The 72,089-nt window shown below is 36.7% G+C and overlaps 1 protein-coding gene across 1 annotated transcript; it reads right to left on the bottom strand.

The window, feature by feature from the left end:
* Nucleotides 1-25,243: 25,243 nt before the first annotated feature.
* Nucleotides 25,244-40,016, bottom strand: LOC149774537 (uncharacterized). Its single transcript, XM_089945181.1, has 4 exons — nucleotides 39,976-40,016; nucleotides 37,728-37,776; nucleotides 27,271-27,310; nucleotides 25,244-25,704 (listed from the first exon to the last, which is right to left on the bottom strand). Exons 3-4 carry the CDS (start codon nucleotides 27,308-27,310, stop codon nucleotides 25,352-25,354), a joined length of 393 nt encoding a protein of 130 aa, XP_089801307.1. The 5' UTR covers nucleotides 37,728-37,776; nucleotides 39,976-40,016; the 3' UTR covers nucleotides 25,244-25,351.
* Nucleotides 40,017-72,089: the final 32,073 nt, after the last annotated feature.

Here is a 72,089-nt window from a genome sequence, read left to right as displayed (position 1 = left end):
TCAACGATTTAAATTCGACACTGAAGTGAAACCATGTTTGTGCAAAGAGTACATTTCTTGTGTCAGACCAAAGAGGATTTAGTATGACCTATTTATGGATACTTTGTTAGAGAACATTCGTGCTTTGCCTGTGGAGTTGAGAGAACGCATTTACCGAGAGCTGGTGAAAATACAAGTGAAACGTAAAGAACAACTGCATCCGTTACGTCACCAGATCTTTAACCACTGGTACCTGAATGGTATAAGAGAACTGATTCGTCAGAAATTGTTTCAGTGGTCAGACCTTGTTCAATACTTCCAGGCCCCCGATGATTCACGTGTTGATCATTTTGGTTACTTCGAGATTCACCTAGAGCAACCCATTGAGGAAGACAAGGTAAAGGATTACCAACATTTGTTACGTGGAATCTACTTAGCGGAAGAGGAAACACCTAAACGAACTCTGACGTTTCGGTTACAGTATGCAAGATTTACATTCCCAACTGGAAAACGAAGATCTCTGGCTAGAAAGTACGTGTATTCTTTTCGAAACAAAGAGACTATAAAAACAGGGTGTTATGCCACGACTTATGTCGTATGTAATCCAACAGATTCCGTGGAAGGAACTCAATGACCATATTCAAACCGTGGATCATTACCATCAATTATTACAAGAATTGTATCCATTCTATTTGGGACGACAAGTGGTGTGTGTCTTAGTGACTTGTTTTCTGGGATTTCGTTTACCAGCCGATTCTTTGTGGACTCTTTACGATCAGTACTTACCATCTCCATGGCCTTAAATGGTCACGAAAAACTCCTTTTGCTCAAAGATTTGCGTTTTCATCTGGATACTTCTCGACCTCAACAGGAAAAAAAGATTCGTCAACTTTTAGCGACCCAAGACGTGTATGACGATGTGTGTGTAGCTTGTGACTTACACCCCCATTGGACAGATGTTCGTGATTGGAAAAAGGGGGGTTTTGAGGCTTGGGCCCAAGAAGTGGCCCAGTATGCACGAGAGTTGTTCAAGGAAAAAAGTTACTTTTCAACCTGTGTTAGTGACGGTGCCAGAAGAACCCGTCACCGAGAACAACCACTCGCTTCAGGACAGGACTGTCATGGACAGGCCTGAAAGGTCATTCCGGGAGGACACTTGTGTGACAATACCTCATGTAGAGACTGTTAGAACATTACACACTGTCCCTAGGACATCTTCGTTACCCAAAACATGTTGTACAGACACTTGTTTATATTCCACTTTGATTGTTTTGATGTGTTTTTTATTCCTGTACATCACTATTTGGGTTGTATGTATTTTTGTCTTTCGTGTTCATATTTGAAACATTCAATAAACGTGTTCTGAAAAAAAGTATATAAACTCTTGTCTTGTTTGTTTTTCGTGTCACAAGTGACATTTCTCACACCATGGCTACCTCTGCTGTCTCTGCTCCCTCTTCCTCTACTGTCAAAGTCATCGACGAACACTTAGATCGTGCCAGTTGGGAGGCTTTGTATCTTCGCCATCCCTTTAACATGCTCATTGCTGGACCTAGCGGTTCAGGCAAAACCGAATTTGTCAAACGTTTGATCGAACATAAACATCATTTGATCGATCGACCCCCTCAACGGATCGTGTGGTGTTACAAAGAGTGGCAATCGGCGTACAGCCTCTTGCGAGAAAGTCAAGGCGATTCCATCGTGTTTGTGGAAGGCATTCCTAAAGAAGACGATGGCATCGTCTCTGACTCCCGTCTAACCCATTTGGTCATTTTCGACGACATGTTAGGAGAAGACGAAGAAGAAATTAAATTGTGGTTTACGCGCAAAGGGCATCACCGTAATGCCAGTGTCGTTTACATCACCCAAAATTTGTTTCAACAAAGTAAAGCCCATCGCACCATCAGTCTCAATGCGCATTACGTGGTCTTGTTTAAAAGCCCTCGAGATAAATCGCAAGTGCAAGTCTTAGCCAAACAGTTAGGAACGCCTTGGCTGACTCAGGCGTACGACGATGTCACTCAAACTCCACACGCCTATTTACTCGTCGATTTGAAACCTACGACCCCCGAGGATTTGCGATTTCGTACCCACTTGTTTCACCACTGGTGCCAAGACGGAGGGCCTGTCCTGTACACGTCTCCGTCCTCGACTTCATTTCACTCCCCATGAAAAAAATCTATAAAAACCTCAGACCCTTTTCGTCTGTCTCACACAACGTCAACATGACGTCCCTTCAGTCGCATCTTCCCGTCAAATTGATTCGTGCCTTGTATGGCATCAGTCGAGAAAAAGATCCACAAACACGAGCCCGTGTCTTAGAAGCTAGTCTCAAAGAAGTCTTACGATGGTTCACGGTGACGGCACGTCAATTACTCCAAGGAATCATTCAGATTCCTCATCAAACCCAACGCTTTTTCGGTCGAAACAAAGTCGCTTTGGTTCAACTGGCCGATCCCCGCATCGACACTCAAACCAAAAAACAAATCATTTTGAAACCTGGAGGGAGCGGTACTCTAGGAGGGGTCATCATTCGCTCACTCTTAAGATGGGATCCTAATGCCCCCAAAGTTATCCCCAAGACAAAAGTTCAACGAAGCCCCAAGAAGAAAAAGAAAAAGACCAAGTCCCCAAGAAGAATAACTTCTCCAGTGGCAGGACCCTCCTCTTACCAGACACCACCACCCCGGAAAAAGAAAAGAAGCCCCCAGAAAAAGAAACAGAGAAAAAGTCCTCAGAAAAAGAAAAGTCCACAGAAGAAAACTAGTCGCAAGAGAGGCACTTCGGCCAGGACGCAACCTTACACTCGCAAACCACGACCTGCCACGGCAGTGACTGCGTCTCCGGCATCCTCACGTTCATCCACTTCTCCGTTGATGACACACAGAACTGAAGAGTACTTGGAGACGTTGATCACACCAAGAACATCTCCGTTGATGACCCCCAAAAGAACTTCCCCAGTGGCAGGACCCTCCAATTTAGCGGCAGTGGCTGCTGCTCACAAAGTACCTTCTCCCAAAATCAAAGTACATGAAAGATCGGGCATGTTACAAAGTTTACTGGATTTGTCCAAGCAAGAACTGGCTCGATTTAGTCCGTTACGTACCCCTGCACGACGTGTCATGCCTGTCCTCAAACTGATAAAACGTAAAGACAATCTGTGGCGACGCGTTCCAGTATAAAAAAGGCCTGTGACCGAGTAGGGTATCAGTGTTTTTAGGTGCTCCTAAAGACTCAAAGATGTCACCCTCCAGAAAACCCCAAGGAAAGAAAAGGAAAGGACTACCACCACGTTTAGCCAAACATGGGGACCTGTTATCTGTCCTGTCCAAACCTTCTCCACACCTACGAAAAAAACTCATTCAAACGGCCTCCAAAGAGGTCATCGATACCGTGTGCGAATGTTGTTTGAACGTTTTGAAAGGCACGATCCCTTTGTCCAAACACCAGAAACAATGCTTAGGCAAACATCGTCACGTTCTTCGGAAAATGGTTCAAAATAAAATTCCCATTCGTCAAAAGAAGAAGATGTTGGTCCAACGTGGAGGCATTTTACCTCTCTTGTTAGGCCCCATATTGAAAGGAGTCTTGGGAACCATGTTGGGAGGACTGGTGGGAGCAAGATAAAAAGGCCTTCGGGAGTCCCAAGATCTCAGAATCGACCCCTGACAACCCCATGGAAGGACGAAAACTAGCTTTAGTGCCTTACAAACGATGGATGGAATACCATCGGTGGCAAGAACAACGCACCCCGCCTTTACCTCCCAATCCCAATTTGAGCGAGATGTCCCAGTTACAACACGAATTGCAGTCCTTGATGGATCGCCAAGATTTGTCCGAAACAGAAAAATCGCAAAAGTACGGTCAACTCTTGCAACGAATGCAACTCTTTCACCAGAAAGCTTTAGACGAAACAGCTCTACCCACTCTGAAAGATTTTAAGACCTTGATGAAAAGTCCAGCACCATCACCAGTACCAGTACCAGTACCAGTACCACCAGTACCCGTGACCAAGACAGAAAAAGGAAAAGAAGAAGAAGAAGAAGGGTTTCAAACTCCACCAGAAAAAGTACGCAAGTTAACAAAACCACCTACCTCCAGAATTGGATGGATTAAAAAGATGATGGCCACCCCTTCTTCCTCACAAGAGAAAAAGAAAGTGAAGACAGAAGTGAAGACAGAAGTGAAACAAGAACCGATATCCCCTGCTCAGACATCCTCCTCCTCTTCGACACCTATTGCTGGCCGCACACGCAAAGCATTACAATCCAAGAAAATACCCCAAGAGAAAAAGAGTAGCCTCTTCCAAGAGTGGGTGCCTTATTAAGACACCAATCAACACAAAAAATGGAAAAAGTCTTAGCCAGCATTTACTACGATCCCTCGCATCCTGCAGGTTACGCAGGAGTTCAAAAATTGTATCGTGCTGCCAAAACGCGACTGAAAAGTCTCCGTTTACCTCAAGTGCAACGATGGTTACAAGAACAAGCTACCTACACTTTACACAATCCCATTCGACGTAAGTTTGCCAGAAGTCGCACCCGAGTGGAAGGCATCGATCATCAATGGCAAGCCGATTTAGCCGATGTCTCTCATTTGGCCAGCTACAATCGTGGCTACAAATATTTGTTTTGTGTCATCGACGTCTTTTCCAAATTTCCCTGGGTCGTGCCCTTGACTTCCAAATCCAGCAGCGAGTTAGTGCGAGCCCTGCAACGGGTGTTAAAACAAAGCGGTCGTCACCCTCTTCGATGGCAAACGGACAAAGGCACCGAATTTCTGAACCAAGCTTTCCAAAAAGAATTAAAGAAACGTGACATTCATTTTTTTACCACCGAGAATCCCGAAACCAAAGCCAGCATCGTGGAACGTTTTCAACGCACTTTGAAAGAACGCATGTGGAAATATTTTAGGCATCACCACACTCTGAAGTACATCGACATCTTACCGCACCTGGTACAAGCGTACAACCAATCTTACCATCGAAGCATCGGACGTGCCCCGCAAGACGTGACTCCCGACAACGAAGTGCTGGTGTTTGAGCGCCTGTTCGGTACGTCCCCGACGAGGGCTGTCCCCAAGAAAAGTGGAGAGTTGGCCGTAGGAGATTGGGTGCGCATTGGCAAAACCAAACGCACTTTCGACAAAGGTTACTTACCTAACTGGACGACCGAACTGTTTCGCGTCACTGGACGAGTGCATGGCCGTCATCCTACCGTCTATAAATTGGAAGACATGAACGGAGAAGTACTCAAAGGAACGTTTTATTTGCCCGAGTTACAACGTGTCACCAAAAAAGAAGACGACGTGTACGACATCGAAAGCATTATCGAACGCAGAACCCGTAAAGTGGGCAAACGACGTGTCAAAGAAGTCAAAGTACGTTGGAAAGGATATCCACCCAGTTTCGATTCTTGGATCGACGCTTCGCAAGTCATCGACTATAAAAAGAAGAAGTGACCATCATGCCCTTTCACACATCAGACGCAGCTACGTCGACCACTCCTTCTTCCCCTAGTTCTTCTGTGCAAGATTTACAAAAACAACCCTTGTGGGTGTGGTGTGGAGAACGTGTGCCTAAAACGCAAATCGTCTTTTTCTGCCAAATCTTCGTGGTGTATTGTGTCATCGGGGCAGCCATTGCCAATTTGAGTTTGCAACAAGGAGACAAACAATTGTGGACCATTTTATTGAGCAGTTGCATCGGTTACCTGCTTCCCAATTCCTCCCTGAAATTCTCCTCGAACGGGAACCCCGGGAACCTTGTGTCCAGTGCCAGTGTCAGTCACCACTCCAACAACTACAACCAGAACCCCATTTTGGACGGAGACACGCCTCTGACGTCCACTAACCCCTCGGACAGCCACAGAACTCTAGAATTATGAGTCACCAAAACCAATTTTACTTAACCTTACCCAGTGACAGTTCCATGGAGGTGTTTCCCAACAACACGTTGTGCTGTTACACGGCCAAATTACCTCAGGCCATCCCCTTAGATCACGAAGCCCATTGGGAAGTGGCTTTAGTAGAAATGATTCACCCGACCCAAGTCCTCAATGTCCTTCCCAATCAAAATTTTTTTGATGTGGAAGTTCATGACGAGCAAATGCAACAGTAGATGGATAGCAATGTCAAATATGACAAGAAAACCCGTACACAAAAGTACACCACCTATCACTTGTTCATTCCCCCAGGCTATTATTTTAGTGGTCAACATTTGGTCAGCACCATAACCTCCAGGTTTAATGTCGTGTTTCTGAAAGCTTTGGAGCATGTCAACAAAAATGTCACCATGGAGTACCACAAAGCAGCTCGTCGCTTCTTGATGAAATTTGAACGAAGTAAAATCGTGTCCATTTTATTTTGTCTTGAATTGTTTGACATGTTGGGCGGAGACATGGACATGAGAAAGGCCATGCTCAAGAAAAACGAATTACCCATCGTTTACGACAACGAGTCTTTTAGCAAGTTATTTCGTGCCCCGGTAGAACTGAACCAAGGACTGAATTTGATCTTCGTGTATTCCGATGTGGTGGAGTACAACGTGGTGGGACACACCTCCGTACCGTTACTGCGTGTCATTCCTTTCAAAGTGGATTCTGCCACGAACGCTGACGAGGAAGGTGGAAACACTTACCACGTCCACCGCGAATTTGTCCATCCTCACTATTTGCCTGTCAGTAAGTCGTATTTGGACACGGTCAACATTGCTATAAAAGGAGATCTGGGACAAAATATTCCATTCACCAAAGGAAAAGTCACGGTGAAACTCCATTTTCGAAAACGGTTTTCTCACGACTCGTAAGTAAGTCATGTATCCAGTGTACCGAGGGGTTGCTCGACAGCGAGGACACGGTTTAGGAGACATGTTAAAATCGGCCTTTCGTTCGGTGGCCCCGGTGTTGAAACCGATGGTGACACGCGGATTGCACGCCTTGAAAGATGCGGCACTGACGCAAGGCAAAGAATTTCTCCAAAATGTCATCATCGACAAACAAAACCCTAAAGAAGCCTTCATGAGGGCAGGCAAAAATGTCTTGCTGCAAACGGGTAAAGACATTTTAGGTCGACGAGACACACCTATAAATGCCCTGCACGCTACCGAGTCAGGCATTCAGCAAGGACAAGGCAGAAAGAGACGACGAAGAAAACACCCTTTCACCAGACTTCAAGCGAGAAAGGCCAAGAAAAGAAGAACCGTTCGAGACTTAGACGTTTTCGATTATTGAGAAAGAACAGAACAAAAAAATGATGCACCGAGAGTCATGCGCTTGTTCCAAGACGGAACTGGATCTGTTTGCCATGCCCCCCACCATGATGACGATGCAAGAATCCCAGTGGGTGGAATTTCACCCCGTCTCCTCATTGACAGCCTCAGCTCCCATCGAGTTTGAAATCAAAGGACAGCCCGAAGATTACATCGATCTGAATAGCAGTTACTTGTACTTGAAAGTCAAAGTTGTCGATGAGGACAATTCGACCCTAGATGGCGATGAGGTAATAGCTCCCGTCAACAATTTCATGCATTCCTTGTTTAGCGGAGTGGACTTGTACTTGAACAACAAACTGATCAGCAGCAGCATGGATACTTACCCTTATCGAGCGTACCTGGAAAATCTCTTGACGTACGGAATAGATGCCAAGAACACTCATCTCAATGCCTGTGTGCTATGGGAAGCTGACGAAGCAGGCCAGTTTGAAAGATTCGAAACTGATGCAAGCAAAACACCAAACAATGACGGATTTGTAGAACGAAGAGACAAAATCAAAAACGGACAAAGTTTAGAACTGATGGATCGTTTACATCTGGACATGTGGTTGCAAGAGAAATATTTGCTAAACGGGGTGAATGTTCGCCTGAGACTGAATCGTAGCAGTGCCGCTTTCCATTTGATAGGTACTACTGTTTGCAAAACTGTCATCGAGGAAGCCAGGCTCTACGTACGCCGTGTGGAAGTGTTACCTAAAGTGGGAAACGACATCAGTCAGACGTTGAGCAGAACGACCGCCAAGTATCCCATACGACGCGTGGAAGTGAAAACGTTCATCATTCCCAAGGGACAGCGATCCATGATCGAAGATCATCTGTTCCAAGGACAGCTACCCAAACGTTTAATCGTTGGTATCGTCGAGAATACAGCCTTCAACGGAGCTGTCGAAAAAAATCCTTTCTACTTTCAACACTTTGGCGTGTCCAAGATCGAAGTCAGTCGCGATGGCAAGACCTTGTGTACCCGACCTTTCGAACCTGACTTTGAGAAGAAGAATTACTTGAGATCGTACTTGTCCCTGTACGAAGCCACCGGCCAGTTAGGAACCAACGCCAGTCACGGCATTACGTACGAGGATTACGCAGGAGGTTATGCTTTGTGGGCTTTCGATTTCACTCCAGACCAAGGCAGCGACGAGGGACATTTCCACCCTATAAAATCCGGCCAAATTCGTGTGGAAATTCAGTTTGCAAACCGAGACCCTGATGTAACGGTGAACGTCATCCTGTATGCCGAATTTGATAATACCATAGAAATCAATAGTTTGAGAGAAGTCATTCTAGATTACTAGAAGCCATGGAAGACTGTTATCCCTCTTTACCTAGTGGAGAAACTTTGGACATGGAATGTAAGGAGACCGTTGAAAAAGAAGAAGAAGTGATCATGATGAAGTCCCGATGGCCAGAACAAGAAGCGCATTTAGTCTCCTGTTTTGCCAAACACTTGGTCGATAAAATGACGGAATTGATCAAGAAAAATTGTTATGGATGTCAAAACGATCATCCCAGTCAAATTCAACACGATAAATGCCTAATGTTGAGTCAAGAAGAAAAATTGGACGAGTATCTGGACGAAGCTTGGAGTCTCATCTCGAACAAAGACGTGTTGCACCAGTGGTATAAAGACTTGCGTGAACATTCTTGTCCACCATTAACCACTCAAGAGATCCATCGTATCGAAGCTCTCCTGAATCAGAGTGAGGAAACAGAACGAATAACCGTTTATTCGTCAGACATTTTCAAGCAAAAAGTCAGGATCGAATTGACGACTTATTATTACCTGTGAAGAAGAAAACAACACAAATGGATACCTGGGAACTTTATTACCTTTTGAACCACAGTTCGTATACGGCTTCTTGGAATCCTGTCGTCTGTGCTAAAGATGAACTCCCTCATCGCAAACCTAAAGACCATCAAGCTTACGTGATCAACACGGACGACAGTCATCTCCCAGGAACCCACTGGGTAGCCGTCTACTTTCCTCAAGAAGGCTGTGTGGAATATTTCGATTCGTACGGATTGCCCCCTTTGGAAGACGATATCATCGACTTTATGAGAAGAAATGCTCAAACCACCCGATTCAATAATGTGAAATTACAAGGCACAGATTCCTTGGTGTGTGGACAGTACTGTGTGTATTTTCTGCATCATCGCAGCCTGGGCTATTCCTTAGAACATTTAGTGACTCATTTTGATCCTCGTTCTTCTGCTAGAAACGATGTGAAAGTAGATCGATGGTTTTGTGACCATTATGCTTATCTTTCGTCTCAAGCTAGGAAACGCAGTGTCCATCAATGGTCTAATGATTTCCAACAGTGGAAATCACAATTTCATTCACAACGTTGTCAGCCTTGTTCAAAGTAGATTGTATTTGAAGAAAAAATGTTTGTGATTTGAAAAAATTGTTTGATGTTATAGTGTTGGATTATTGTTAAAAATGTTGTTGTTTAGTGTTAAGTGATTTTTGAATAAAAAATGTTGTGTTTAGAAAAAAATGCCTTTGTCTTTTGTTTAGCTATAAGAATGTTGGATTGATGCTCTTTGATTTCTTACTATCCCTCTCATGACACTCACTAAACGTTGCGGCTCGAAAACCGTGTGGGGGGATGTTTTCCTTCACGTCCGCGCTTTGACTTTAAGAACCGGGGTTGTTTCCAGTCTAACCATCCATTGTCGACTCATCCTCCTACGAAGATGTGCTCCAAACTAGCTAAGCTCAACGAAGCCTACGTGAATTTGCATAGGGTCAGACACAGTCTGATACCGAAGCCAGAAGAAATAGAGAATGTGAGAATGTTAAAAATCACTGAAGACCTGATAGAAGAGCTCTTCAGAGAAGAAATGAACAGGGAAAAAGAAGAATGGACAGAGAAGTACAGACTTCAGAGACAGCAGCAACAGCAGCAACAACAGCAACAGCAGCAGCAACAACCTGAAGCTGACAGAGGCTTTGTCGATTGTCGTATCGACACCAAAGAGTTCTTCTTCTCTTTCCGAAGAAGCAGACCTATCGCCAGAAAGTCTATCCTCAGAGGACATCGCATTCTTAGAAACTAAAAAAGAATGCCATAGCAAAACAAAAAAAACAGCCCTTTTCAGGGCTAGCCAATACTCTAGAAAAGAAATATCGATCGATTTGCCAATGTGTGTAGGTAGAGTAGTGTGAAAATAAACACTAACTCTTTCTTAAAAAATGTGAGGGTATGTGTTTGTGTGATTGTGTTTGTAAGTGATAAAGTAGGTTGGTGTGGATAGTAGATTAAAATGATGTTTGTTTTTTTTTTGGGCTGTTTGAGGTGTGGATTTTGGGTTAGATTGGATTGCTTTGCGTATGTGGATAGTCTATTGAAGTGATGGGTAGCATAAAAAAGTGAGCGAGTGTTTCTTTTAGGTCCGCGCGTTGTTCTGGGTCATGATCTAGGTAAGATGAATTTTATGTTTTTAGGGGGATGTTTTCCTTCACGTCCGCGCTTTCAGTATAAATTGAAACTCGTTCGGCAGTCCAGCTACCCTTGTTGATTGATCAACACCAAAAAATGAACACGAGACTGGAGAAACTGTTGGAACTTCATGTGCATCTGGAATATGCCAGGCGCATATTAAATGAACTGGCCGCTGAAGCCATTGTCGAGGAGGGAAGGATAAGAGAGGAGGAAAGAAGAAAAAAAGAAGAGGAGGAGAGAAGATATAAAGAAGAGGAGGAGGAAAATGAGAGAAGAAAAAATTTCAGAATCCCAAAGAGTGAAAATTGGGATTCTGAAGCGACATATCCTGCCTCTGCTCTCTCCCCCCAAAAGGTAAAAAGTAACTGGGGGATAAGATGTGTATGTGGCGCCAGGCCTGGAAGGTCCCACCATTAACCAGGTGTCCATGAAGTTCCAAACAAAACAGCCCTTTTTAGGGCTACCCAATACTCTAGAAAAGAAATAACGATCCATTTGCCAATGTGTAGGTAGAGTAGTGTGAATATAAACACTAACTCTTTATTAATAGTGGAAGTGTATGTGATTGTGTGTTTGTGTTTGTGTTAGTAACTAATAAAGTAAGTTTGTGTGAATAGTAGATTATGGGTTTCTTTATTGTTTCTTAGCGTATGTGGAGAGTATAGTTTGGGTTATATTATACGAAATGAGAAAAGTGGGGATGTTTTCCTTCACGTCCGCGCGATGTTAGTCATGATCTAGGTAAGATCAAATTTATGTTATTAAGGGGATGTTTTCCTTCACGTACGCGCTTTCACTATAAGAACCCATAGTGTTCGTTGTTCAAACCATTCTGCAAAGAATAAAAAGAAGATGGCGTCAAACCAAATCGACAAAATACAAACCTTGCAAGACGTTTTAGACAACTTAGGAATAATGGAACAGATGCTATTAAGACTGGTTGAAGACCATTATTCCTATAGTCCCCATCGTGTGAAGATGGAAATTAATAACTTAAGGAAAGCAAAGGACAAGATTAGTGGTGTCATGAAAGAGATCAAGGAGGAGAAGGAGGATGAAGAGGAAAGAATAAGAATACGCAATTGGAACGAAAAAATTGAAAAAGAAGAAGACAATGAAAAGAAGAAGAAAGAAGATGAGGAAGAGAAGAAGAAAGAAGAGGAGGAGAAGAAAAAAAAGAAAGAGAAGAAGAGTGTAGGAGATAAAATAAGAACTTGGTGGAGGAAAAGAAGAAATTAGAAGAAATTAGAAGAAGAAGAAGAAAACCCAAAGGCCCTTTTCAGGGCCAGCCATATTTCTCGAAGAGAGATAGCCTTTCCATTGCCTACCCCTTTTTTAAAAATTTTTTTTTTTTAAATTTAAATTTTAAAAAAAAAAAATCCCATGTTAAATTCCCCTTGTACGTAGATTGTCCCACGATTTATTCCCATGTTAAATTCCCCTTGTACGTAGATTGTCCCACGATTTATTCCCATGTTAAATTCCCCTTGTACGTAGATTGACCCACGATTTTTCGCCATGTTAAATTTCCATTGTACGTAGATTGTCCCAAGGGGTTCTGTAATGCTAATTCCCATTGTACGTAGGGTGCCCCCATTCACTACTTCCTTTATTTCCTTTTTATATTTTTTCATTCCGTTTGTTTTAATCAGACTGCTTGTCTAATGAATTTCCTGTTTCGTTATGTTTGTCTGTTTCTATTTCCTTCTTCTTCTTCTTCTTTTATCATTACATAATGACCACAGTTGTGATGCCTATATGTATGTGTACATGTTTATGTACATGTATGTTCATGTACTGATCAACAGTTAAGTATTTTGTAAAACCTAGAAATTATTAAATCTATCCAGTTTTCAGACAACAAATTGACACAATAATGACGCAGGAAGTCTTGCTTAAACAGATATTTTATATCAAAGTCTTATTGATTTTACGCAGGAAGAACAAATTGGAACAGGACAGGATTATCAAGAACACCCCAAGCTATCGGGCGATAACTGATAATTCTTCGTCTTCAATCACACATTCCTGCTGAGGTGAATTAATAACACAGTCTCTCTGGAAGGTTATGAAAAGAAGTCTTTGCATATGTAAATTAATGTCAGTAGGTACAAATTTACACCATACAGAGTTACTGAGTATTATATGAGCATTACTTGCTGGGTCAGCATACAGGTCTCTGCCACGCACGAATGCTTATATGCCAGTAAATACGTTCGATCCTTTTGTGGGAACTTGTGGATGGTATAGAGATTGGTGCGTGCAGGCAAAGCTATTGTTACCGTAAACCGTAAACCTGAGTTCGGGACTCTTTACGGAATGAATTAAATTATTCTCTAACCCTTATTATAGTATCCTTTCTCAATATATAACAATTTCACTCTATATAAACACGTATCTTCATGCTAAACAATTGATATCCCTGTATATAAGGTAATGGCCGAGTAAATGGCAATGGACAGAGAATGGAAGGGCGCATTCTGAGAAAAAAAATATTGGGAACCTCATTCCTTGGGCAAAACAAAGGGTTGTGACCAGTTCCTATATTTTAGAATTATTTCAATGAGAGACATGTTATCATGTATGTGTGTCTCGGTTTTAACTATTAGCACCTGAAACAATTTTCTAATACAATAATCTGGCGTTGACGAAAATCAAATCTCCCCCAGCCACGGGTTAAATGGACGTCCTGGCACGAGTCTTGTAGATAGACACTAGTCTATCTAGTTCGTACTCATGTTGTCTTTGAGAAAGCCAATTGTATGATACTCAAGCATGAAACGAGTTATGGAGATTTTTAAACTGTTAACCTCATCTGACAATATTAATAGGAAAACCAGATATGAATGAATGAATGAATGAATGAATGAATGAATGAATGAATGGATGAATGAATGAATGATTTTGAATGAACCAATCAATTGATTCAACAAAAATTCACACAAATTTAATACATACATATCCATATACGACATTTATTAATTCCAAAATGAAGTAATGGCAGACACGTATTACCGAATATGTAATTCAAATTAATATTTTCAAATCACACATTTTTTGCTGAAAACTTTAACATTATCTTGAATCAATATTAATTACTAAAATAAACTATGATACATCATTTAGACGTTTTGATTACCTTCTCAGTCCGTAACAGAGATATTTCGATTCCACTGAACAACGAACGTTTCAAGGATTTAATGTTAAAATAAAAACAGTTTCTTTTTATCGACTCATGCGTTTTTAATCTACCATAAAGAAGGCAAGAATAAGTGATTAAAACATTTGACTGTAAAAATGGCAATTATTTAATGACGTTCACACTTTAAGAAAATTGAAACTATCAACGATTATAAGTTGAATAATTTTGGCCACGAAGCAGCACAAATAAATACAACACAGAGATACGTGCAAGAGCAGGAACATGAATGTTTTCTTATTATCTTGTTAGTCAGCATTTGAACGGATCTACAACGCTGATTTGGAAGAACTTCGTTTACAAAGTTAAGGAATACTTTGGACATTCTGGTGTGACTATGCATATTAGGAGATATTGTATTGAAACATCGAATAATATTTTTAACAGAATCATTGGAATACTAAAAAAGGCCATGCTAATATCAACGGACATGTTTGAAGTGTACACATTATTTACCAGCAGAAACATCAACAGCTCTTGTTCAGGGTGACTAACACGTTTTCCTGCCGATTGTTGTGTTAAGCAGCTATTTTACAAGCGATCTCGTGCTATAAATAAGAGATCCGACTTTAGGATATTAACAAATTACCAAACTACGCATAATAATGGTTATATATTTTGTAAGTTGACGTTCGTTGCACAAACAGTAAACCACGGCCTCAGGTAGTGTTTGCATAAGATTTTGCATTAAAATTTCACCTGTCAGTAAATAAACTACCTTTCCGTAATCCATATAGGAACGTATTTGAGTCAAGTTCATTCTTGCATTGATTGGCAAAGCCCACAATACCAAAACTATACCAAACAATCCTACATTGCTCTATATCTACCGCATGTGGATATCAGATTGGGTACAAAACGGTGTCATAAATCGACCGGGTAGTTTGTTGGATGCATCCAATCAGTTGCAGCACAATAGGTATTCAACTAAAGCATTTATCCATTTGACGAATTCCCAAACTCCACCTACGTGCGACCAGTGATGGTTGTCTATTCGGCATTCTCGCGCTCTAGACCGCTTTGGCTTAATAAGTGATCTGGGTTGCTAAGCTTGACAGATGATAAAGCGGCCTGGCTATGGGATGGTTTAACAAATTCGCAGACTCCGCCTACATGTCACCAGCTGCCAATCAAGCATTGTTTGTACAAGATTTGCACACTCAAGCGCTCCATTTGATTATTCGAACCGGTTGATAAGTTTGACAGACTATAAAACAATCTGGCTACGAGAGGGTTCTTTACCTGTGCGAATTCTACCAAATAACTTGAGTCCTAACTTCACCGTCTTTCAAACAATTCTCCTGACATCTTCACTATAAATAAAACATCACCTTGAATAAAGTGGTCAAATTTTCAAAAGAAACTCCTTTAATTTGATAGATATCCCTACGATAATACATAAGCTTGGTTCATTCTAAATTGCCGATTTCCATAATTGGGTGAACAGAGAAAAGCCTGCAGATAACGGTAAATACAGACAATTTACGATTCAGGAATTAAGCTCATTTTAATTGTTTCATTGTCATTTCATTTTTATGACATTTTGAGAATGTGTGTGTGTGTGTGTGTGTGTGTGTGTGTGTGAGAGAGAGAGAGAGAGAGAGAGAAGCATTATATATGTCTGCAACAGGTCAACTATGCAGAAATGTTAAAGCGTTTTGGAGACGAGAAGCTAACTTTTACACAGCTCTTAGTTTCTTACTAACCGAAATCGGATAATATATAAAAAGGGATAATCACTTTATGCTAACAGATGTAGTGATTAATATTCAATTATCTTGTCCACGTAATAACTCGACATAACTACTGGGGGTTATTTTACCAATATCTGAAATGAACACCTGAAATTGAACTGGGACAAGATCTAAGTCGAATACCTGATAAATTTACTGAAAGTGGCAATAGTTCTAGGAAATAGATTAACCGAAAGACCACTAAAATTGATACGTTTTGTTTACATATTTTTATTTCAGTAAGGAAAGGTGTTGGTTTGAATGAAAACGGGATTACTTATTTATATGAGGTTGTCTTTAAAACTTATTTAAAAAACTTACGGTCGTGTATAAACAGTAACTCCAGATTTCCATCACACACACACACACACACACACACACATATATATATATATATATATATATATATATATATATATATATGTACTCTCTCTCTCTCTCTCTCTCTCTCACAAATTGTTTTTTATGGTCGGTAGTAATGTTAATTAAAGCGGAATACTATTGGTATATCAAACTGTGATCCACCCATGACGCAATAATACGCATAGGTATACGGTCTTTGAACTGTGTGCTGTTGAGTCTATACCTATAGATCAATGATGAATTTCCGCTCATTAATAATCAGTTGGGTATGAAAATAACGATACAAAGTAATAATAATCCCCCTTTTCTAATGAATTTAACATTCTACATAATTTAATCTCAATCACTTCTTTGTTTCCCCTCCTATCTCAAGCGCAAGATATAAAATATGCAGAAATCTGGAGTGAGAGAGAAAAAGAAATTGGGCTGGATGAAAAACCTTGAAAATTGAATTGCACCAAGTAACCCACAATATAGTTATTCATAACGGTATGTTTACACGTTCCTTGTTTACAATTCCCTTGTGACCTATATAAATAGTTTAGATAATCAATGATACAAAGGTCCAATTGGCGTCGACACAATAAGGTAAGTGTCATGGTTACTGGGCACACATATCTAACGCATTCAAGGCTTTGTTGTTGTTGTTGTTATTATAAGGTTCTAAAGATCGATTATTATTAATTAAATACGAGCATATTCAAAGGCCGCCATCTTTTCTCTCTCTCTCTCTCTCTCTCTCTCTCTCTCTCTCTCTGTTGACTATCGTATTCGGATAAGGTCTAAAATCCATGAAAAGACGAGAATAGAGGATTCTCTCTCTCTCTCTCTCTCTCTCTCTCTCTCGAGAGAGAGAGAGAGAGAGAGAGAGAGAGAGAGAGAGAGAAATATGGATGGTAAGTGGTTTCGCTTAGAATTTATTTTATCCTAATTTCCTTGCTCCTGTACGTCAATCCATTGATGAGCGTTCAGTATTCAAGTATCTATGTATCTGTAGGCCTTGTGCTCTACTTTCTTCATTAAAACCATCTTTCATGTATAATTCGTAAGTGTAATTTATATTGATTTAATCAATGCGAATAAAAAAGAAACTCAACAATGAAAACAATCAACTTATCATTATGAAAAGGTGATGGTGAATAGGCACAAATAGACAAAACTACATTTTGTAGCGGACACACTTGGCAGGGATCTGAGTTCATTCACCAAGTCTATACAAAGTTTCCTCTCGTCACCTTAAATCCGTTCAAATGGCAAATATATGCATTTGTTTGTGATATAAATGAATATATGTATAGTATGTACGCTGTATCAATGATATGCCACTCAATGATATACAATTTGTTGCACTCTGTCTGCGTGGGTTCGAGACTCTGGCTCAGACAATGTTGGTATTTGAGAAAGCTTGCCGGTAGCTTCTCGTGGGTCGGTGGTACTTTCCGGGTTTTTCCGGGTTCGTCCTCCATCATTTATACTGGCCGCCATGTATAGTCTATCTTGTGCTGAAAAATGATGTTAAAACCTATAACAACAACAACTTGTTGCAATCAATAAAGTTGCAAATTCTTTATATATATATATATATATATATATATATATATATATATATATATATATATATATATATATATAAGACGCTTTTTTGTGGCTTGCTCAAGAAATATATTTTCTTTTTCATTAAAGTCGTTATTCTAATATAGATACTGCTTATTGTTTTGCATGAGGTCAACTCGAAATCAAAATACATTCACTTGTACTAAGGGAAGGGGAAGAGGCAGGCGATTTTCAGGTTACTAAAAGTTGGTTACGACGACTGACAGATATCATGCTTTTAGAATCCATTAGTGACCTCAGATAGAGATTCACGTTTGCGTAAATTTCAGCGAAGCTGTAAAGAAAGAGATTTCAAGGGGGATATATTTTACGTGTTTCTTAGTTCTTGCTCAAGTGTTCGTTGCACAATTAAGCATATCGGAGTAACGTCCCCTGTATCATATATGCGGTTTACAGGGATTGAAAGTTCAAGCAGAGTGTTTATGTGGTTCATTATTTCCTATATATCAATTGAACTTAAAATACATTAAATGAATATCTTCCATGTAATAATAATAATAATAATAATAATATTTCGGACCAAATTTCATAAATAGTTAACCGTGTAATTGTAAAACGTGAATATTTGTCCATAGAGGGGCACAATACAATTCCATATAACAGTATTTGAAAACCATTGTTTCAAATGTCCTAGAAAAGTATATTTACTCGAGAGGAAGATAGCAACATTTGTCTATCATTGTCGTCTAATAAATCAGAATGAATGTCCGGAGCGAGGTACATTTGCGCACTCGCAAACAGCAGATTTTCCCCACAGAGCGTAACAAGAGGTATACACGCCCTTTTTCAGATTGTGTGGCTTGAAACGCAAAGAAAATTCTATTCTGCATTGTACTTGATATCCTTTGCTAATGCGAATTGAAAGCATCAAATAAATTGTTTTCGTAATCCGTCAGTGTACAGGGTAAATACAGTAATATCGCCGGCAAAAGTGAAGTTATTCATAAATCTTGTCCTTTATCCAGCTACACAATTCCTCGGACATATTTCTCTTAGCATATTTATGCACAACTTTACCTGGATTTAATTTCTTTTGCAAATGTCTTAATTGGACCCACTCATTTGTTTGACAGTCACGGACATCCGGCTATTAACAAATCCTAAAAAAATAATATGATAATCTAAAATATATTCAAAGATGATCTCGCGGGAAGTATTGTCATAAATTATTTGGCCTTCTTTGGGAGAGTATGGCTTGCAAATACAAAATCGTGCCTCGAGTCACAGATTTCACGTCAGGGTATGCAAAACTGTCAGAATACTCGCTGTGCTTTGTAGCAACTTGTCAAGAAAAAAACAACTGCCTTTACACAATACATACCATGCCCAAATACAAGCTAAATAGCGTCACAAAACAGAGGAAACATGGACTAAAAATGGGCCGAGGCTGTATTGGTTGGTACTGACACACAAGTAATAATTGTGACCTGAGTCTTATCAGGTTATCTCTTTTATGGCAACGTTTATCAAATTATCATGCCACAACTATCTAAACTTTGCTCACGAGGTATAATTGATTTTTTTTTGTATTTTGGAAAACAAGGTATGTGACAGATGTTGCAACATGTTTATTGTTCATGCTGAAATTTTGTGATCAAAGTTGAAAGCCGCAATGCCGCCGTTTGTCAAAAATGTCACCATTCCTCCAATCTAACTAAAGTTTAGAGGGATAGAAATGATTTTATTCAAAAACCTATCAGACACAAACCGTTCTTGAAATAAAAATATGTTAGGTTTAAACGATCTTCACATATTTAGCTTATACTTTAGAGATACCTTCCCTTAATTCGGTCAGTCATCGAAGTCGCTTGTAATTCCGTTCTTATTCGGGAGTGCTCTGAAAGTACTGAATTATTCCATTCGATAAACTCCGTTAGGGACTACAGGGAATAACAACTTCCGCAAGTGGCACATAAATTGATTCGAGAAGAAATGAAGAGGGGCAATCCCTCTTTCATACGAGGATCTGAAAAAAGCATGCATTAGATAAAACAATGACTGGGGTGTATATTAGTGATCAGCTTGTGCGTTGGAATACTTTGAAGCGTGAACTTGGACTGACGACATCTGACATATGGTGCTGTTGACCTCTTATGCTTACAACGGCGACGTCATCAAATATTGGGTGCCCGCTTTCAACTGAACTCGGTTGACCCACGGATCTCACCGATTAAAATCGGATTAATTCGTACACATCTACAAAATTGCAGTGTTTTCCGAGCGAGGGAGAAATTAAATGGTCCATAATGTAATGAAACGTCGATGTGTTCTGGTTTTAATGAAACTCAACGATGTTTTAAAATTTATAGCCTTAATATACATCCCCGTTTGTTTGTAACCCCCCTCCCCCAACCGATTTAAAAAAAAGTTAATCTTTAATGTGATAAAAAGTGCACAGAACTTAGTCGATTCATTCATTGATTTACAATTTCTAATCTGACTTGAGTACAGTGGCACAAACACCGTCATCACCGCCCGTTTCATGCTTAACGGAAGTTTTCAATATAATAGATGGATTTGCTCGAAATCCTTTTCCACTTCCTGGACAAGTCCATTTTCAGCAAAGGGGTTTGTGCACGACTTCATATATACATTCATATGTCGTCTGCTACTGATATTTACAATGTCGAATCAAGCAAAGGAAAAGAAAGACAACAACAAAGTTGCCTTTCATGTGGATTTAACAAGTTGTTTAAATTCAATGTACATGTATGTAAATGGATATAATTCCAAACTCTCAACGTTATGGTACTTACGGAATGGTCCGGCAGTTACCGAATGAGATGAACTACGTCATTATCGTGTCCCATGGAAATAAAGTAGCCCATAGTGTACGTAATATGGCGGCGTGTTAGTATGGAATGTCCGTTAAGCATGAAAGGTGCAGGGGATGACCATACTATACGATTATGGTTATAGTCAGTTAGAAATTATAAATCAGTCATTCGGTTGATTAAGCTTTGTGCACTTGTTATCACATTAAACGTTTTCATTATTGATATCGGTAGGCAGGGGTACAAACAAACTGCCATGTTTAGTCAGATGTAGCAGTATTAAGATGATTTGGTATATACCACTTTTTGCACGTAACGGCGACATCGGGGCTTTAAATTGAGAACGCAGCATTAAATCTGCATTGACTTCCTTAACTATAGGAATTTTTCAATGCAATAAAAGCTTAATTATAATACCCTTAACAACTGCGTCACGAAGGATGAATTTATGTCTTTTAAATCAAATTACTTTACTCTGATACGATGTGCGCGAGTGAACCATATCATAAAAATGGAATCAATTGTGGAGACTTCACCTGCTTGACTATCACCTTCTGTTCTGTTTCCGTTGAATACTTGTAATGAACGAGGCCCTATCAAAGCTATAAAGATAGCGGGTGCGGATAGTCGGGCATGCACGATTCATTACAGGATATCCGCAAAAGTGTGTGTGTATATATATATATATATATATATATATATATATATATATATATATATATATATATATATATATTTGTGTGTGTATGTGTGTGTGTGTGACTTTTATTGTGTTTAACCGATCATCTGAGTGCGCAAAGCATACATAATTTAAGTTTACAATTTAAGCTATTGTCTTCGAAACCATCTTACCACTTTACCTGTATTGTTTGAGTTGCTGAATGCAACTAAATTATTTTTCTTTGACATGTTCAAAACTTTTGAAATTTCTTCAGTGATTCCTATAAATGTGGTATCATGTAAGAGTTACCTGTCATGCTTGGATTTGGATACGTTGCTGATATAACTTGAATAATCTTGTATAAAGCATAAGCATATAAACTTACCTGTCTAACTTGATTTGGAACAAATCGATAAGCAGCACTAAATAACTGTGACTACTTTACTGATTTGGTACAAATCGATAACCAGCATCAAATAACAATGACTACCTTCTTGATTTGGTACAAATCATTAACCAGAACTAAATAACAGTGACTACTTTATTGATTTGGTACAAATCGATAACCAGCATCAAATAACAATGACTACCTTCTTGATTTGGTACAAATCATTAAACAGAACTAAATAACAGTGACTACTTTATTGATTTCTTACAAATCGATAACAATCACTAAATGACAATGACCACCTTATTGATTTGGTGTAAATGAATAATCAGCAGTACATAACTGTGACTACCTTATTGATTTATAACAAAAAAATAACCAGCACTACATAACATTGACTACCTTAATCATTTGGAAGACTGCATGACTAATTATTATACTGAATTCACATTGAAATAGCCAATTTTCACGTGTATGATCATCCTTATATGTGGGTGTGCATGTGTATGTGCGTGTGTGTATTTTCCTAATATTTGCTGTACATCGAAAAGTGAACGCATCTTTTCATTCGTTGGACTCTCAAATTGTAGATAAAATATTGAAATAAAAACATTGCAATATTCGTATATTTTATGTAAGTAATAGACCTTTCCATAGTGTGATCCCCGAGGCAATCAATAAAATAAAACTTTTATTTGAAGTTAAATCACAAACACTCGTGCAATATAATGAAGCTCTCATGTTTTCAAGGTCTATGTAATCTTATATTTAAACACCCAGAATTTTCTTTCGTTATCTATGTAAAGCTTGCCAAATAAGAGTTTTCGAGTGCGAAACTCGCGGCGGCGTCTATATATTTTGTTCACTTTTTTGATATTTTCCTTTTAAACTTGCTCATTACAATCATTTTAAAATTTGTCTTTTACACTTTTTAATTCGCTACCTAGGACTGGCAATTAACCTAGTCTTTATAAATATGCAAAGTATTTTGTTCAGAACACTGGAAGACATTGCCGCTAAGCTCATTTCTCACTCATGACGCTCCTTACTCACTGCATGTACGAAGATTTCCCTCTTTACTTCTAGGGAAGGTAAAGTATTCTTGCCATTGTGACCCAACTTTACATTTAACCCTTTTCTAATGAGCCAATCAAAGTTTCTCTTCCAAGCATAGTCACATTTCGATGGATAAAACGGTCACCTTAATTTGTAGGAGATAGTTGCATTGTGTAATTCAGGACGTTTTATTTTATAATGCGTATTCATGACAGAAAGGCACTCACGGGTGTTCATTGACAGTAGGGGATTATCGCCCATGGCTGTTGTTGTTGTTGTTGTGGGTTTTAACGCCATTTTTCAGCACACGATAGGCTATACATGGCGGCCATCAATAATGGTGGAGGAAGAACCCGGGAAAACCCCGGAAAGAACCACCGACCTATGAGAAGCTACTGGCAATCTTCCTCACATACCCACATCGGCTGAATCTGAGACTCGAACCCACGCAGACAGAGGTGAGATGGCAGTCATTCGTAACGGAGAGCGCTATAGACCACTCGGCCACTCAGGGTCCCCTTGCCCATGGCTGTCGACAATGACTGGAAATATATACCTAGAGTAGATATAAGTAGTGCATGTACAAGATTAATGTGTCCTTTATCACTTCTTAAACTAGTCTAACTGCAACACATATTGGGAGTACGGCTCTAGCGACTCTGCAGTACTAATGAAAGAAACATCTCACTCACATATGTGCATAAAAGCTAATAATAACTAATGGAATAACAATGTCGATCTGCCTAATAAACTGAAGTGTAAAATAGTCTGAAATTGTTTACGTTAATGTTTTCTTGAACAAGAGTTGGTTGCATGGCATCTTCTTCGTCGCGAGCGATCGTAAACATCTCTTTATACGTTTGTCATGTTATCGCAGGTTATCTTGAATCGCTTGCAATATGGTCCTAAAACGTGTCACATTTATTTATATTGTGGTCTAACTGTACCTAACAAAACGTTTCTCTGGGATATTCGATATGATTGCAAAATGACATGAAAGCCTTGTATTGATAAAGCTCCCAAATCGTTTGAAATACGGCAATGCAACGTGTGTGCTTGTTTGTATTAGAATCTGATTGTGCCAAATGTGTGTGTGTGTGTGTGTGTGTGTGTGTGTGTGTGTTTGTGTGTGTGTGATTAGGATTTTTAACGTAGCTTTAGCAATTTTTCAGTCATATTTCTACGATGTCTGCAGTGTAGCAGTTTACATTGATGTCTCGCACTGGGGCATTATACTACAGACATGTAGTATGATGTTCCGCCCAGTCACATTAATCTGACACCAGGTCGACCAGTCCTAACACTAACCTCTTAACGCTGATCGTCTAGCGCGGCAGCTGTTAGTACCATTTTTGTAAGTCTTTGCGATGACTCGGCCGGGATTCGAACCACGACCTCCCGCTTCCGAGGCGGACGCTCTAACCACTAAGCCACCTGAGCGGTTTGTGCCTAATGAAAACCATCACCGACAATCTCTCAATCTGACCCGTAGAACGTTCATCTGAAAAATATTTGCATCGCAATTTCTCCAGCATTTATAAGAGATACGTATTGGCCATAAAAGTGACAGTTTCATTAACATTTGTTCGACACCCACCCACCCCCCCGAGAAAAATCTAGAAACAAAACCACCACCATCCATAAAAAGATAAAGCAAAGTATAGGATGATTGAATTACTACAATGTTCATCTCTTTCAAAAGAAACTCTTCGCTTCATTGTCTTTGGTTTTCCATCTTCAACAATATGGACCATGGTGGCATATACCAATGCTTTTATTGTTAACGTCATTAATCGAGTACAACGTGTAGTTCATACGCCTCGTTCCACATATTGCGTGCGTGTGCTGCGCACATTGCCTGTTGCAATACTTTTAGATTGACGTTTTGACGATGTGATATAATTCTTTTAGGATTAGACGTTAACATTTCGATTTTACTATTTTGATATACCGTTATATTTTAGTGTTGATGCTAATTGGTTTTTTAATGCATCCTAGAGTAGGTTGTATTCTGTAAGCACACACAGCATTGTCAAAGTGCAAACAACGCACAAAATGTCAATTTAATATTGTGAAAGATCTATTCAACATCTCGTTATTTTCTCCATCAAATTGTAGAAGCTAAAAATATGCATCAAAGATGCTTTAACAATGATTGTTATGAAAGATCATTCACACATGTGGTTATGTTTTGTGTTTTTCAAATGAGCAAGGTCGAACAAATCAACTTACTGAACATCCACACACAGACGCAAGCCAATGATATAATAGTATAGCTTGACAAATTTAGGCCACTGTAAGTGCGAATACGGGTACATAAATGAGCCAGTGCAATATTGTTCGGAGTCAATCTTTGTTTAATTACAAATTAATTGATTTGAAAGTCAAGGAAAGACCCAATCAAATTAGACTGGTCACGAACATCGGTAAGAAACATGAAATATCCACTTGTGTGACGGATCCTCTCCTTACTTAAATATACACCTTTCTGATTATCTTTGGATCAGAAAAAACAATTAAACCAAAAATCCCCTTTTAAAAATATATGTTGAATTTGCCATTTTTAATGAACAATACGATTAGATGATATCAAACATCCTATGACAAATCATGTATTAATTAATGATATAGATTATAGCGGTAAAGTGTTTGATATGATTATAAAATTATAAAATATGCAGTTACAGATCAATAGTACGTACTTTCATAGCATTAATTAATGCTGAATTGCAATCTGTTTTGACGAAGAAAAAGGGACACACATAGTTTCTATGTATTTATTTATGAAAGTAGCATCTACTACTAATCTTTTTGATGCACCATGAAGCTTCTGACCTTATCAACAATACATACATTTGATACGCCTTTAACTTACACATCTGTAAAAACAATCTGTAATTTCCAACAAGGAATGTGACTAACGAGCAAGATAAAAAACAAAACTCGGTTAAATGACACTGGCTCAACCCCATTATTTTCACTTGCTGTATCGTTAGAGGATGATTCTTTTCCCGTGGAGGTTAGCTCACTCACTGCACTTGACGAAGGCATAATATTGTTATTTGTCGTAGAGTCCTCTTTGATTGCAGGTGTTGTGGGTGCCGTAGGTGTCGTACCCGTCGATATAACCTCACTCACTGTACGTGTACTAACAGCATCAGTTGTGGAAATGTCCACATTGGTTGCAGGTGTCGTTGATGTCGCGGTTGTCGTTACCGAGAAGACTGCAAGAAAAACATGTAAGGAATAGTCCAAGTTTAAACGTTTTACGCTTTCCATTATAATATCGTGAATACATATATACACATAGATTTGTCAATAGAGTCTACTCGATTTAATAAGAAAAGAAATTACACGAAATTCCGTTCTTTACGATAAGATTTAAAAAATTACCGAAATAAGTCCCATATATTGTTATTAATATTATACGAACATTGTTAAAACGAACTTTCTCTCGATTTATTAGTTGTAATAATACATTATTGTCATTAACGCATACCATAAACGTACAAGATCAGCTATTCTCGAAAGGCATAGAAGAATACTTTTACATTTAAAGTGGTTAATCTGTACAAATGAAAACGCCATGTTTTAATTTCTTCTTTGAAGAATTACTATGCATCAATGAGAAGTTATCTGTATTTAGTATTAATGCATACTTTCTGTCTAATATAAATTATTGAGAGTTAATAGTTTTTAAAGATACTGACAGTAACTGCATGGCATTAATCTATAATTTTAATTCGTGAACGACGAGGATTTCAATAATGGTAAGCACCCATTTAAGAAATGGGACTTAGAAGAAAACGTTCAGTTCAAATGTTTAATTTTGAAAGCCAGCATTTAAAAAATACTTAATAATCCTTATATTCCAAAAAGATGCTATTTACGTTTGTACATTATAAATATGATCTTGTGAAAGATTTATTTATTGTCTGACTATGCTTTTAGGCTCATTTTTAATGGCTAGACGATTACATTTTTACATATGCAAGTAGAGAGGACGGAGTGCACTGAACCACAATTAAACTTTACTAATCGAAATCTAAAATATCTTTTTTCTATAAAAAAAATGTTTTTTCGGAATGCATATGTATATATATATATATATATATATATATATATATATATATATATATATATATATATATGCTTAACGCCAACGACAAGTGGCGCATTTTTATTATCCATTTAGAACACTTTACTTTGGTTTCAATAGAATATTCTAGTTATAATGTGTACTTCAATGATCATAAATCACAACCTCTGATAATACAATGGAGACGAATTCAGATATTTAGAAAAGGACACCATAGTTATGCTGGACTTTTGTTGTTCACATTGTTGTTTGACTTCTTTTACTATTTATACCATCTCGCCAACTGAGCAATCAGAAGTCCATTTTTCTTGGGGGAAGGCTTAAATCCAGGAGTTAAGACAATACTAAAATGTATGTGTGTGTGTGTGTGTGTGTGTAGCTACTATATATATCCCAAGGTTCTCGAATCATGTGGTGGATATTTTCTAAGCTTGAAAATAAAAACATTCCGCGCTGCACCATGTAAAAAGGTTTGAAATAAAAGTTAAAATTCTTTATCACTAAATGCTCAGAAGGAAAACCTCGTATTCAGAGTAAAGAATGTGACCTCATCAGGACCAATGCTTGTTTAGAAAAGAAATTGAAGTACATGAGGAAATCAAATTTAAAATGGAAACCGAAGGAGATAGATAAAATTAAGGAGAGCAACAATATCAAAGGATTTCCGAAAAGAAGAGATCAAATATCTTACCTGTTATGAATACCACAAACAGAGCTTTCAGTTTGGCCATCTATAAAGTAAAAAGTCTGAAGTGGATGAAACGTATACATTATATATTAAATCTCATTTTGCACAGCACTATATTTACACAATATTCTTTGATAGAGTACATATATCGGAACCTATTGTTTTCGTAATCAAATTTTTTACGAATACAATAACTATTGTCTCTTGATATGTACATTGTTTCGCAAAAATATTCGTAAGAGAACGTTAGTTATGGTCGGAGTCACGAATATTTACATTTACAGCAATGTTGCAAAAAACTTTTGTTATGTACACCTATATCATTTGTGTTAATGTTCATGAATATAGATTGAAATAGTCATTTAGTTATAACATTTGTAACACTTGTTTTGTATGTTGTAAGTTTATGCTCTAGGATGAGGTCATTTCGTTCGAGTAAACACATTATAGTTTCATGCTAGGATCAAACATGTTATTGTGTCATTGTAACATAGTAGGCTTTAGAAGAAATCTTGATGGAAATCCCCTTTGGATAATCCATGTGACATACTTTCGGATTGGCTACCTGATAAAGTACTTAAACGTATGAAAGTTAGTGATTTCGAAATGATTATTCGACCTTCTGAAACTGCGCTTTTATTTTTAATATCAGGAATAAGTGACTGAAAACTATTAATTCTATGCAAAAACATCAGTCTTAGAAGAGACAAAAGAGACAAATATTGGTGATCATTTGAGAGGATTTATTCATTTATTTCAGTTATTCATTGGAATTACAAAGCCCTCAGATTTAGGAATTTGGAAGAGGCTTTGAAATTATTGTAAATCCATTTGCAGACAGTTGGATGTTATCAGTATGATACATCAAAACTAGTGGCATATCAGTTTTATAATTGAACTTTATTTCTATCACCATAGGAACTTATTTGGAATACTCGATACTATTGGATCTGTGATAGACACCTGAGGGCTATTTTGATTTCATTCACTATACTCTGAGTTACTTCATATTTAAGATAAATACATTTTATTTTGAATTTTACCATACTTGTTGGTTTTCACTCTTTTCTTTTACAAAGTTTAAGACCACAGAGTCGTAACGTTTGGCAGGCTATTCATTATAACTGACTTGTTCTACACCATACACCCCCCCCCACCACCACCACCACCCCGCAAAAGACTATTTTTAAAGTCGTTATTGCAATATTCGTCAGAAAAGTAATAGATAGTTCAACTTTATTGACAGTATTTTAAGAAAGCTAACATACACATGTACTTTAATGACCGATTTGCTTAATAACATTGGTCCGCTTTGATGCTGAATTTACGCGACTGATCTTGACAGGTGTTTGATTTGCCTTCGTATAAGGAATATTATTGCTCATAACATGTAAGCCACCTCCTTTTGCTGTCGGCATATTTATGTTCACTTGTGTTCTTTAGTCTGTGTATTTGTAAAGGTTAACACATGAACATAAAGGAGAATATGGTAATATGGCAAACAAATCGACAGTCTTAAGTATGTTCGTAAATGTCTTTTTTATTCAATTAAATGATACATTATGAGTGTTTAAAACCTATATGCTGAACTATTTAACATCATGTATTGTATTTTTATTTTTCTAAACCCTAACCCATCAATTCCCTTATCAACAACTTTTAAATTTATTTTATTTTGGGGATTTGTGGGTTGAGCTAGGTCAATGCACACATACGCTTCACTTTTAGAAGCACTTTACTCTACCTACAAACCACAAACAAAAAGAAATCACAAATAGACCACCGACTGCTCCGGTGGTCTAGTGGGTAGAGCGTCCGTCGAGGGTTCGAAATCGGGCCAAATCATGCCAATGACTTATTTAAATGGTACTAACAGCTGCCTCGCTAGGAGCTCAGTATTAAGAAGTTAGTGTTAGGACTGGTCGGCCTGGTGTCAGAAACAACGTGACTGGGTGCCATATAATTGTGATATGATACCCAAGTGCTAGACATCATTATAACTGGCAGAATGCAGACATCGCAGCGATATGATCAAAAAATTGTTAAAGCTAAATTAAAGACACAGACACACACACACACACACACACACACACACACAAATTGATCACCAATCCTCCTATCCATCAGACTTACTCACAAACTACTAGATTAACAAAATTATTTCTTTGTGTGCCTATCTCAGAGTCCTAGCTATGTTAGCTAGTAACCGTTGGGACCCCCCCCCTCCAGCCCCCCCCCCCCCACATAGGGCCAAACTTTCTAAAGTCTTTTTATATGTTGGTGTTCCCCCAATGTTCTTTTTGTTGTTTTCCGATAGAAAAAATATAATTTAGATATAAAAATTTATGGAAATGCATTTTGTGAATTGGGGTTCATTATTTTGGCAGTAGTTTTGACGGGTCAGTACGTATTAAGGATCCTGGTCTCAGTTATCCCAAATTTTCTTTCCGTGTTCTAAATAGTTTGAGATTATATATGTCGTACAATCTTCCACAGGCACATGTCATAGGTTAGTTTCTCGTTGATGGGTCTCCTTAATTAGTGATCTTGGCCAAAGGATCTTCCTACTGTCCTGTTGTTTAATACGTTTGTTTGCTATAATCAGTGTACGCTTTCCCTGTGATTGCGTAAAGTCTGGCTTTAAGACAAATTAAAATGGTGATTTTCTAGTTTGGTTTATATGGTTAAACGAATCAAAAATACAGGTACGTATTATTCATTTGTGTTGGTTTATTTTCTTTTGTTCCCAGTAGGTTTCATGTTCAAGTTTTCCCTTTCTTATGTTATATATCCTAATTGAGAGACAAATTTTTGTGATGGTACAAAATACAACAAATACAATTCAAAATAAATCCTACCTTGTGTCTTAGATGTTTGCGTATGCAGTGCGTTTGTTATTATCTCTCAGTTCACCTATAAGAGCTCATTTTATATCACGCTCCTTTCAAATTATAGGCACATAAGAAATTTAGTGGCTTAATCATATAAGGCCAGATACAAAAGGACAAACAGTAAACGCGTTTTTTCATTATATAGTAAAATTTGATTTGGTACTAAATATTCTTTTTATTGTATGTACATTTTCTTGTCGGAGTACTTGAGTGCATGTGTGTGGTTGGTACATGTATAAAACGTTTGTTTTAATTTGTGATTGTGGTCCCTTGATCTGTATATTTGTGTATCCATATATTTCGGATTTAGTTTTTCTCCTGTTTCGTCGTAGGCCTGTTCCATTTTGCCTTTTGGTGAAGCCCTGTGTCTCTATGCATATTACTTCCCCTTCCCCATAGTCCCCTGCCGCGGTTTGTAGTACGTATTGTACCTACATCAGTTATTAAAGCTATGTTACTTCAGTGAGTTTCTCTTTTTCGGTATAGCAGAAGTTAGGTGTTATACAATATATTAAAAGGATAAAACAAGATATTCTTACAAGACTGAGGCCATAAGTCTCCTCAAATTTCCAAAGGTTTTAATACAACTTCAGTTATAGATTAGAAAGCCCAATGTGTCCATTCTATATTTAAAATTTACTCTATTCAATGCCAGACCAAAGATCTCACACATTTCCGACTGTATATCAACCGCACATCTGCATGGTTTCTCTTCATCAAGTTTCCGTATCGTCAGCAGTTCACGCTGTATAAATTATACAACTATCCCGTAACAAAGGGAACTTTCTTTACTACGCCACCTTAGCCAAGTCAATTCATGGTTTCGAGCCACATCCGCCAGTAAAACTACATCACGTTTTCAACCATGGCGACATAAACGGTAACTGTCGAGTCCCGTCTTGTTTATTTCATTGTGCGATTTACCTGTCTCCTATCATAAATACTGCAACTGCAATCACACCAACAATGTACACAATTAGATTTGAATAGGGACTATGGTACGACAGGGACACGCATGCGTTACTGACCTGAATTCACTAAAAGTAAAACATGGCATCATAAAACTCACTAATACTTCACTCCGTTACGTTTGCCCGTAGTAACTGGCTAGTTAGTTCGGGCTAAGTATTATTTGCATTGGACAGAGTGTCAATCTTCCAACAATTGATCGAAAAAAAATGTACGAATTCCTTTAAATGTTGGCGCTATAACAAAATGCACATACTCCAAATTTATTATAATATCATTCTTAAATTTCTTTTTTTTAGATGTCTTTGGTTTCTCTTTTTTCGAGGTGGCCCCTCCACGAAAGATCTAGACATGCAAGAGACTGGCTTCCAGTTTGCTCACAGGCTGGTAATACCCCCTAAGTGGACTGGCTTCCTGTATCCCATCTCCTACAGAGGACTTATATCAGATGTAGAGTCGTTAAAGATCATATTGTCATAGTTTGGTCTCTTCTTTCAAGTATGAGTGCTTGTCAACACATATGATTGTAGTCGTGTAATATTACTTTTTGTTGAATCCTAATTTTAAATACGTCTCTCTCCGCTTTGTTTTTGAGATATTGTGTGATCATATGTTTGGTTTTCTTTCTGTAAATTCACCCATTTCGTACACCGGACGTTTCGGCTTTCTTTTAATCATATGACACCGTATGGTGACTTCCCCCATTAGCCAGAAATCATGTAGGTACTTAGAAGCAAGTTTTGTTTTCTTAAAAGATTTTTTCATTGCCCAGTTTTCCCAGACTTATTTCCATAAAACTTTCTTGTGTCGCCAATGCACTTTAATGCTTGTGATTTCGGTATTATATCGTATACATTTGAATAAAATTTCGCATCCCATACATTATTATTTTCCATACATTTCACAGCTAATGTCTTGATATATTGGTATAGTCTAAGTACTTCGATTATTTTAGTTACAGTGTTGTTCCTATATACGTCTTTGCTACATAACGCTCCATAATACTGAGTGGCATAAGTCACAAGATTGTCATTTTTTCATTCATCTTTTTTTCTTGATAGTTTTATAGTTTTCTAGCTTTGCATTTTTGCCAAGCTTCACTCCTAATGCTTTGACATTTATCTTAATTAAATGGGAAAATGTCTGAGACGATTTCCTCTCCAGTTTCCTATAAGTAAGATGCCGATTTTGTTATGATTAATTTTAGTCACTAATTTTTCACTACATTTTAAAAGAAACGTGTCGGTGATTAAATTAGTCTGAGTCGGTGATAACATTGGTACAATCGTTAGTATGCTGTAGCATTTAAACTCCTTTAACCATTTAGGTATTCGAATTCCGTTACATCACCATTTCTTACTTTGGAGCGTTAGGATTGAACTGATTTTATGTATTATAGGATTGACATCGGGCATCCCTGTTAGACCGATCTTTCGACTTTGAATAATATGGTTGTTTGCTCCATTTGGCTGTACTCTCAAGAATATGTTTGTGCAAATTATATTGGTCCACTTTCGAAATTTTTTTTATGAAGCCAAAGTAGTCCAGGACGGCATCTAAATAGTATTTCTCATTTCTTTCAAACGCTTTCCCTTCATCAACTGATATCACAGCTCCTCCTCGTCCTTGTATATTCCAATAGTATATTCTATGAACTGTCCGAATATTAGTTTGATTGTCCATCCCTTGTTCCCCACATTTTTGAATAACGTTAATAATCCTAGACATAATTGTCCTTAATCTTCTAGATGTTTGCTTAGAATGTTATAATCAACATTTAGGAGTGAAATATCACAGTGGTCTCAAATATTCAAGATCTTTTTTTTAAAAAAAAACACCACCCTCTTACATTTTTGAAAACTGACATAACCTATTGGTGAAGTGTCGAATATTGAATTGCAGTGAACTTTAAATATGAACGCACTGAGCATTACAATTGTATCGCATTTAAGCCAAAAAATTCGTTGTGAAGGGTCATTTCGACCTTTCTTCGTTCATATTTTCCAATGTGAGTGTACACTTCAAAGGGGCAGATTTCCATCTAAGTGAAATTGACCGGGGTATCTTAACACGGTGCTTAGAAAGTAAACATTTGATCTACCCACCCTAACATCTTTGAAGGAACCTATGCCAACTTGTAACTTTTATAAAAGGCAAATAGTTTTTCATCGTCTTTCAAAGTTCTGAGCTGTCGAATCTGATGAAAGAAATTATTTCTTTGGGAAATATTGAGGACTGCTGCCTACCAGTGAGCAGAATAAATTAAGGCGTCCATTTTAGAAGCAAACATATTTTAAAGTGACGACCTTCGTTGAAATTCTTTAGTCTGAAATTTCCTGAAAGAATAAGTGTCGTTTTGAGTGTGGGGAAGCCTAAAGATATTAGTGGCTTCGGCTTTAAACAAGAAAACGACCAGGTTGTCGTCTTGTAAAAGTTTTAGTGATAGGACGCACATCTTCTGAAAGAGAACAGTAATAGTTTATGGGAGGACAGTGAGAGGACTCATGGCTGTAATGAAACAGTTGTGGACGAATGAAAAAGCATCACAGGTTGTACGGACTACGTATCAGTATGTTGTTGATCTCCGTAACAAACTGGAGGAAGTTTGCAACATGGCCAAGAATAATCTATGTGACGTACCGGGACATCAAACCAAGTACTACAACAATAAGGCGAAGGAACGGAAATTTGAAGTGGGTGACAAGATGTTGTTGTTGTTACCAGTGGAGAACAAGTATCCTGGAGGGGATCATTCTTTGTAACGGAAAAGAAGGGTGGACATAATTACCGTGTCAGGGTAGGAGATAAAGAGAAGTTGTACCACGTTAACCTTCTTAAACGCTATCGTGAAAGTGATACACCCACTGAGGTCGTGGTTGCTACAGTTGTAACCGAAGAACCTTGCAACAACGGAGGAGTGGAAGAAGTATGTCCTAGTTGTCCTTTGAAAAGGGTTGAAACCTACGTCGGCGTTGTCCGTGACGTATAGTTAACGTCAGAACAACGTGAAGAGGTGAAGGAGATACTCCACGACTACTCAAATGTCTTGACAGAAAGAGCAGACGTGACGGATATGGAAGAGTTCAGTTTGAAGCTGCTGAATGAAACGCCTGTGAAACTGAAACCCTATCCACTACCTATCCACTACCTCGTGCGAAGCAAGAAACTGTACGGGACGAAATTAGAACTATGCTTGACTTAAGGGTCATTGAACCAGCCAAATCTGGATATACTTCTTCAGCTGTTTTGTTCCAAATGAAGGATGCTGATCACAGCTTTTGTGTCCATTATCGGAAATTATCAAAATTTTACGGGATCCTGAGTCCATATTTGCCCAAGTAACGAAAGCCAAATATTCCACTAAAATAGACCTGGCCAAGGGATATTGGCCAATTCCAGTTCGTAAGGAAGACCGTCCAAATCTTGCCTTTGCAACACCAGATAGGACATACCATTGGTAGTCATGCCGTTCGTGGTCCAGAATGCACCCAACATTTTTTACGAGGATGATAAGGAAACTGCTAGAATCTTTAAGAAGGACCGGAGTTTCAGATTTCATGGACTATTTGTTATTGGCGACACCTACATGAGAAGAATAAGTGGTCTTACTGAGAAAAATTCAGAACGACTTAGACAGGGGTCACTGGCCGACCATCTAAATGTCACATAGGATTTCGAAGACTGACTTATCTAGGACACACAAACTCAGTGAGGATACATTAACACCAGGCAGTACTAAAGTCGACACACCGCACGTCAAACTACGAAGCCACAAGTACAATCGTTTTAGGACTTGCAGGTTATTAAAGCATATATATTGTAGGGACTATTGATAGTCCGTTAACTGACTTGACAAGGAAGAAGGCTCCGACGAAGGTTATTTGGACAGACGCTTACGAGACTGCATATTAGACGTTGAAGGATAGGTTAACATCAAACGCCGTAGTGAGACTACCGGACGTGACAAAGGACTTTATATCAAGTAACGACGCTTCTAACAGGGGTCTTGGTGCAGGTTTACTGCAAGAACATGATGGGAACTTTTTTTCGGTTGATTATCGTAGCAGGAAGTTGTCTTCAGTAGAGCGTAATTAATCTGCTACCGAAAGGGAATGCTTAACGATTATCTTTGGGGTCTCTAACTTCCAGCGCCATCTGTATGGGCACAAGTTCATTATGGAAACTGACACCCAACCACTTGCTTATGTGGCCCAAACTAAATTGACAAACGGATATTTAATGAGATGGTCATTATTTCTCCAGTAATATCAAGTTCAATTGCGTTACATAAAGAGGAGCGCCAGTGTAGGAGCAGATTATTTCAGTATACTAATTGATGCGGAGGTAAAGGGGTCACTTCAGGACATGTAAACAATAGCTGGAAATACAGCTTCGAAATTCGGCGAGCAAAATCCCTGATTTTACTCTTAAAACGGGGCCTATGCGAAGTGTCGAATTTTGTATTGGAGTGAACTTTAAAACTGAATGCATTGATAATTAAAAATGTATCGCACTTAAGCCATACAAGTTTTTGCGAAGGGTCACTTCGACCTTTCTTCGTTCCATTCACCAATGTCAGTGTAAACTTCAGAAGGGCAGTATTCAAACTCATTGAAATTGACCGGGGTATCTGAACGCGGTCATTAGAATGTAAACATTTGAGCTACCAACCATGACCGCGTGGTAGGAACCTATGTCAACTTGTCATAGTTTAAAAGGAAAATTGTTACCCATCGTCGTTCAGACGAAGGGAATTATTTCTGTGGGAAAAATTAGGGACAGCTGCCTACGATTAGGCATAATAGTCATGCACTTTATAAGCAATCAGATTTTAAAGTGACAAACTTAGTCGACATTCATTTATCTAAAATTTCCTGAAAGATGTAGTGTAGTTTTGACCTTGCAAGAGGCCTAAAGAAGTCATTGCTTTCCTTTCGTGCTAGGAGGCACAATTTCTGAAAGAGAACAGCAATAATGTACACAACATTAGTTTCACGTAATATTTTATTATTTGATTGTTTGTTTCATGCCAATGTGTTTGCTACGAGTAGGTTTACATATTATGTATTGTTTATTACATTTCATGGAAAGTGTTGATGCTAGAATTGTTACGAAATTTACCTTTTAGTTTTGCACTTATTAGTGCATTGGCAGAACTGATTGCATGCGATCCAAATGTATAAATGTGTAGGAGGTCATAGGGTTATATGAAATAATTTCCCATTATTTGTTAGGACGATACAGATTATCTTGGGTTAACGATACTTACCTAGTTATATATGATTTTGTAATGTTTTAATGATATCGTATGTTAAGGAATGATGTGAGTTACAATATGTGAAATGTCATGCAATAGTAATCGAACATGTAGTAGCATATCTAAAAGAATACGGAAATATTCGATAGACGCTCACGTGGTAATTTAAGATCTGCCACTGAAAGCGCAGTCAATGTCCTACTGCACTAAGTCGGATTTACGCAGTAGTTTGATAGCCAACATGGTCTGTGTAATGTGAGGTAATTTTATATACGTCTGGAGACTGAAGTATACATATATGTATGGGTAATTTTGTCCTTTAAGGAACAGCTTTCTAGATAACGTCAGCCAAATCCAATTAACCACCCCTCTTACTAAGGGAGCGACGTTACACTATTTTCAAAAGCCTAAACGCTTTCTGTAGAAATGCGAGAAAATCCTATTATAGTGAGTATTTTTCGCTCTATTCATCCTGATCCTATACTAATTCAAATGAGTTAAAGTCAGTAATTACAAGCTACGACACCTCCAAGACAGCCGTATAAACAACATAACAAATATATCAAGCAATCACACACATACATACAACAAACTAATATATTTAACAATATGATCCATATATCTAGAAATTAGAGTTAACTAACCAATAGTCAGATTTATATATTCAAAATTATAGCTTCTTTGAAAGCCAGCCCAAGAGATCGCACCTGTTATCCATCTCCTCTACGATTTCCGGCTTACGCTAACATGTAGAAAATATAACACATAGCAGACTGTCATGAAAAGAGCAATTCCTATAGATACAACGCTCAAATTCAGATATTAAGCACCAATACAAAGTTAACTAATACTCAGACTTAGGTAACAACATAGCTCCTTCTGTAGCGTGGCCAGGAAATCCCAGCGCAAGGGAATATATCCCCCCCGAGACCTCCATCACATCAGATCCAACGGTACCTTTAACAACACGAAGCTACAAACATGTTATTTATTGCTAAAAGGCTATGGCAAGATAATAAACTTCATGGACTTCTTAAATATTTTGGCCATAACACAATTTTAACAGTAACTGTAATTGTAATTTGTGCGTGTTTTACTTTTGATCAACTCCCAGGGACCGTTGGGTCCAAAATCAAAATAACATCAATCTCGCAGATGGTTTCCACCTTGACAAAATATCAACACATTTTTGTTTTTTGTGTTCTTCCTTGTCGTGAGTAGGAGATGTTGTCAAGGATGCACGATGGATAGACAGGCGGATGCCCTGATAGATAGACACGTCGCATTTCAATACTCCCGATTGTGGAAATAATGGTGATACTTATATATATGTTGCTACTCACCCTTGATTGTTTGATACAAATCTCAATTTCTGCTTTCGGGTCTTCTGGTCTGTGAAATATAAGTCTGTGTAATGTCATTACTGAATTTGATATAGTAAGGTTTATGTGAGATCACAATACAAGGTGTCTTTATAAACTGTAGTGTTTTATTGAAAAAACGGCAATAAATTCAAAAGCGTTAAGGCACAATTGTAATTAGACAATATATACAATACAATTCTATAAATTTTAGCAGATTATCAATAAACGAAGAACACAAAAATCACATCGATTTTAATTTCTTTGAAATGCGCCATTATAATGAGCTTAATTAAGTTACAAACTTGCCGACATTGAAAAGAGTATTGAGGACACTGTCACATTGATTTCAGTCTTGTTGAAACACTTTCTGGCTAAGTCCACTTACTTACAAAAGATCAAGTAGAAAGATTTGATGCATTCAAATTATCAGTTCACAATTTAACTGCTGAAGTTTAGCTTAAACATATTCATTTCTTGATTTGCTAAAACACACAACCAGCAGAAAGTATCAACAAAAATTAAAATGGAACATAACAATTCTGTTTCTTTCATCTTATAAACAGTTGTAAACACAAAGGGTGATTACAAATATAATATAATAATTGTTTAAATGTAGCATATTTTCGGCATTACAGTTAAAAGGAACTTAATTATTCCAAATAGTGTTTTTATTTGTGACACTTAATTTATGTAGCAGTATACTAATGTTTTCCCAACTATTTCACTGGCAATGACACAACTATTCAAGCTAATGAGCTTATCATTTGGATCCGTCACTAAGTGCATGGACAATATCAGGAACAGAAGTGAAGTCATATAATAACGAAACATAACATATATCGGTTTAGTCTTGACTTGAGTTAACATTTCTGTGATGTTGGAATCTGAAAGAGTCAATCACTTACAGACTTCAAGGAATAATGTTGGTTAAATGCCCTGCAAATTCGATTTAAGTATGTTTCCCAGTAGTGATAGGATGTCATTCTTTAGGGATTTCCTTTTCACACTTTCATGTTTTGTGAACTTCTTTTCGTACTTTCCCAACCCTATTTTCCACTGAAAAATTCACGATATTGCTAGTAATATAATGTATCTGCCTTATCAAAACATTTACGTCAAGTTTTTTCTTTGAAACATAAAGCTATTTTGGAAGTGCAAAACAGAACATCTATTTCTTTTATAAATACTTTATGTTAAATTCGTCTTATCTTAGTCTTCATCTGTGAACATAGGAGGTGGGGTATAGATGTGACAGTTACATTCAAATACCTTGGTCATTAGATGGAAGTCAAAAGTGTCAGATTGCATAATGGTAATCTAATATAAATGAATCAAATGGTAAAAGGCATATAAGTCGCATTCTATATGCATGTGCCTATAAATAGCATAACAATTAGGCAGTTTTAATGATATTATCTTATATGTTTCTTTTCTTATAAAGTGTGAGACAGCAATTTGATATAATTTTCACGTCTTTATTTGCAAATTTTCTAAAATATTTTGAAATCTAAACTTAAATTTTATTTATTTCTTAAGCTATTTTGACATGGAAACAATTTGCATCTAAATTTCGAACAAGATATAATGTTGCACTAAATGCAAAATCTTATTCCGTTATGTTAATATACGTCTTTAACACAACACTTATTTTCCCTAAATCACATCTCTTTGCTAACATAAATCTTATTTCCAAAATTTGTTTAAATTAATGAGTGACTTACCGACCGAGCATATCATTTTGATAAGTGAAGCAAAAGCAGAGACCTATATTATGTTTGTACTTGTGTTCTTAGAAGTTGCCTGACGACAGAAGGAATTTAAAGCCAATTTAATTTATTTGACTAGTGAAGGGTAGACTAATTTTGAAATATTTAGTTTTTGTACACACGAAGAATGTTATTTTATTGTATTATTGTTTGTTTAGAGTTGAATCATCATCTTCTAAGAAGTTATGTTGTCGACAGGAGTAGAGATGTAATGGATTGTATTATAGATAAATAACCGAAAAAAAGTGTTTAGTTTTCAGCTACAAAAAACACAGAACATGCTGTTTACTAATACATTGACCGGAATATATAAAGAATACTTAAAACCTCCTCACAATTTACTGTTATTTAGTTTAAATATTACTATCGTTTCAAACTGAAATACGTTATAAATCTCAATTTAATCTTCAAGTCCGCAGCTAAAGTAGAAGAAATGTAATAAGACAAAAGCAAGTCGTTACCTTGTTCCCGAGAATTGTCTCCGTCTGTTCCGAATGTATCTTGAAATGTGGCTTATATAACTTCAAATCACTATTGCTACCAGTATCAACAAACAATAAAATGTAAAGAGATTTGACCAGACAAGTATTTACCTTAGATACTAATACGTTCTCTATAAATCAAATCATCTACAGATAAGGTGCAGTTTACACCAAGGTAACGAAGATCTGGGGTGGGTGGGTGCAGAGACCTCTTGATTATGTTATTGTTTCTTGTATTATAACATTATCGTATTGATCCAAACACCGTGGGTGCTATAGCCCTTTAAAATGAGGATACATGTGACAAAGTGAATGCATTTTACAACAGGTAATACAGGAGGGGCAATATGCCATTTAGTATTTGCTAATCAGGTTTTATGGTTTTACAATGTTCTCCGAAATATCACCACCATACAATCAACTAAACAGACTTTTGTCGTTAAGAGTACATAATATACCGAGGCTCACTTCTTCATACTGGTCTGAAGGAAATATGTCCATGTTCAATGATAATATTTCCTTATATCCCTGTTAACAATATATGATGATACTGCTACATAACATTAAAATGGGCCTAATAAAATATATACACTGAACCAGTCGGCCTAACACAAAGTTCAAAGGTCAAAAGATTTAACTAGTTTTTATAAATAAGTTTAACTTTGTATGTTTTACACCCTGCATATAAAACTTCCTTTGATATTCCATATTAGGTTATTTTTCAAAGATGAGAACTGCGTGTCAGTTGCAAAACAAACGAATTCGATTTCCATATTTTAATTCATAGAAATATTAAATAATGGTTAGTCCATCACTCGACATATATACTGATTCAGGTGTGGCAAGGTAGACAGTTCTAATATCAAGATAGAAATTACACATCTGGCGGTTAGAGAAAAATATTCACATGCCATTTGTTCTATCAAACACGCTGTACTTTATCCTGGCCTATAACATATTTAATTGTTATTCTTTTAACTAATACACGCTCTATGAATATGCCATTGTCTGTAATGAATTGCTTAGAAAGAATAATTTACTAAAATCTCCACTAACTCATTTTCAGAGACTGATTAATAAGAGGTGGCAACGTTGGCAGAAAATGTAATTAAAAAGCTTCGATATGATATTCACCTGAAAATGGTAACGCACATCTTAAGACATTCGATGTGTTGGCATAGGTTCCATCTGGTAATTAATATAATTAACATTACCTGTGTGTATGAATGGAGGGGGTAAGAGAAGATTGGTGCTATATGTAAATATACACAGTATTGGGAGATTTCAAACTATACCAAAATTTCAAACAAGGCAGATAAGTCAAAATACAACGTATGTACAATATTTAGTTATGAGGAAACCGGAGTAAAATGGGTTTTACACTGATGCCACCTATTAAGTGACCCTTCCTGATTGTAAAGCTGCACCCTTTCGGTAACAAGTCGATCATCATAACCAGTGATGGGGGGGGGGGGGGGGCAAGTGAGGGGCATCTGTTGTCATTATTCTTCATTTAGACATGTGGGATTGCGTAGCATAAATATTGAATATTAGACCGACACGGACTCGAATACTATTTGAATGCATATGATTTAAAACCAAACACATCTTCTCAAGGTCCATTATTTATATTTTATAGACACTGCCATCTATCACATAAAAATGATTTATAAATGTAGGCAGGAGCCGCAGTGAAACAGCGATTATTCTGGAATTATTATGAATTAATTCAAATGAATTTAAAATAACGCAGTTGTGATACGTCAAGCCTGGTGGTATTAGATAATGTTCAAGGATTTGGTATATCGGCACAATTAAGACCAGGAAAATCTTTGGGAAAATCTGTTCTTTGTACTTGTGATTAAACATTTTAGAATTAGTTTGGATTTTATTCAAAATAGTGTAAGTTTCGCTTAAATTTTCTTTTTATTCCAACATGATAAAATTATTTAAGTTTGTTAAAACTTGTGGGTTTCTTTATATAACCTGGTTTAAAACCATGCTAATAAAACTGATATATTAGTAGAAAGTGACACACAGAACGAAAAAAACAGACATAAGAATAGAGTTCTTACATATGCAAAATAAATAGATGAGTAGAGAGACTGAACTTCGTCAGTGTTGTTAATTGTTTAATCTCAGATTGTACTTAAATTGTGTTTGAATACTCATATCCTATTAGCACAATACATACACAAATTTGCTAATCAATTTAAGTTTTCAAGAAGTGCTAATAATTATAAAAAAAAAACATATCAGGAAAACGATGCCAGTTTGGTCCATTACCTACACGGTACTAAGAAAGATAAAGCCTCCAAACAAAGTAGTATTAATCAATTATCTAGCAGTAATGCTGTTCAAAGCATTGAAGTTTTAATATGAACAAGGATATACACGTACACACCTATATACGTAATACAATTATAAGTACATTCCCCGGCCCCCTCCTTTGTTCGGGCACCAAGCTGAGACATGCATACAAATAAATTAGGCGAATGTTTAGTCACAAATTGGTAAACTAACATCTATATTGTATGATCGTGGTTGTCGGCATATACACATGCTTAATAATTTTTAATGTAATTTATTCAGACATCAAGTAGTAAATTGATTTAATCAAGGATTTTAAATTCTGTCATATACATAACTACATAATCGTAAATATAATAAAGTGCCCAACTGAGAGGACTAATCACAGTTTAAATAATGGAGGATATCCTCCTCTTTATTGTAGATATATGGTAATATTAAACAACTGTTGTGTGAAACACTGTATTGTAGGGAGCATAATATATACTCATAGCTTTTGAGAGAAACAAAAACGAAGAGTCTCTTTCCATTTGCAAGAATTTCGCTTTTTGCGCGCCAGTGCGACTCATGGTTGCAGTATTACTTCCATAAGAAGAAGTTCTAAAAATTATCAATAAGTTGGTGCCCGAATTTACACAGTAAACATTGTCGTTATTATAGAAACATATACCAGTTCGGTGGCTTCCAAAATATGAAGAGCGTAATATCCTTTATAAACGATTTTAATGCATCTGGGTTTACTTGTACTGATTCTGGTTCTATAATTAGTCTATTGCTACCTTCTAGCATTAATTTGTTAGCCTGGACAAGATACTAGTCTACTTCGGTAACCGACTCTGTTCCAACTTTTGATGATCCCTTAATTTGATTTTCGTGTGCAATCAAAACTTTTCAACACTAGAATTTTCCATCGTTTTAAAACTTGATAATGATAGTAGTGATAGTTAAACTCCCAGTTTAAACAATTCTAGTGCTATATTTAACCAAGAGTTTGTCCTAGTAATACTTCCGTTGATAGCTGTGAGTAAAGGTTGTACGATACTATATGGTTAACATTGAATATTGTATAGAAACAAGGCAAGTAGTTCAGTCTTTATTGACTGGCATGATACATGCGGAACAAAAAAAGAAAATGTTCGAACATGAAGTCTACTAATTGTTGCTTGACTATTATCAAGCATATTTTATGGCACCCTCTTAATAATTGCATACATGTGTACTAGAAGGCCTGCATCCTAGACCAATATTATGATCATTCATCCTGATTGATGGAATTTGGGTTGGGTGGGGTGATGAATGAGCAGAAGAAAAATAATGTAGTGTTACATATGGAAATATAAATTGAAATAACACACATAAATTCATAGATGTTTCAAAAATATTAAAAGAAAGAATATCCAAAAGTGATATCGCCACCGTGTACTGTTTGTAAAGTTTCCTTTCTACTTGTTATTCTTACATCGTTTGCTTGGTTATCATTAGGCTAACATAATCCAATACTAGGATAATGTTTTCTTTACGGTAAGGGAGAATAAAGGCATGAATAAAAATGTTATAAAATAGTAAGTGCTTCTCAAGTCATTTTATGATAGGCAATTGTAGCTGATTTATTTGCTGCCAACGTAGATCAAGTACTCTGCTCTTGTTTCCATTAGATAGGCATTATATCCATATTGGAATGTCCAAAATAAGTTTAGAAAATAAAGGAAATTTCAGTACGGTGTAAATGATGTTTAATTACTAAAATTATGATCCTTTATCATACCATTGCCTTAACACGTTCAGTGAGCAAACTAATCAATATAGGCTTGCTGCAGGATTATTCAGCCCATAGTATCATACGATGAATCAGTTCAGTTCAATCAAATCAGTTTAGTAGCACGCATTATTTCAAATTATCTAAAAAGAAACGAACCTTTTTAATAATCAATTGCACAATGAAGATGGATATTTAATATTATTTGTTTTATTTTGTTTGTGTGAGTAGTAACTGCATTTTAAACAAATTATTACCTATATCATGTCGAGCAAACGAGAGTTGAATGCGGGTATTATGTTACTCAATGGCCAAAGGTTTCACCGTTTTTAAATGGGGTACCACGCAGCATAAATGTACACTATTGTAATAAGATATAACAAAATACAATGACAAGCCGGGTTCGTGTAATGCTGGTACCGTTATTAGGTATCAAATTGCTAACATAAACGGCAACTCCGGTGGCCTAATGGTTGGAGCGTTGGCTTAGAAAGCGGAAGGTCGTGGGTTCGAGCCTCGGTCGAGTTATACCAAAGACTTACAAAAATGGCACTAACAGCTGCCTGGCTAGGCACCCGGCATTAAGACATTAGTGCTAGGACTTGTCAACCAGGTGTCAGGATAATATGACTGGGTGGGACATCATGCTATATGTCTGCGGCATTATATGTGATGTGATGTGATTTGGATTTTTAACGTAGCTTTAACAATTTTTCAGTCATATCGCTACGATGTCTGCAATGTGGCAGCTTATAGTGATGTCTAGCACTGGGGCATCATGCCGCAGACATGTAGCATGATGTTCCACCCAGTCACATTATCCTGACACTGGCCGACCAGTCCTTACACTAACCTCTCAATGCTGAGCGCCAAGCGAGGCAGCTGTTAGTACCATTTTTGTAAGTCTTTGGTATAACTCGGCCGGGGATCGAACCCACGACCTCCCGCATCCGAGGCGGACGCTCTAACCACTAGGCCACCGGAGCGGTGCGGCATTATAAACAAATCGGTAATATTGTTTGTATGAAATTCCATTGCAATTTGTCTAATTAGTAAATAATGTTAACTCATTAAATGTAGCAGCCATATAGCATGAACTCAAAATAAAATGCTCAAAGAGTTCAACCTGATGGTTTCCCTAAGCTAACCACTATTCTGAATCCTGGTTGGTTACTAGCACTATAAAGTCATTGAAATGTAACTCTGTTCAGGAAATGCAACATTTTTGTTAGTAGATTGTGTCCATGTTGGTACCCAATGCATATAATATTGCGGGCAGTTTGGTTAATCCACTAAGATGGGACCATAACACTTTTCAAGCTCTGGCACCGTCTGGACCAATATATTTTCGTAAAGAAAGCACGTGTACCAAAATGTTTTCCAGCATATATAAAACTAAATAATAGGTGTACGTCACATAAGAAAAGAGGCATTGATTTATATGCAGATATGGACGAATCTCATATTAGCATTGGAAGTGTAGTGCAATGTATAAGCATTAACATGAAAAAGGAAATGTATGCATGAATAAATGTGGCTTGATGCCAGAAATCTACATAGTAATCCATAACTGTAAACTTCATCTAAATATATGTTAAGAATTCGTGTTGCTTCAGTGATAAATCTATTTCAAATATTTATTCCCCTCCTTTACACTAATCATTTTAACTTAGTGTTTTAAATGTAGATGGCTGTGCAATAGTCTATTATACTTAGTTTGTAAGAATTGTGAATCATTATCAAAGAAAAGGAAACTGCAATTAAATTGTTTAGATGACAACTAATATATAGTTTATGCAAAAGAATAACTTGAAACTTTCTTAGTTCAGGACATTCGTTCACATGGTGTGAAATAATACGTGGGGCTTACATTTTAATTTTGCAAGTGGCATTATTATTGAAAGTGGAGTGGATTTAGAATAAATGATACAGATGGGCTGGGCATATGAATAAGATGCCAGCCTTTACGGGTCTACATAACTCAGCAGGATTCAAACTATGCCGCTGCGAGTATCTATCCTCAAATTATCATACGCCTATTTGTTTTTGAAATTTCGAACACGGTATTATAGAGTTTGATCTACTCATAAAATCAGTTTTGCAACATTTTAAAACCTGGATGGAAGATAAAAAAATTGATTTACTTTGATTTATGTACTAATGTATGTTGTCGATTTCTTATAGTGACAATATGGCACTTGACTCTGCTCAGTGTGCATTTGTAAATGGCAGTACGTGTACTGAAAATGTACGAGGGCATCTCAAGGTCTTAAGGAGTGATTAACACTCATTTGGTAGAGATATACCTATCATTTTATTCACGTAAGGCAAGTCAGGTAGAGCGACTTACAATACATATATTTCAGTTGCAATAAACAATGCGATGAAACTGTGCAATAAATAACACGTGCAAACACAGGATGGATAAAGTGACATCAAGGCAAAGGGCTATTATCTCTAAAATAAAGACGTCCAGCCAATTTCATTACTAGCCTAATCTCCTTAGAACAAAAGGTTTGAAAACTGAGCACCTGCAGAAACATTTATTTTGCTTACTTTTAGAGTTATTTCTTTAATTTCTTATTAGTAATGTATTGCTTTAAATATTTGTAACGTTCATTGGATTTGACAGATTGCAATTAAGTAGGAATCACTATATGTATTATACGTCCATTAATGTAAATGCAATATTTATGTAATATACTTGAATATGTTGTCTAATCATCACTAACTGCGGGATATTATTCGTTAGTAAAATCGAGCATGTGAGGCAATATTTGAGACAGTGTAAGTTTCTATGTGACTTCCAATTGACATATTCATTTATCATATTAGGACAATAATTGCTATACCTTTATAAATCACAGAGCAAAAACAAGGTTTTAAAGTTATCCTGGTATGTAGAAGTTGCAATAATATAACTGGGTGGTATTTCGGATTTACAACATAACACTTTTGATGGTGACACAAATACAATGGTTAATGATAAATGACTTGAATTAGAAAGCAATAATGATTAATGCGTGCTCATATAATATCAAAATATTGGATCAATTAACATTATCCGCACCTACAAAAAAAATAAAGTACTTTTCAAAGTACAAGCACATGGGGTGAATGATTCACAGTTATTTCACAAAGAAAGAACAATGTGTTTTACTCAAATATTACAAAAATGTAGTATTTTACTCATATAATAATTATGTATTCACTCAAATAGTGAAAAATGATGAAACCAAGGGACATATGTATAAAAGTTTTACATCCCCAAGCACACACTGGTTATTGCAAACCCAAACATTTGCACACGGATAACATATCACATGTATGGAGTTACACACTTCGTCACTAGCACACTTGGCTACCAGTCACACTGGTCAGTGAAGCAGTCGGTATTCCAGATTGGTCAATCAAGCAATCAGTGCCCGCTAATCTCGGTCAGTTACGCCCGATCACCTGCTACTCGACCAGCTAACACGTTACTCATCTCTACAGCTGCTACGGTTCAGCTTTACAGCTGATACGGTCAATTCCTATGGTTACCTCCGATAACTCTGATCACTCTAGTCACTCTGTCAGCTATAAAGCTGAGACTCTGATCACTCTAGTCAGCTGGAAATACATATCACACCGTTTACAATGCTTGACACGGGCATATACAATAAAACGTAAAATTGTTATATGCGGTAAGCTATACAGATTACATTATCGGTACAATAATTACAAAAAACATACACAAGTTCAGAAGTGAACCTAACCGCGCCAGACAAGAATCCTACGGTACTAAAGTTTCTTAAAAATGCAATTTTATATTGCTAATATACCTTTCTTGCTAAGTCACAAACAGTAATATAACATATTTGCATACATCTACGTAAGCCGAAGCCACATAAAAAATATGTCAAAAATAAAACGTGGTAGTAAAATAGTTATAACTTATACACAAGAAATTAATAAATAACTCACATACCACTACAGCTGAGCATGTGCAAGTCCTTAAAGTAGACCACTCCCTGACGGGACGTTCCGTATTGTAAAGATTCTAACCTACGTGAGGTATTTATAAAAATACGATGCAGTAAATACATCGTCTGTGCACCGCAAGTATTCGGTACTTCCCACCGAAAGCAGTTCGCACGTGCAGCATAGGAATAACCGAACTCACTATTTCGAAATCTTTGTACAATATACATAAATCACCCTCGGGCATGGTTGTACACAAAAATGAAACTCGAGTACATGTATGTAATAAATAAAAGGATTTATACAATTCCGTTACCGAAATACGACTCTCCACATGGGATTATAACTATAAAGGCACGACATTTACGATGATTGTAGACTCAGCACATGTATCCAATATCTTAAATATAGAACGACTTGTATGGCAATATATCCAGCTTATACAAATTACATGTTGTGGATGGATAATCTGATTCATATTCAAGGACAACGAATTTGAGGGAAAGATTTGATTTAGCTTCGGAGGAATCTGAAATTCAAAAACAAAGATTCAAGCCTGAAATTTAGTATATGGTTGCTGCTAATGGTACCTTGCTTTACCACGTTTCATTGTTATAAAAACGTAACGTATCATTAGACATAACAATATGCAGCAATTTAGTGACTCGCTAAACGTGCGTTTAAAACCAAATATTACAACTGATGTAGTAAAAATATTATAACAGACTATGCTAAATAAAATGTTAACAGTAAGGCAAGAAATTGACGCGGAAAAAGGTGAGGTAAATGTTTGTAACATTATAGCGGGCCTGTCGTACTCGTGCAGCTGGTGATCAGACAACCATGCAGTCAAACGGTACATTATACGTGTAAGGTGTATATACCAATCTTAAATAAAACTTAGGAACAACAAAACGAATATAAACAATTATTTATATTTATGCTGATTGTTCCATCAGATGATGTGGTTTACGAACCTCTAACTAACAATGCTTTGTCTACGCCTTTAATCACCAATGACAGTATTAGCCCGCTCATGACAAAAATATGTCGCAAACATCTAATATAAAAACAGCATTGAGAACGCTCTTAAAAATACAAATTGACAGACTGCATTTAATTCCACGATTTGCTAGGAAACAAATGACTAGATTGCTTATTTCATTTTATTTAGTAGAGAAGAAGAGGCACGAGTTGATGAAGTCAACGAAGAAGAGTTACAGGGTGGAGATAGCTGATGGTAGGTAGGAGTGGGAGAAAGAATCCATTTTCTTACAGGTTCAATTGGCAGAGCAATTGCTGATATAGTCTAAAGTCTATGAATTTAGAACAACAAAAACAAAACAGATAGTCTGTCAACTGGTTATTTGGCTAAGACTTGGTATAGCACGAGAAGTGGAAGCTGAGAACAATATTGTCGATTATATCATCTAATAACAGATAGAAGAGATCACCTTACTAATTTTTCTTGACATATCTAGACCAAAGCTATTTACCAAATCAGATAATCCGCAGTAGTGTGTCCTCTACCTTGAGACAAAACACCGCCTTCTTCCTCAGGTAATGTGAGATATCGGCAATGTTAATAACGGTTATTACATTTTATAAGGTAAGCAAATGTGTGAAAGCAAGTAAATAAAATACCCAAACCATTGTAAACATCATGTAAGACGATTCAGAACACGTCTTGCGTTGATATACAAGGACTACAAAATAATTGTACTGAGAATCGCAATAAGTTGTTCGCGCAAACTGTATATAGTTTCGTACCTTTTCAGATTTATCTGCACATGAATCCTGTCCCTAAGTAGTGTCGTCTAGTACCACTCATGGTGTTTGAGAGTCATTACCCCCCTGAATATGCTAGCTCCACAGATGCGCGGCAAGGGTGGCCTGGAGTTATATGTCCCTCGTTGACAAACGTTTACTACGTTCAATAATAATGTACAGTAACTAAAACCTACGGGAGAACACAAAGAAATGAAACAAATCAGGATCAGTTGGAAAAAAATTCAGATAAACATTTCATCAAAATCTACTAAGAACGTGATGGGAATATTAAAGTTATACAATAATAAAAGAACATTTATTTTATTTCTGTCCAGTTATTTAATATCAAACAAAGTTGAGTATGTCTTAATATGAATTAAAATGTTTTGAAGTTTAAATAAGGATTAGTGGTAATGTGCTAGCTAGCAATGTTGAAGCAAAAAGTTGTTTTGGATTCTGCAACTTGCTTGCATAGTTAATTATATACTTGTAGCATCGTTGATAATTGAAATTTCAATAATATGCGTATATTTAGATTTCTTATTGTTCGAATATTATATCTGATAGATCAGATTTATATGTAAATACACAATTTAAACTTGTTCATGACGAATGGGCTCTCCAGAAAACAAACACTCAACATAGTCTAACTTGCTATTCTAGTTTTAAATGTATGTAAATTAAAATAAATTTGTAATGGGTGACAGTCTCTGAATAATAAGAACTTAAATGCTTGGAAGCGAAACAATTTATTTCAATCAGATATTATTTTTTAAGATATTCTCCTTTATATGTATGATGCTAATTTAATCCTCCAATGGCACCCAAACATAAATAAATGTTATTACACATTACACAAAGTATCGATGCATGCTTTAACAGTAAATACAAGTGTCGAGCAATACAGCAAATATGCATTTCTCTACTGAAACAGTGACACATAATTTTGCTGAATATTAGTTGAGTATTGAAATAACATATAATGGTTCTAAATAACATTTACATAACTTTAGCACAAATGACTAAGATTAAAGGCTACAAGGAGGTAAGAAAAATGGCTTCACATTATTTCAAATATTTTTTAACGAATTCTTAAAAGCTAACATCTTATCATCTAACGTTGTCAATACAAATTCAAATACTTAGAGACTCGTGCTTGGTTTTATGCCCTCCAGTTGTTGAAACATGAGGTAGAAAGTAAACTTGACGAGTAGCAATTCGAAGCATCTTGAGTTCGTTCCAAACCCACATAATGTCAACATAAGTGCTGCCCATATTTTATTGAGATTATAAATAAGAAATGAAACACTGCTTGTATATCCTGACACAGAAATACATATTGTGGTAAATTAGAGAATCACATCAGCATTAAAGTTTTATTAACATTTTGCTATTTTAGATCTATGTGAAACAATAATGTCAACATTACGATAGGAATCGTATAATATACGAATCTTGTCTGCGAATAAAACAGTTGAAGATGGGGGCCCTTACTGAGTAGAATATTATCATTATAGACTAACAGTAGACAATTTAAATTATAATTACTAAAGCGACACAAGATGGTATGTTTACAAAAGCTACTGTTTCAGTTTAATCAAATCACGTTTATAACATTTTGTATACTCAAAATTATTATTATTAAAGATTTTTGTTAATTTGCGTCTAGGAGTTTATATTTTTGAGTTATGATGATGTGATGGAACAGACGAAAACAACTATCGAAGATTAATTGATACTTTTAATGCATTTGAAAGGTATTTGTACTGCCGTCTTCAATAAAAATGTATTTTTATATAAAAAAAAAAAACAACTGTGGATGATCGTTAAATTAATTTACGTAGTTATGTTGATAATATCAATATCACTCAGTATTAAACACTCTTAACATATTTGCATTATATCTGACTTCTCATATGTGTAAATCGCTAGACACTTTAGAATATTTCGTATTTGTTAAACGTTTAATAGTTCATAGTCGGAACGTATTCTGGTTTATCTCTGATGAAAACTGAAATATAACTTTTGTAAACTGAAATTGAATCTATAATGTATTAATGAGAGAAATTACTTGCATTCATGACCGTTTATAAATTTGTCACTCGGTAAAAAAAAATGTTAATTTTATCTGTTCTATGTAGCAGAAAATCAAAGGTTCTTATGATGTTTTGCTAAGAACATTCGACATAAGTTAATTGTTTTTGCCTCGCATTCGAAGTCTTAAACATCGAGAGAAAGACTTTATGTTTGAGATGAGTAATAGTCCTTGAATAAAGTATCGTTTTAATTTTCAAACATAAACGAAAGATATAAAACAAAATAACAGCAGCAGCAGCAACAGCAACACAAACAATAAAATAATAATAATAATAATAATAATAATAATAATAATGATAATAATAATAATAGTAATAATAATATATTTTTCTTGGTTTTGATATACATTTTTGCTTTATTTATGATTATATATTTCTTTTCTTCATAATAGTTTTTCAAATACTCAGTGTTCTTAATAAGCATTAATTTACCTAAATATTCATCTGAATATGGATGCACGCTTTAACTTTTGTAATACACATGGACCATTTCGCTCAACCAATTACGGAAAATACCATGAAACATAATTTCTTCACGAAATGACTGTATACATTCCAACATTTTAGTTACATTTACGTCAAAACCGAAGTCGAAAGATATTTCAGGCAATTCCTACTAGGTTAATACGTATCATGCACCCTCTTTAAGTTGCATTTGTGATATTTGGAAACTTAAGTGTAATTTATCACCGTGAAGACGGTAATACACGAAGAGTCAAGTGCACTTGACAAGTAGTAACATTTCAGGTGTACTATTTAAATATCAAATCCAAACAGTCTCAACACATGTATCAGGCGTGCTTTATTTGGACTGTATGCAAATATAATAAATAACTTGAATCATTTCAGAAGGAGAAGACGAAGACAAACTATACGATCACTATTTGAGATCTTTTCATCCAGTTTTATTACTTTAAATGTAGACCAAACCTTAACATCGAAATAACTATATAAACCATATCTTAACATCGCAAAGGTTGGGCCAGATATCATTATTTATATAAGATAGTTATGGCTCTCAAATCGTAAAGAAAAATGTAACACAAAATAACATAAAAAATAAAGAATGATGAAATAATAAAGGAAGCGACACGAATAACAAGACATTTCATAAAAAATATCTACTGGCAACATTTTATGGTGTAAGAAATCAGGTTTTAACCTGGTATGGGGAGATAACGTTTGGTAAGCTATATATATATATATATATATATATATATATATATATATATATATATATATATATATATATATATATATATATATATATATATATATATATATATTTGCTCCATCTTCATGCCATTTGAAGCCAGGACTTTTCTGAAACCAAATTATAAGGGTGGAATATACAATCAGACCTAAATCATTACACCAACTGCATATGGGTAGCAGTTGAGGAGGCGCATGGAATTGAAAAAGAGCGAATGTTTTTCGTTTCTATTTAGATCACTTTAAATCATTTTAATCATTATATATATATATATATATATATATATATATATATATATATATATATATATATATATATATATATATATATATATATATACTAATTTAAAAATTAAGTAACCAACAAACAGAGTGAAGGTTCGATCTCAAACGCTCTGCAATAATTTTTACTAAAGCCATGCAAAAATACCATTGCTATACAGATAGCGTCCATTTGTATGGCGATGAACTTATTAATTTGTATGCTTTGTAATTACTGCTGCCTTAGATGCTATAATCCGAATTTAGTGTGATAGGTAATTGATGACTTTATGTTACTTAGTTGATTTCAGTATATCAGGAAACTGTTAGTGGAATAACAACCACCATACAAATGGCAACAGCTAGAAGTTTGAAAAAGTTGTAATCTGTGAGATGATATTACGAGGTCCAATTCTAATGGCAACATCGACTATCTGCCGGTACCTTTGGTCTTATGCGTCTGGAAAAGCTATATGAGTACAAAGCGATTTGGTGATCCAGAATACAAGAAAAAGAATGCAACTTCGTTCACTAATGAACTTTAAAGATCAACGCCAAGCAGGGCAAGTACACAAACTAAAATTTAGAGACTGAGAATGACTCTTTCCAGTTTATAAACAGCAACAAAATCTGCTGCAATACAATGTAAATTCCCGAAAGCCGATTCGAGTTGATCATTTTGAGATCGGTGCCGTAAGATTCTCCGCTTGAAAGCCGACTCCACATTCTTGTCACACAGCATGTATGATGTAGGCCAGCCTCCGACTAAAACGGCTGATATATACAAGAAGGTTAGTCTTCGACCTAAGCAAACTCTTGATGATTGATCTGTGTGTTACCTTTACTCAAGCGCATCAACGTAAGCTTCTTATGCAGGTATACCGACAGATACAGGTACCGGGACAAATGATCCATTGAACGAGCTCAACGATTACCCCGGTAATCACCCCTTAGTTAGAAACAGATACAGAAGTGGTCGTTAGCAAGTGTCTGAGCCTCAATTAAACTTCCACGTTACCATTGCCATCGATAAAGTATGATCTACAGCTGTTCCCCTTAAAAATGATATAGAAGGTATAAAACGCCCCACACGAATAGACTGTAACAAGATAACCGGGTGGGATATTTCGGATTAACAACAGAACACGTTTTGACGACACAGATATATGGTTTAATGTGGCGATTTATATGAGTAGTGGATGATGAAGATGTGTGCGTATTTATAATCCAAATATTGGATCTATTTAACAAAAAACGCACAGTTTCAAAGATGAAAAAAATATACAAATAAATTTAGTTCAGTAACCCTAAACACAGGATAAATGATTTCACAAATGATTCAATAATGGAAAGATGAATATAGTTCACTCATATAGTAAACAATGCAAGTCTTTACACATAGTAAAAAATGTATTCGCTCAGGTAGCGAAATTATGTCACTAAACAAGAACGGATATACAATCTATCCTTCCAGTCCTGAATAATACCCTGGGTCTTACTAACCCAAAATTAGCATACAGCTAAAAATACATGTGTGGAGATGCACTCCGTCACCCGTGCACCTTATCCGCTCCACAACTCCTCTGAATCAATTTCACAACCAATATAGACTCCGGACCCTCGGAATACTATGATCACTTGAAACATTAGACCCTCCGGACACTTGAAATATTAGACCCTCCGGACCCCCTGGTCCTTTGACGGCTCTACAGCTGGGTCACCTTAGTCACTCTTGACATTCCGGACGCTAGACATTAGACGCTCCAGCACCTTAAACGCTCCGGACACACGGACGTTTCTACCCTCTGACAACACCGGACACCCCGAATATTCCTACCATCAAAAACTCACAGTACCCGTTAATGCCTTCTCAGAGGTTACACGTAAAGACGCGTCACGTTTATGCTCATTTTGGAATTCTTCGCGGGATATATCAGTAATGGCTTCCGGTACTTTTAACTTACGCAAAGGTTTATTTTCCTCCTTTACCTGAGCCCTAGTTTGCACTGCCTGGATGATAGGGAATCGGAAATCTGCTATGGTTGGGAGTCTAGAACCCGGTACGTTGCCAATCGTCAGTTCATAGATCGGGTTGGCTACGCATAAAGCTTCCACAGTCCCGGTCAAAAAAGGTGTATCTATCATTATCCTTGCAACTGGAACGTGGTCGATTGTCTGGTCAAGCAACATGCAAGGTGATTTAACCCCAAGCAATTGATCATCGCGGACTAAGCTCCGTTTCACGACTACAGTAGTGCATCCCGTGTCTCGTAGAACGGTGATTTCTTGTCCGTTAACAGTGCCGTTTGCGGTCGGCACCCGTGCCTCTGGAAAAATACACGTGCCGATTGATTGGATCACATCGCGATTGATCTCTGAACGCACCACCGGTTCACGCACCGCTTTCCGCTTAACTTGCTGGGAAACATTAAGTTTTCCATTTACCGATCTTCTGCCTCTAATGGCTACCGCTACTTTCTGGACTGGTCCCTTCCGCTTAGGACAAGCGTGGGAGATATGACCCACTTCCTTGCAGATGAAACATTGCATGTCACTCCGCTTCCCCTGGTTACTCCTACCAAATTTTTCAGGTTCCCTGGGTTTTCCTTTTTTCCCTTTCTAACTTCTCCCTCTCTGCTTCCCTTTTCCATTCTATCCTTTCCCTCTCAGCCTGTTTCTCTAGTTCTATCTTACCCTTCTCTAATTCTATCATTTCCTTCTGGGTTTCCCTTTTTTCCCTTTCTATTTGTTGTTCCCTTTCAAATTTTTCCCGTTCTAATTCCCTCTTAGCCTGTTTCTCTAGTTCGATCTTACACTTCTCTAATTCTATCATTTCCTTCTGGGTTTCCCTTTCCTTTAATCTTTGATCCCTCTCCCAGGCTTGTTCTTCACGAACGAAATTTCTAAGGGACTCCCCCTCATAACCAAACTGTTTCCCCAGTTCTACCAGTTCTTTCATAGAAGACATTTCGAAAGTTTGGTGGTGACCAACCTTAAAGTGCAGTTTTATACAAACCACGTAATTACCACAAACCGTATTTTCTTTCACGAAATGCAACAAAAATATTAAATACAAAAAATAAAGTAATATTAGGTATCTACCTAACCTTGGTGCTTTGTCAAACGCATCTGAAACACACAGAAAGCATACAAATATAATAAAACAATTTCAGTGCTCTGTTATATCCGAAATGATCCCACTTCTGACACCATTTGTAACAAGATAACCGGGTGGGATATTTCGGATTAACAACATTTACACCATTCCGTGACATAGACCATACGGCCACACAGCCTATAAAAGATGCGAGAATCTGTATCTTGTCGATATTTATTACTACCCAAATTGTTACTTGCCTGTGGCCTAGTGGCGTTACGAAACGACGCCCGAACAACATGGTGAAATTCGCCTGCTGGCCGAGGCTAAGTTCGATATGATTCTCGACCAGGTGTCCAAGGCACTGAACGACAACGTTATCTCAAATGAATATCACATGCTCATCATCGAAGAGTAAAGCATGTATATGGCTGTCACAAACGATTTATTTTGTGCAGAAAGGACACGTTTCATTGTCGTAGACAAAAATGAAAGAAATGGTAAAAGGAAAACATATAGAAACAAACAATACCATACCAAAGATGACACTGACAATAATTCATGATAATCTGCTTGGTGTACTGCCGTTGGCACCCTGGATGAAGCCACCTGAAGTGCAGTTTACTGATATGGGGCCTTTACCCAGCGCGCCTCCGCTTCATTATGTGGGCCTTCAGTGACAGCAGACACAAAATTGCGATGCCAAGATTAGCTACGTTTCCGCCTTTGTAGATGCATCGATTTAACGGTTGCTTCCTCTCGTGCTATCGCCATTAGTCAATATGTCCTGCACAGATTCAGCAGGAAGTCGTGAACTGCTACAAGATTAAACAAGTCCTTTACCTGAAAGCTGCCTCCTCGCGCACACTTAAACTTATGACAAACATAGCTGTTATAGTTAACCAGATAAAGGCACAATAGCGACATTAAGAAAGCAATCCAAGCACATTTCCACAGCGGGTATGGGTGACGCAGGCTTCAACCAATCTACGGCCGATAAAATACTCCAAGTCGCTCGAGCCATGCAAACCTCGACCTAACCAAGTCCCCTTGGACCAAGCAAAACCCACTCTTTTAAGACTTTCCACGCTGTATACTCAGTTCCCAGCACACCCGCAAAACAAAGCCCCATTCACTATTACTACTACTTATAAATTACAGTCTGATGCACTGTTAGAGGTTGTGTTCTATCAATTTGAATTGATGTTATAAATTTAACTTATGTATTTCAATACTATTAAATGCTGATACAGTCCATGCTATTAACAATTTCAACATTACCACTGCATCCAAATAACACTACTGTGTTGTAGTCGCAACCAACTTACGCATCCCTCTCCCTGTATATATATATATATATATATATATATATATATATATATATATATATATATATATATGCGTGTGTGTGTGTTCTCGGTGTAGAAGTGTAGAAACACTGGCTTACGTTCAACTAAGTCTAACATCAAATAAAGCAACTCTTACAATTTGCACCTCAGTTATAGATGCATACTAGGATCAATATTCTGTCTGTCTTGTCCATATATCACATTGTACTATGCCTTGTTGTATGACATGGGGAGGAGTATCAAAAATTTTATGTTATGTTTGTTATGTGTCTTGATATTCTTGTTGGTCTAGTAACCACAAGATGATAGGAGTACAGATGTGCATTCGCATACAATTTTATATTTAAGCCCAATTGCATTTAGCAATAAAATTAACAATAGTGGCCAGTCAGTGAAATCATTACATGCTTAAGAGCCCGAAAAGTATGTAGCATGTGGCTTACAATCAACGACATTAGTTTGTGCTCAGAAGGGAAGGCGGAGTTGTATCTGTGCATTTGTATTTTTTTATATTTTGAATTGATAATATATATCATATCAAATAATAACAAGAGGCGTTGTCACTGCGTTTTACAAGAATATTATCAGTTATACTTAACAAGGGTTGGAACACTGGATGTCTTGATATATACTTGGAAATCGATCAAGTGGATTTAATATCTATGTGGAATTTTTGTTTACAGTTGCTCGAGATTATTATTAGATATTTTAGCTGCTGCATAGACTATGTCTTTGAACTGGGATTGTTTCAACTGTTCCAGGCATGCCAAGATTAATCAGAGTCTACCCGTTGCGAGTCTTTTGATTTAGGCAGGTTTTACCGATTATCAGCTCGAGGGATATTTGTCTTGAAAAAATGCTGTTAAGCATCGCAGTTTGATTAAGAGCGTTGGAGCTAGCGTGAATCAAGTGTATACTGGGAAATCTAGTAGATTTATTTTCTCAAGCGCTAGCATTTATGCTAACAAATAATAAACCAGTGATCTTAATAAGTAAAATCTTAACCCCTTGGCTGTTTGGATTAAAAATAATATTTGACCCATGTAGATTGGTTTTATGCGTGGTGCTTAAGATCGGCATCATATTATTTCCGATCGAATTATTAACATCTGTGTGTTTCAGTGTGAAGTATACACTGATACTGTATGCAAATTATTTTTGCAGTTCATAATTTATGTTTCAATTTGCAAAATTTGTTTGATCACCCCTCACTATGAATCTATAAAGTTGAATAAATCTGACAGAATTTAATTTTCGACTCATTCCTATCATATTTATTAATTTTATGAGAGAGAGAATACAGACGAAAGTTGCATTGTCAGTTACGCTTATTGTTCCGGATCTAATGCTATGCAACGAAAGAGTCCTTGTACATGGAATTACCTTGAAGTAAAATAATTCATAATATATCCGATGTCTCTAATAAATACCTTCAAATATATTGCGGCCATAAACTATGTCAGAAAGGATATGGCGAAAGCGCGTACGTTAATTTCCATTTGTTTTCATACACAAAGAGCACTGAAGAAAAGAGTCAAGTAGTCAGTTCATTCTCATTGCAGTTTCGTATCGTACCTTCGCGCCTTCCTGACCTCACATATCAATTTTTTAGCTTCTTACAATCGCAAAATTAACTCACATCTTCGTTATCATGACTTCGGATCTTTGACTTTTCGCGATAAACCCTGATATGAAGCTATCAAGGTGGCTCAAATGGTACACCATATGGTCTTAGATATTTCAAATATACATATCTGCAATAGCAGTTCAGACATGTGAAAGAACTAATCAATGTTAAAGTATGATGCCGTACATTGATTATGATCTATAACATATTTCTTAAGCTGAGTGCCTTTATTGAATGTACATACATACATACATACATACATACATACATACATATGCGGTAGCCGTAATGGTTCAGTGGTCAACGTTTAGGACGCATGATCGAAAGGGTGCGTGTTCGAATCCTTCCATCAAATTAGCCCATGTTATTTTCGGTGGGGAGTATTTAGACCATGCATTTTCTTCAGTTGCTGCTTTACATAATAAGCCACTTTTGTTGCTGAACTTTAAAGAACCTTAACAAACCAAATCATGCATGCGTACAGTCAATATCTATGTGGATTCATGGATAATGAATAGGCCTAATGTTTTGTTGATGAGAAATCATTTTGTACTGTCTCAACACAAGTGCTGGTTTATCATGCAAATGCATGCATTGGATGCATTTTAAGAGTAAGTTTCGTCTGTCCATAGTACCTGAAAAGCTTCTGAGCTGTATCGAACAAAAACGTATTTACGCAAACAAATGAGAATGTATAGTCATATTTGTTTGCGCATGTAGATGATTGTTTTGACTTCCACGTCATAAAATAATAGTTTTGCATTGTATGCTCATTTTGGAAGTTTTGAGATTTGGAGTTTTAAGGGAATAAAACCCAAACCCTTTTGATTGCGACACATACAATAGTGTAGGTATGTTTGTATGCATATTAAACCAGGGTACACATTAGGATAAATTATTATACAATATACTTTGGCGCTGTTATCGATGTTATAATGATTATTTTTACAGATCATATAATTTATTGACAATAGTGACCATGCGTTATTGAAGTTACAAGGCTTCAGTGATTTCCTTACTTTATCCGTAGCCGGAGTTAAATTTACGCATTGGTATGTTTATCTGTGAAGAAACTATACATTCGAAAGAGTGAATAATACGTCATTGCTCAGTGGCCATACTTCATACCTGCCGTGTATGAATCATGGTGTGTAGACGTTTCAAGGGCACGACATTGGGAACGCCGCATTATTTCCTAAGTTCGGATTAATTTACACTGTGAATATCCCATGCGACTTTTGTTCCTCCTGACTTAATATGGACATCGGTTGGAAAATAGGGAGAAATGATTATTCCATTCAAGTTTTTTAATCGTAACATAAGTTTATGACCAAACGAAACGTTGCTGGCTTGGCGCGTGGAGCTGTAATACAATACAAATCTTACTAATCATGATTTATGAAAAATTCGACCACTTATTCTAAGAAAGAAAGAAACAAAAAGGTGCTTAATTTTGTAGACATATTTAAGCCTCACTGTAAAGAAAATTGTTAACTGTTTCCTGAAATAAATACAAATACGAGTCAATGGCAAATTATACTAAATTATTATGTTTTCAAGTTCAATATTTGATAAATGCATTATATTCAAAACTTCTTTCAAGATACATTGTTTGGTTTCGGAGATGCTAAAACAATGTAGTACTATGATACTTAAGAACATGTCCGCCACCCAAAAACACATGTTTAAATCATTCATAAATAACCATTGAAACAAAAAGCAGAAATCGATAATACCCTTAGTAATGGGGAGATTTACTCCAAAACACAAATTGCAAGAAATATGTGCAAATTTGAATAGTCCAGTAAGATGTGTTCTCTACCTTCATGAATATCTATCTATTTATCTATCTATCTATCTATCTATCTATCGATCTATCTATCTCTGTCCGTCCGTTCGTCAATCCATCCATCCATCTATCCTTTTCAGAGGACTTTGTATTCTTATAAACCCGTTGCAGTGATTGAAAGATATCAAGTCAGATAATCCGCTACTAAACAACATGCATCACAGAACCTGAAACCTTACAAACAGAATTCATTTGGCTAGATAATTGTACATTAAATACTGTCTGTTAAACTAATTCATTCCAATGACTTAACTTTTTTATATTAATCTACACTGTTAAATTGCTCCAGGCATCTCAACATACGGAGATTCTGAAGACATTTATGTTACCATAGGACTCAGACATGACTCTGCTTGAAAGGGATTGTATAATCATCTTTATTTTAGCTCGTAAAAGACATTTGACTTCCGCATAAAATTACTCAAGTTCATGATGTTATTTGGCATCCTGCAAGCGATATACAAGAGCATATTAGGAGCTAATTCAAAGTTTAATAATTTGCCTTGCAAATCTGTGAATAGAAGAGAAATTAGAATAATAATTTGTGCACTTTACATACTTAAACCTGTCACATTCAAAATCGAAGCTGTTTTTCTGGCTGCAATTGAATATGACAACGTTCTACATTTTCAAACATAATTTTATTTTATCATACCGTCAGTTATTACTTTGCTTGTCTTCTTTGCATCTAAATCTGTTGTAACTGATGTTATAATGTTAATTCGAAAATCTCTCTAATTTGATCACCACTCATTTCATCCTAGAAAAGTCGGGATCATGTCTCATTCATTTACGGAATGCCAAATATTGTGTTCTTGGAATAGTCATTTGAGTCTGAATATCTTTTACCTTTCTTATCATTGCAGACATTTTAAGCTCGGACTACAACCCAGGTAGGAGAGGCCACGACTGGCTTAGTGGTCTAAAGCGCTCTACGTTACCGATCACTGCCATCTCACCTCTGTCCGCGTGGGTTCGAATCTCGGATTCGGCTAATGTGGGTATGTGAGAACCCTTGCCAGTAGCTTCTCGTGGGTCGGTGGTTCTTTCCGGGGTTTTCCCGGGTTCTTCCTCCACATTAATACTGGCCGCCATGTATAGCTTTCGTGTGCTGAAAAATGGCGTTAAACCCTACAACAAGAAAAACAACCCAGGTAGGTCGTTTTATCAAAGTCTTATAGTTATGCCTAAATGCGCATTCACAATGTCAGATAGTCAAAACTGTATAAAAATTAGTTCCTTGAAACAGGTTTCAATGCATTTGAAAATTCAATGCATTTGAAAAAGTGTATAACTCTTCTTTGCTACTGATATATATATATATATATATATATATATATATATATATATATATATATATATATATATATACCGAGAGAGAGAAAGTAATATACTGTATCATTGATATACCACGATATGTATACATTTTTCTTGAACAAGAAGCAAGGCTTGACAAGTTTTCTTTCAATGAATACAACGACTGGTATATCAATATACAACGACTGGTATATCAAAGACACAGTATACATAATATAAATATATTTTATCTGTATCACATACAAATGCACGTTCTCTCTCTCCCCGTATTATCTCCCTTATGAATGAGAGAGAGAGAGAGAGAGACAGAGAGAGGAGGGTGGGTGGATGAATATAATTATGTAAAATGTTAATTCATTGTAAGACTTAGATTATTTTGTACCGCTATTTTATGACAACGTTAATGATCAGATCAGTGGACATTCATCACAAATATAGAGAACATAATAGAGATACACAATACCAGCAGGACATCTCTGAAACACTTTAATATAACGTTTGAATTTATTCAGTATTTCCCTCGCCAAAAGAAGGGTCCCCGAGTGACCGAGTGGTCTAAACCGCTCTCCGTTACAGATCACCGCCATCTCACCTCTGTCTGCGTGGGTTAGAGTCTCGGATTCGGGAATTGTGGGTATGCGAGAAAGCTTGCCAGTAGCTTCTCGTGGGTCGATGGTTCTTTCCGTGGTATTCCCGGGTTCTTCCTCCACCATTAATACTGGTCGCCATGTATAGCCTATCCTGTGCTGAAAAATGGCGTTAAACCCTACAACAACCAACCAACCCTCGCCAAACGGGAAATCCAGGGTCTCCAAAATATTTCATCCTGCATGCATAGTGAAACATATCCATAGATTTAACGTGTCCTGCAGTTTTGCACGTCATGTTATCCGAGTTAATATCAACTAATTCCCTTGAAACACATTTAAGTTCATAATTCATCTACTCAAACCAAAAAATCCACTGTCGTACCTGATAAGGCATATTTTCAGTTTATAGTCCCTCGATGTAGACAAAGTCCGGTCCAATGACATACCTGAGAGGGTGCATGCATTTGAGTTCATAATCACTGGTCTCAGTCTAAGACTAATTTGCTGTCATACCTGATCGAGTGCACGCATTTGGGTTCATAACCAGACCAAATCCATTGTTATTCCTGATCGGATACACACAATTATTAAAATTGCTACTTTAATTATCTGTTGTTCTTGTCGGCCTTAACTGTTCTATGTGAATTATATAAATGTCTTGTAAAATATTTAGTTTTAGGCATGAAATCACAATTTCTGATTTTTGTTTTAAACAAAGGAAGTAAAATTAAGTATTTTTTACTTTCTCTGTGTTATTCTTTTAACATTTTAAATGTACTCATTCGTTGTTTGAATTTAATATTTGGAAATGGTTTTATTATTTCTCACATTTTTAACTACTAGTGCTCTTGTTCAATTGTCTTATTTAAAACCACAATTGCAGCATTATTATAAATATGATTTGAACTCTGCTGCCACACAACAGTCTATTTCGGACAAACTATTTAGAAATATTAGAAGTGTGTGTATGTGTGTGGCTTAGATTTTTAACGTAGCTTTAACAATTGTAATTATACGATGTCTGCATCATGGCTGTTTATAGTGGTTTCTAGCGCTGGCGCATCCTGTGGCAGACACGTAGCATGATGTCCCACCGAGGCACATTATCCTGACACCAGGCTGACCAGTCCTAACACTGATGTCTTAATGCTGAACGACAAACGAGGCAGCTACCAGTACGATGTGTATAAGTCTTTGGCAAGACGAGGCCGGGGTTCGAACCCGTTCCTCCCGTATCCGAGGCGGACGCTCTAACCACTAGGCCACCGGAGAGATCTCAGAGAGAGAGAGAGAGAGAGAGAGAGAGAGAGAGAGAGAGAGAGAGAGAGAGAGAGATGGGTCGCATTAAAGACCGTTGAAGAGAATAATACATATCTGAGATTGATTGGTGGGCACAATGGAAACAGGAAGGTGGGGGTTTCGAAATCTGAAATGTCCCACAAGGCAAATATAATACATCAAAGAGAAACATAACATGGTCCAGAAAGAACTACGTCTCACATGAGACGAAATTAGGTAATTCAAGCTGTCGGTATTCGAACACAGTGTGATTGGCTATGTTGGGAAGGTGCGAGGTCCAGAAAACTATCATGGAGTGACATCTGGAGGGTTGATGCCATGGCAATCAGCTTCCACATACGGTCGCTGTATGAAGTTCTCCCTACACTATGAAACCTTAAGATATGTGAACTAACTGATGACTCATAATGTAATCTTTGTGGGAGTCTTGCAAATTTAGATTACGTGCTGTTGTACAGCAATGTAGCTCTGATGGTCGTTATCTTTGGCGCCATGACCAAGTACACGCTGAGATTGCAGCCAGTATGGTTATATCCATGAGAAAAAACAGCTTTATGGGAAGCGGCGAGACAGAAGTTCAAATGACCGAAGTAAGAGGCCTTTTGACAACAGCGCAGGATTGGAAATTGCAGGCAGATGTAAATGGAAAGCTGGAATTCCCAAGAGACGCCCGTAGCACCAACTTCAGACCAGATATTAATCTGCTGTCAGGAGGTACCAAGCAAGCGAATTTGTTGGAACCGACCATTGGAAACTAGAATGGAGGAGGCCCACGAAACGAAATTGGCAAAATATCAGCCACCCAGCCATGAGTGAAAACAGAATGGACGGAACGCCTGGAATTAACCGGTTGAAATAGAATGCCGTGGCGTTGTAGCATAGACCTATATGCTTGATATTGATTGTATGTTTCTTTTCGTAAAAATGAAACTCTTTTGCTCAGATAGTTGTGGAACATGAATCAGATTTATCAAGATGTTTGCTGGCAGTTTACACCTCATATGATTTTATTTCTCGTTAAATGTCGCCCTGTAAATTATAACCACCCAAGCCTTTGTCATTTTTATAGGCAAGGCACACGCCTGTTATTGTTTGCTATTTAGTCATCCATACCGTTTGCCTGATTTATAGCAATCAAGCTAGCAAGTGCTTTGATTTATTGATTTATTACTCAGCGTGGGTAACTAAGGAAAATCTCCCTATTGCACGTCCTCCCCGCTCCACCCACCACGTCCTCTACTCAGGACTCTATATATTGTAAGATTTGAAATCGAGTTTGTGTTTGAAGTATTGCTTTAATATTTTCCAAACGGTTTTACTCAGTAACTGTCTTAATGTGAACCTGTTGCATGCTTATAAGAAAACTTGACTTGAACTCGTATTCAAAAATACTTTCTTTCAATGCTGACAAAAAAAATGTGTAAATCGCAGTAACATTGTTCAGCATGTATTCGGAAGGAATGTGTTTGAAAAACAATATTTGGTGAAATGTTTATACATTTTTTAAAATTTTCTGGAAATCATACCTGCTACGGAAAGGTGAATTTTAATAAATAAAAAATACAAGTAACATTGTCCGCATCAGTGGCGAAATTCGCAGTCATGTTAAAAATCATTGTATATTGATGTATCTTATTGTCGCAAACAATTACAAAATAAGTTTAGCCTGATGTGACGATATATTTTTTACATTATTGGAGGCAATTAATGAGTATAAGCTCCTTAAGTTTAAGATTTAATTTTGTGATTTTCCAACCATTTTTGTTACCATTTTAATCTGTAATGTTTAAACTGTGACTAATGTAGCTGACAAAATGATCTTATGCGATTACTGAATGTTGAGTGACCCCGGGTGAGTGAGTGCTTTAAACCACTTGCATTTTACCCATTACTGCTATCTCATCTCTGTCCGCGTGGGTTCGCCAATGCGGGTATTTGAGAAAGCGGCAAGTAGCTTCCAGTTGGTCGGTGGTTTTTACCAGGGGTTTCCAGGTTATTTCTCCCCGAATTATACTGCCGCTATGTAAAACATATTTGCGCTGAGAAATTGTGCTGAACCCCAAAACGCAACAATTGACTGTTAAATTATGATCTATAGTTCCATTCGTCAGAGCCAGTGAGTTGGTATTTAACTGAGAAAAAAGCACAAGGACTGCACGAAAGCTGAAATGCTGCCGAAAAGAATGACTCAACTTATCATAAACAATTTAGACAATTCGGTACGTCTACCTTTACTAATAAGGCTAGATGACTCTTCTGATCAGTTGCAGACGCATCTTTTTAGTCTTGTACACTGACCATTCAGATTTAATGATAATGTTTCTTTGTCAAACAGTAATTTGCCATACATGGAATCACCCACTTAGGATGTCCGTTCCGTGCATATTCATGCCCTGATTCAGCTGTAATAATATGTTTAAATATGCACAAAATCCATATCCAGATTTCTGCTTAAGAGTGCTATTTAATGGGATCTTTTTCTTGACTCATTTCTTAAAGGATTATGCTCTCCACATCAATATGGCATCTCAGCGAAAAGGCCAAACGTTACGAGAATCTGTTGTAGCGTATATTACACAACGTTACGCATTATGTTAATTTACTGATAATACAAATGCAATTTTATTCAATCTACATTAATTACATTTGACAAATATCTTTACTAAGAGAACCTTGATTAGTTACATTTCATTTTAAAGAAAACCATTCCAATTTTAAGTCACCGTACAGTTTCTTAGACAATGTAATTCATCTGAAAGCATTTCCCACAGCACATCCGGTTGCATTATTTATGTTTTAGCCCTGCGCATGTATGTAGCTGTAGGGAATAATACTATATCGAAATTACAAAGTGTCTGTCAGACTCCTAACAAACATTATTGCTGAACAGTTTATATACACGAATGTTCTAGCAAACTAACTTTTAACCACATCGTAGATAAGAGAATACAATTTTCCAAAAATATAACGCATGACATAATTATTATGTTAATGCACGTGTTGCTGATGAAGAAAACGAGAAAAAAGAAATGAACATGATACGTTCATATTCTTTTGCTTTTGGAGGAATGTGAGAGAAGGAGTGTCTACGACAACACGTGCACACTTAATAGGAAACTACTGCGTACACAGCAAATTGCTTTGCTCTTCATGAAGACTGAGAGTTAAGATATAGACAAAAACAATGTGGCTTTATATTCGGCTTATATTGTAATAAGCCTAGAATATGTGTTAATTCTATCTAGGTTAACATTCATAGCGTTTTTAGACTTTTGTGGTGATTTTAGTGAAGTCGGTGTTGGTGATAATATTTCTTATACAGACAAATTACACAAAATCTAGTAGCAGACGTATTAATGTACAATATTTTCCCGACGTTATAGAAGCATGCATTAGTTTCGTAAAACGGATACTCACTTATTTACTAATATAACGAATTTTAGGGACATTTTTAATAATATGTGTTTTGCACTCTTGACATGGGATTAATTCTAATTTGTAGGTGTTTTGTATGTGTTTCCTAATGCATGGCGTAAAGTACCAATCTTCGGCTTGGAGAGGCTTACTGACGGAACATACAGAAATGAAACAAGAAAACCTGTACACATGGAAAATTTGACTTTTGTGATTTATGATCATTGTGTGAGTAACACGCAAATAATGCAAACCGTCATCTTCAAATTCACCCAATGACCATAAATCGCACAAGTAAAATTTTCCATTTGACAATAGACTGAAGGGTTACTCAGAGACTGAGGAAACGAGGTCCTTAAGACAGATTCACGTAGGTATTGTTTTATTCGTTCGGTAGTGAAGTTTACTGGTGAGAGCAGTACGGTGTTGGATAGCTTTGTGATATTTTATTTTCGATTGGTTTCGTTCAGACTTTTCAATATGGCAGCTGGATCGAGTTCTACACTATTAAATCTGACTAGATAAATTTGTTTGTTGTAAAGAAGAGTATATTTGTTTGAATCTCAATTTTATGGTGAGTAGGTAAACACCTTTATGAGGGAATGCTGCTATATTTCTTCCAGTGGGATGTAAACTTAGAGTGGTGTGAAGTCTGGTTGAATTGAGGGCAACTGCTACTCCTAAAATTGGAGCATTAAAAGACAAATGTTACTTAATCAAACACAAGAGCAATTGAAATTATATTCTAGTTAGAAAAGAAATGATTGCAACTTAATAACCTAGAATTGGTTGTTTACGCACATAAAATATAAGATAGTGCTTTTGCAAAGTTACTTTTCAGTCAGGATCAGTGAATTTTAAATTTCGGTATATTTGATTTACAAAATAAAGACCTTCCTATAGAATGTTTCTAATTAGTCTTCCCCTGTCCCACAACGCCAGCTAATGTCACCACCACCGCCACCACTATATGCATATATGTGCACAGGTTCTGAAATAGTTGTCATTAGTCGGCAAAATAATAGTAATTTCATTTCGCAACAGAACATTTCAAGAGGTTGGACAACGGTTTTGTCCCCTAGACTGTTAAATGGATGGTTTCAGAACAGTCCACAGCTGTCATACTGGTTGAGGTGACAAAGTTGCACGCGTAAATCAGATAGCCACATGTTCCACGGTTATTGTATAGTTTTTAGCTATTTTATCTGATTCTTATGTAAAGGTAAATGTCGCTTATTGCGTAACATGTTTCATATTAATGTTGTGCATACGTAGTTCGTTTGCTTCTTTAAACAAAGTGTCTTGAATGAGAATTTAGTTTTTGTGCTCTTAGAGAAATGATCCTAAATAATACAATAAATTGTAAATTACATAATCAATCTCATTCGCATAGTGTAATATTTAACACTCGGAGTTCCAGTTGAGAGCGTAATGTGACATTTTATACTGTTATAGCCTGATAAACAGTCTCTGCTGCTCTAACACTTACTTTATGAGAGTGATGTCGATGTGAGATTGCATTATCAGCTAACATGGTCTAATAGCGACAATGGATTTTGGCCCTGTTTGTATGAGCGACTTGTGGTTTAGGCAGAGGAAGCGTAATCAGTATACCAGTCTTTATGTTATGGTTTGCAATGAAAGACTGGGTTCAGACCTTTTGCAAGCCTGTTGGTTGAGAAGCTGTTGCTACAATTGCTTTAAAAATTTTTGAATACCCACATAGCAACTGTATTATTCTACTGTGGTTTTTATCATGCGCAGATTAACAAATCAATTTGTGAAAGTTAATGTTCATTGTGGAATTGCTGAAATATTACATTAACACAAGAAAATTAATTAGTTGCATTGATAGTTTGTCCTTCCCAAAGTCATGTTTATAAGTGGTGTACGTATGTTCTGGTAGCGGTAGTGCTGAATATCATTCTTTATTTGAAATCATTTTTATTTGGCTTTTTGTCAAGTTTATGGTTCTTTGATATCTATAACTTGTAGGCCATAAGTGCTGATACTTTAAGTTTGTCAGAGTGTAGTATCTAGGGTATCAAATCAACAGATTCTGAATCCAATATGTTATTATGTTTGTGGAACATTCGGATTGGCGGCTGACTCAGTAATCAATCGTAACTCAAGACCATAAGTATGACGTTTTTGATCACTCAAGGATGAGTAATTATAAGAACCCTGAGTACTGCAATAGTCCTAAGGTATGTGGCATTTACTTATCCATTTATAGCTTTATGAAATTTGTGAGATATGTTTATTATAAGGATTTGGTGTTGAGGAGATATTCTTCAAACCGAGGAATTAATTCATAGCAGCAGGCGTCATCGTGTACAGTATTCACCAGACTTTATAATAAATGAATTAGTTTTATAAAATGTACACTCAATCATTTTCGAACCTATTCTCTGCATTTTTTAATTTAATTGTGTTTAGTAATTTGAAAATAATTGTTGGTTATATTTGGGTCGTGTTTCGTGCTGCATGGTGCCGTTCATCGTCATGGAATGGCTTACAGAAGGGATACTGGAGGGAAAAGGTTTGCTCGTAATAAGGGTTCTACAATATTAAAATACTATGGGCTTAGATGCTTCTTATTGATATAAATATTAATTTTTAGGATTCATTTAATGGTGAGTATGCAAAAACCTTTATGAGTGAATGCCGTTGCATTATCGTAAATGGGATATAGATTTGGAGTGGGGAGGATCAATGAGAAACCTATTTTTATTTTACCAAATAAGATACAAACTGATTTGGATGTTTAGTTAGAAAAAATTACCGAAGTTTACTAATCACTCATTTGTGAATCACATGCATAAGAATGCTTCCGGAATGAGTTCATTTACAATCAGCATTCATGAACATTATACGTTAGTGTGTTTAATTTGTGACATTGCGTAAAGTACCAATCTTCGACTTGAAAGGCTTCATGAGGGGTCATACAAATGTGAAGAATGAACTCGCATGCAAACGGGAAATTAGCGTTTCGTAATATGTGGTCATAAGGTGATTAAAGCAACATGATTTGTACTATATTCGCATGTATAAGCTACAACGTCGCTCTTGTAACCATGTGTTAAAGACGGATTGTTAATTCGAATGATAGATTCAAACATCCATCCATTATTCAATGTGTCCATAGATGCTATCCATACTATACTTTTGATGATAATAACAGCGATAAAAGCATTACACTCTCTGATAGCAAGACGAATCAAACGAGGTTCCGTCTTCATAACTGTAATAAAAACATAAACGTACCTCGTAGCCAAAAAAAACAACATTTTTTGCACATATTTAATTTAATGAATTTTGACACATAAGAATATCGATCGACCTGGGAAATATCACGCTCGTATCGAAGAAAACATGCATTAGCGTGGACAGACACACATCCCGATATGTACAACCTGTGTTTTGCCAGTTGCATGTCTAACAATTGCTACCAGTACATATTCAAGAAAGGACAATTTCATACAAAAGGTGATGTAAAATTTCCGAAACAACTATTGTCTGAATCAAATGCTGCGTTGGACATGTTCACTGAGGCTTTTAGGGTAAGTTCAAGATGATGACGTTTGCATCATAAACATTGATGCCTTCCGGAGTGTATCTTTACGTCTAGAAGTGCGACTTCAAGATCAGAACACGGTAACTTCCTTACGGGATACAGTACTTTAGTATGAGAGAGAAAGAGAGAGGGGTGCTCCTAGACATACAATCATTGTGACCACATACGTCCACCTAGAAAGATGATTTCGGTACAGAATGAAAATAAGATGGAAGTACATGCCAAAATTAAATAGATTCGAGTGTAATGCCGTGCCTAAGATGAGGGTGATGATGTGCTTAGTGACAATAGTGATGCAGTAAGCTCTTGTTCAAATATCTAAAGCTATACCGTCCTCCTGGCCATCTATGAATGTTATTCATGTCTTCTAAAGGCATTCTTGACACCCCAAGATCATCGAGGATTAGACATTAAAGAAGACTACATATATATTGTGCTTTTTCTCGCTATGGTAATTTTGTCAGTCAATTCTTAAAGTTCTACATTAATTGACCCAATTATGTGGATAGACACACTGCCAATACTTTAACAAGATTTGTTCTAGGATATGGTTTACCGCCTATCTAATTACGTATAAAGCGTTCTGTTCAAAAGCTATGATGAACA

This window comes from Sinohyriopsis cumingii, unplaced genomic scaffold, assembly GCF_028554795.1.
Source record: "Sinohyriopsis cumingii isolate HCF-2022 unplaced genomic scaffold, ASM2855479v2 utg000229l, whole genome shotgun sequence".
NCBI classification, from domain to species: domain Eukaryota; kingdom Metazoa; phylum Mollusca; class Bivalvia; order Unionida; family Unionidae; genus Sinohyriopsis; species Sinohyriopsis cumingii.
The sequence above is the reverse complement of the archived record's forward strand: the minus strand, read 5'-3'. Positions and strand labels throughout refer to the sequence as shown.

What these genes read in the sequence shown, in the direction of transcription:
- LOC149774537 (XM_089945181.1), bottom strand. Translation starts at nt 27,310, where the DNA reads ATGGCCAAACTGAAAGCTCTGTTTGTGGTATTCATAACAG. An exon ending in GTTTGTGGTATTCATAACAG is followed by an intron (nt 25,705 to 27,270) that starts GTAAGATATTTG and finishes TTTTTCTTGCAG; the next exon opens with TCTTCTCGGTAACGACAACC.